This window comes from Aspergillus caelatus, assembly GCF_009193585.1.
Source record: "Aspergillus caelatus strain CBS 763.97 unplaced genomic scaffold BDV27scaffold_201, whole genome shotgun sequence".
Taxonomy (NCBI): domain Eukaryota; kingdom Fungi; phylum Ascomycota; class Eurotiomycetes; order Eurotiales; family Aspergillaceae; genus Aspergillus; species Aspergillus caelatus.
Genome location: NW_022475464.1, coordinates 1 through 65840, shown reverse-complemented (window position 1 = coordinate 65840; position 65840 = coordinate 1). Strand labels below are relative to the sequence as shown.

Genomic DNA, 65840 nt, shown 5'->3' with positions numbered 1-65840 from the left:
GAAAGTTGCTTATTTCCCTTACGATTTCAACAGTCTTCGGGCGTGGGTCAATGTCCTGGCCAGATCCGAAGTAGCGTGGAACACCTGGACATATAGAAAGTTAGTACCTGGTTAGAGGATATATTTAGTGTGAAGGGAGCCCGTACCATAGAAGCAAGAAGAAGGTCATACGCTGCATATTCAAAACCCTGATCGGCCGGGTCCTCCTCAATGTCTAATGCTTTGAACGCTATTCGACTTCCTTCAGACGCAAATCGCTTTGCAGCTTCGCCAAAGAATGAGCGCGATATATCCGTATATTCCCAATGCGCGTATCTAGGGTTCATTGAATCGCGCTCATGACCGTTTCTGAGAATGCGCAGTAGAGAGGCAGTTGCAGACCCGGTCCCAGCGCCAACCTCTAGAATCTTCATCTGCGGATTTGCATGGGCCAAGAGATCAACATACTTCTCCAAGTACCTGAAGCCGTGCGAATATTCCACCTGGGAGAAAATAAAATAAGCATTAGAGCAATACAAGCCAATGGATAGGATCAGCCTCACCCCTTCCGCATAAAAGTCCCTGGCCAAGTCATCCTGGTACAAAAATGCCAATGGGTCCATCTCATTGTCCAAGAAGTCTACCAAATGTCGCGTGACCCTTGCAACCAGCTCCCCTTGCTTACTCTTATACATTCCTCGTGATTCAACACCTTCGATGAAATTTGTATCACTGAATCGGCTCTTCCATGACTCTGCGGAGAACATAAGCTCTCCGCCCAGGAGCTGTTCTTGGTGGTGCCTCATCCAGTCAATATACCTATTAAGGTGCGGCTTTTGGGGTTTGATATCGCGTTCTGATATGACCTGCAGTGTTTCCATGATTCTCAGCATCACGAGAAAGTCAAGCTCGGCGAGGAAGTCTTTGGGATGGCCAAATTCGGATGTGCTCCCTGACATAAGGTATGGATTTCCTCGTTGCTCAGGAGATTAATATCTGGCTTCCACTCAAAGCGATGACACGGCTTGTTCTTCACGGGACTCGTATTCTCTGTAGGGGCTTTCGACGTAATCGCGGTATATTTCAGCCCTTCGATAGACACCATCACCTCGCGAAGATCCAGGTTAAATGCCTTAATAGACGTCAACAATGCCCCATTTTGTGAGGCCACCGTCATTGTGTGGGTCTTGAGGACATTGCATTTGGGACAGTTTGCAGCCATCCACATACTTGCGATATACGTGGGCACAAAGGTAGGAACCCTTATTGTGCCTCCCTTTGTCATGGACCATATCGTGGTCTGGAAAATCCCATCCAGAGAAGTAGGGTGAATTGTATCTTGCGTAGATACTCTTGAGTTGTTCACATCTCCAATGACTTCCTGTTCACTACTTTCACCCACGGCCAGACTGTGTATCTGCCTAAAAGTCTTGCCGTATTCAAACCCGCATCTGGTCATATGATTGTATATCACCTCACTGTAAACAGGTGAAGTGCATCCATCTTGTACTTTTGAAACTGCATTCAGCGAATCAGTAATTTCCTCTCGCTCTAGCTTGTCCCCATAGATTGGATCAGGTTCGTCCGGTTGGTACATAATATGGATACGTCCATGGCAATTTTCCGTCCAGCAATCATTCACATATGTGCATAGCTTGAACGAAAATAACTGAGAAAACTTTGTCTCTATGGCATCGCCAGGTCGCATATAGAAGCTCATCTCGATACCACCGCCTCCTCGAGGAATTTGAATGCTGGCAAGAAGTGCTGTATCTTCAAGATTGAACCCGGAGACCACCCTGCCTGGACTTGCAAGCTGCTTGGCTGCCTCTATGGGCATGGCAAGCATTCCTGCCGCAGGATATATGATTGTGCCTGAAATCTAGCTCCTATTGTCAGTTCTCGCTTTGTTACATATACTGTACAATCTTCAAACCTGATGATCCTTAATCCATGGCAGATCTGAAGCCCGAATTATATGCCGCCAGCGTGGCTCTAATGGATTCCAGTTCGATTCTGGGATGCCAAGCAGATCGTTCTTGTTCACCTTTGGAGTTGCTGGTTTCTGCTAATTTGGCTTTCGTGCCAATAGGACCTGCTATGATCGAAGGGATATTCGGGTAGACAAGGTAAGCACATTGGTCTTTCTTCTTTGGAGGTGATTAGATTCACGCGAGACAGATTAGTCGGGTATCCAGCAGCATATAAATGACCGACAGCTAGTAGAAAGGTTTCCACAGCTGATGCTCCCCTGACGAGTACTGAGTAGTATGGAACTGCGGGGCCCCGGATTGCCTTCTGAATATCTTTGATGGGGCCCTGTAAAACTGAGTGAGGTCCAACCTCAAGAAGATGGTGCATTCTTAATGACTGTCGATGACTACCATCGAGTTTTTTAACGGTCACATCAGTGGTATTTGAGCAGAGTGTAGTCAAAGCATCGCAAAGGTTGACTGTCGAAACCAAGTTCTTCATCCAATATGATGCGCGTTGCATCTCACTAGGTGAGATCCAGGTCCCTGTCACGGAAGACAGGATCTCTGGGCATTTGCCTTTATGATCTGCTCCTTCTATCAGACCCATGGCCTGATGGTACTGTGTCGCAATATCATCCATTTGGAAGGAATGGTATGCCACTTTGACTTTCAACTTTCTGCAAAATATCTGCTCCTGGTCAAGGTAGTCCTTCAGCGTGTTTATCTGTTGCTGTTCTCCAGATACTGTTACACTATGAGGGCTATTTATGCATGCAATCGTTAGCCTTGAAGCCGAGTAGTGGGCAAACGTCCTTTCAAGAAATGGCGCAATGGCTTCTGGCGACAGAGTAACCGCAAGCATTGCGCCATTGATACTGCTAAACTTTTCGAGTTTGCTGGTCCATAATCCGCGGTAAAAGGCGATCTTCCATGCAACCTCTCGGGGTATAGCATGGGCACAGTATCTAAAAAGCTGTTAGATAGTATCATGCCATATCAGGGGATTTAATATATTATCGTACGCAGCGGCAATTTCACCTGACGAATGTCCGACTACAGCTTCAGGGACTACTCCTACATGACGTAAGAGATCAGCCATGGCAATCTGTAAAGCCGTGCAGAGGATTTGGCTGTACTCCGTTTGGTTGACATTGGACTCAGCCTCTCCCTTCTGTAGCTCGTCTGTTATTTGTAAGCCATGTTATTCTATAGTTAGGCAGTAGTGTTATCCTTCTTACCAACCAAGTCCCAATGGCATCCAAGACTCTGTATATAGGCCCCAGCTGCCTGGATACTATCGCGAAATACATGGTAAGCATCAAGAAGCTCCCGGCCCATAGCATACCACTGTGCCCCTTGCTTAAAATTGTCAGATGTCAGTTACGAATAGTTCGAGAAAGGGGATCTCCCGTACCCCAGAAAATATAAATGCTACATTGGGAGAAGGTATAATCTGTTCTAGTGCGACAAAATCATCAACCAGATATGACCAGTCATCACTAGGATGAGCGACGGTGAACGTTCTCCAAGAAAGATGATTTCGACGGAGACCCAAGGTATACGCTAGGTTATTAAGGAAGCGTTGTTTCTCTGTGGTAGGTATCTCAAGGGAAGAGAAAAACGAGCTCCAGGAATCCTTAAGGCGGGAGAAGCCATCCTCATCTGTCGACGATAAAACGAGTAGCCTAGGTGAAGCGATCTCGTCCTTTAGCAAACCATTCGACTTATACACAGTTGTGTTATGGTTCGCTTGGGAGCGACTGGTTTGCAACGAGTGATAGGCGTCATCCAGTACTATGTGTCCGTTCGAGCCCCCAAACCCAAACGAATTTACAGAGGCTCGCCGTAAGCCGTCTGTTGGCCAAGAAATCTGCTTGTCCGCCACCTTGATCCGAAGGTAGGCATCGTCGATCCTAGGATTCAATTGCTGAAAATCGGTATTTGGGCGGATTATTCCTTTTTCCAGAGCAATGACCGTTTTTATGACACCCGCAATTCCGCTTGCACCCTCCAGGTGACCAATTGTGGATTTGACAGATCCTCTGTGGTTTCTCTGTTAATATACATCATCGACATAGGAGAAAGGCGACATACATATATACCGGATCGTTGGCAGTCTGATAGTTTTGAAAAACTGTAGATGCCTAAAAGCCCTTTGTTAGAACAAAGGCTCTTTGTCTGCAACCACGTGATTCAAGGCCAGTATAAAAGGCCTTCCTTTGTTCATGATTTAGATAGGAATTCAAGAATTTTACCTTTTATTAAGGAACTCATATTCTTCATCATTTCACAAAAACGGACCCAACTGCCTGAGCTTCAATAAGATCTCCCACAGCCGTTCCTGTTCGAATAGTGAGCTTTTGAGCTTTACTGCCCTGCGACTGAGTAGTATACTGCGACTGGCATAGGTAATATTGGCTAGCCCAGCATACCTGTTCCATGAGCCTCGACATAGCGTGTCAGAGACAAGTCAAGGTCAGCTTTCTTATAGGTGTCTAGAATGAGCTGTTGCTGCAAGGCCATACTAGGCCGTGTTATTCCAGGAGTTCGCCCATCATGGTTCGACCCTGATGAGCGAATCACTACTCTAATAGTATCGTTGTGATTGATAGCATCCTTAAGAGGGCAAAGTACCAGGACCCCAACTCCCTCGCCACGAGCATACCCATTGCCGCGCTGATCAAAGCTAAATGACCTGCTCTCATTGGACAATAAACCAAGGTTATCAAGTGGTATGCCAGTGTCAAGTCCGATGATCACATTGCTGCCAATAGCCACACCCTACGAGTATAAGTAACGGATGATCCTCCTGTGAATGGACGTAAACATACCATAGAGGAGTTTCCACTCCAAATAGATTGGCACGCAAGGTCGAGGGCTATCAGACTGCTGGAGCATGCTGTATCTACAGTAGCACTCGGACCAGTGAGATTGAAGAACCAGCTCACTCTATCAGATAGCATATTCATCGAAACCCCTGTAGAATGAAACTTGGGTACAGTCATAGGATCCTTGACTTGCATGAATGAATGAATAGTCATGTCCAAATGAACCAGTGTACACGCAGGTCTTGGACCCCGAGGCCTGATTGAGCGTGATTCCAGCATTCTCGAAGGCGTGGTAGACAGTCTCCAAGATTAGACGCTGCTGGGGGTCCATTGCCTCTGCCTCCACCGCATTAATCGAGAAAAATGAAGCATCAAACCGACTTATATCTTGATCCAAGAAGTTCCCCCCGCGCGCTGATAACCGATCAAGACGACCGCGGTCAGCGTGGTAAAATGCATCAATGTTCGATCGATCAGGGGGGTGGTCTCTCATTGGTGTCTGGCCCCCTGTAATCAATTTCCAGAACGATTCAGTAGATTCGGCTTCCCCTGGGAATTTTAGGGACATCCCAGTTATAGCTAGCGGTTCCAGAGAAGGACTCATGTTGCAGTATCGTCAAAATGACGGCATGGTATTGATTTCGTGTATCTGATGTTTTCCAATCTTTATTGATAGAAGAGATATTTGAATATTGCACGAGGATCGCCAAAATCTCTTTCGTACACCGTATAAGTTACATACTCTCTTCTAATGTGGGTCGCCAAAGTTTGAATTCATTCTGTTCTTGACGGCGGTCATGCCAGCTCATCGCGTAAACTCTACCGGTTAGAGGATGGAAACCGATGATTCAATAATAAATTAACTTGCGTTGCGTTGCATATTGTCGCTGAGCTTTCCCCACCCTTGAGACTGGTTAAGATATAAATTGAGCAGTGAGAAACCGCAATTCTAGTTGGAATAAGCTTGGATCGTTGGCAGCAGTATGAATAATTCTTCCATCTCTAGAAACCTTATCACAAGGTACTTTGAATATATCTTGCCTTTGAGCTTTACCGTGAAATTGCTAAACAAATACCTGACCATATATCTCTGCCATCAGCCTTAGACTTTGTTTCTCTGCCCAGATGCTCTGCTATTTCGGAGAGTATGCAAGGAACAATGCGCTTTCTCTGGTATGTATACCACGTACCACGTCGCTGTCTTCGTACCGAATACTGCTAAAGCAACCGTAGTCTGCATGGTTTGGGAGATAATGCGCAGGTAGGATGTCCTCTAACCCCATACGTTGCATCTAACCTAATAAGACTTTGATGTTTGATATGCAGATATTACAACAACAAACAGGTAAACCCGACGGGGAAACCATCTCGCGCCATATTAAATAGGCTGCTGGCGAATAGTGCAGCCGCTATCCGGTACGAACTTTCCGATGATTACACGTACGAGTTTGTGGAAGGAGCTATCCCATGGGGACCATGTATGTCCAATGTAAAATCTGGGAACATCCTCGTTCTAACCATGGTACAGCGAACCGAAATGCCGTTCATTCGGAGGCAGCGACTTTCACATACTGTCATCCTGAGCAGGAAGACTCATTCTTACGCGCAATCCAGGATCTAGAACGATTCTTCGAAGATGAAGGTCCTTTCGATGGCGTAATTGGCTTTAGTATGGGCGCAAGCCTTGCAATCACATGGCTGAAACTTAAACAGGAGGCACTCAACAGGGGAGATATAACCAGTCTACCAGTTAATGTTGTAATCCTGTTTTCCGTCAGTCACGTCTATGATTACAAGGTAGTAGAAAAAGGCAACCCAGTGGAATGGGATCCGAGTCATGCTGGTATTCAGTTGGACGTACCAAGTGTGCACATATGGGGTTCGCAGGACCCATCCAAGTCACTAGGACAGCGAGGTACGGAGTTCTTTAGACCTGATAAGTTGTCAACGTATGTACATGAGAGAGGGCACGAGATTCCGTCTTCAATGGAAGAGGTTCCTCATGTGGTGAAGGCTACCAACCGAGCCATAGCGGCGATATCGCGGGTATAACGTATTGGAGATCCGAATTATGGTATGTGAAGCATTCAGCATACAATGGGCCTTGGGCATGTTAGATATGCAATATTTCCTTCTATCTGCCATGCCATAGTCGACTCCATGCATCCGATAGTGACACGGAAACTCCTTTACAGTGGAGAGAGAAAAGAATAAAACCAAAAAAAGATGTTGACGAGAGTGGGATTTGAACCCACGCCCCTTTCGAGACTGGAACCTTACTCCAGCTGAGAGATTATTAGTGAACGTTCGATAAGATAATGAGGAATATAGTGGTACTAACCGCCTTGGACCGCTCGGCCATCTCGCCTTGGATGGAGGGAAGATAGAAATTATTGCCATCAGAAGCAGATGGCACAGAGATCGCTATGCATAAATCCCGAGCTTGATCCCCCGGGCGTTCTCAGTAATTGAGGTATGGCAACTCCAATGTAACCAGCAAATTTCCTTGCTGCCACTCCAGCAGCCCGAGGTAAAAATTGATTGGCCCCTACGATATTATCATAAAACCCCTAGTCTTGTTTCAGGCGTAAGGGGCATTCAAAAATTGCACAGCATGGGATGTAACCTCAGGTGACTTTTTCCTTGTCGCCGCAAAACAGAATTTTAGCCATGCACAGGTATAAAAGTAGAGGAAATAAGAAATCTATCAGGGGTACTCAATTGCGTAGCGCGAGCAAAACTGTTCTGTTTTGCTTTTCCCATATATTCTTTTGTTTTCTGTTGTTCTATTCCAAAAACTATCTCACATGGACTAATTTGAAAATTAGCAGTTAGGAAAGTTTATGAAAGGGGGAAATGCTCTTTTTTGGACCTACTAGAGTTTGCCCTGAAACGACTGAAAAATGGACCCGCGCGGAACTAATGGGACGATGCTACCAGCCTCATCGCTCAAATCACTAGTTGCTTGCTTGTGAATAGTTACTATTGATAAACAAGCTAGCTTTCGCACTTTGCATGTTCAACTGTACATCACTGAGGCCATTCTCAACTCATATATATTCACTACCTTCCTCCGCGCTCGCTTTGCCAAAAGCTACATTGAGACTAGAGTATTATTGAACGCTAGGAAACCTAAGAACCACCCACCATGAGGACCGACATCTCTGCAGTATTAACCATCTTGGTGACGAGCACCCTAGCGTTGGCAGCACCAGCAATGGAGCAGACAAACGGTCTTACCCAAGGTTAGTAAACGCTCACCGCGAGACTAGGATTACCTGCTAACTGCGGAATACTGCCAATTAGATCTCCAGCGAAGGCAGAATAATGCACTACTGAACGCTGTCGGTCTGGAGGATCATTCTAAGTATGCCGATAACAGTGGTGGGTTGCTCAGCAACCTTGCGTCGAATGCGATGATTATCGGTGATCATGTTAAATACACAGTCGACCCGCCCAGTGCAGAGGAACCTCTCCCTAAGGGCCAGGATCCCCCGGCACGCGAAGCTCATCGCAAAGCTCATGTCGCCCTCAACAAAGGCCTTGGTGCAGCCTGATTCGGAACCTCTTTCTCCATTATTTCAAGTGCGAGTGTTGTGTTTTTTTTTTCTTTGCTGTATCGTATGTTTTTGAAGCATTTCCTTTTCATTTGTCGATCAACCACGAAAGCCACTAGTCGATCCCAACGGCAATGTTTCTTGTTATTGCAATTCTTTTATCTATCCTGTTGGAGGGACTGCCTTATGGTCTGGGTACATTGGCTACTGAGCAGACACGTGAGACTGGTCTCTCAGATAATCACTAATTGCAAGTTTTGTTAAGTCGAGCAATATAAATAATTCTCCCTAAAACCCCGAAAGCCCGAGTTTCAGAAGCTCAGGTCCACTTCCGATAAACACTGATAGCCTATTGTGTAATATTTATTTCTACATGTTGGGAGGAGCACAGTCCGAATATAGATGCGAAAGGTACACGCGATACTGAAGGTGTGAATGCAGCTACGATGGATATGGGCCGGAGTGGAATTGAGCTGTACATGAAGGAAACCGAGATCACTCAAGATAGTGAAACTTCACCTTAAAGACTCTGTAGGGTTGGTACTTGATTTTGAACCATCTCAGACTTTAGGGTACGCAACGTCAGGAGAGTGCTACCACATATAACGATTCCTATCATAGGGTGGTTCTAAGATACTTCACAATCGTTGTGTTATTACAAAAACATTATGAGCCCCACTAAGCATGAATAGGTCAGATTCTTACGTTGACATCGATGGGATTTTGGTGTAAATGTACGAGGCACTTTCTTGCTGATTCCTAGCATATGAAACCCTTAGGCTGTAGCGCAGTAAAATCCCGCATACTTTATATTGCCCTGAACAACACAACATCAAATACCCTATGCCGGGAGTGTTTAAGTCCGATAACTTAGCCTTTATCAAGTCCAATTAACAGCCACGAAGCTAATACAATAAAGTTTCTGCTATTCCAATTCTAGGCACGTCGTGATGTCAATTTCTGTGCCTCGGATTGTCAATCAATACTAGTCTTTCACTCATTCCCCCTCCTGTTGACATAAATACTGTACCTTAGCTCCTCTGAAGCGAGTTAAACCCTCATTCTGACTCATCTCCGGCGAAGCGAACGGAAATGTTAGTAGACGGTGTCAAGTGGGCTTGCGGGCCTTGCGTTCGCGGGCACCGTGTAAGTACGTGTGAACACCATGGTACAGCATCGTGTTTCTTGCTTCTCATCCTATTTTCTTTCCCTTCTTTATATAGCTAGATGCTGACATGGATAGCAGATCGGCCACTCATACGTATCAACCGGAAAGGGCGCCCCTTTGTCACTTGTTCCGTGTGTAACGAGACCCCATGTCCCAGGCCGAGGGAGCACTACAAACTACAAAGCAGGTCCAGGGTGAAGAAGACGAAGCTTGCTTCTGAAGTATTTACCCCTCCTTGCTGCTTCGGTCATGCCCTAATCACGAGTTTGGAAATTACCATATGTTATTAGCGAAATAGACATCAAGCTAATTCGAGGTTACCGGGCCCAATCTTTTAGAAAAAAATCACCCGAAGAGGTTCTTCCCGTGCGAACCCAGCGTGTTTACCACTTGCACCTCGGCATACTGAAACATCAACGGCCTCACCAACTGTACTCTCTACGAACGGTCCTACTGGTCCCCAACAAGTCCATGTACCCGTCAATCCCAATACTTCCGTGGAAGCTAGTAATCAACTGCCAAGCTTAACTCCGTTTTCGCCAGACCAACAACAGCAACACAATACATTTAGGAGCAGATGCGAAAGCTTTACGGCCCCTGGGATACCCCTTAGATATACGTATAGAGATAACCAGCTACCTGTTATGGGAGCAATAGAGTCGGAAACGAGCGTCAATTCGGCCGTCCGTCTCCCTTCGTTGAGGACACACGTCCAACAGAATCACCCAGCCTGCGATATGGTAAAGCACTTATTGCCCAGTAATCCATGGTAATAAGTATTTGGCCGACAAAAAGAATATGGTCGGTAAGTCGCGAACTTCCTAAAGCTATACAAGCTGTGAATGTGGAAGATTAACATCTGCGTTGGTAGGCTACTTCGCATATTTTGGCATATCCGTGAACATTCCTACAGAGCTTGTCGGAGGCTCACGGTAAACTTCCACGACTGTTCCTGTCCGACATCTAGAGTAGAGGGCATCTCAAAAGCAAGGAACCAGCAATTCCGCACGGGGTGGATATCTTTAAAGTATCCCGGGCGCAATCGACGGGCTCAAGAGAAGGCGAACCTACCCAATAGTAACAGAATAGATTCGACCATACGCAAGCAGAAGCACATATATGGAAAGTGACACCTGTTGGATCTGACTGTGCTATCCTGTACGACCCGAGCCATGTCAAAAGGTTTAAGTGAGAGAGAAGGCTACCGAGATAACGAATTATGATGGCATTCATCTTGCTGGTCAACTGCTATCAATTGCCAAGACTCGCTTACAGGTTAAGCTTCACAAATTTCCGAAGAATCTAGGTTTTACAATAGACGACAGGCTTGGTGTTCCTTGATTACTTTTGTTGTTTCTGCCCACCCGATCGGTTAGGGCTTGGCGACCTGGTGACAAGGCGAAGGTCAATGAAGCATCGTGAGGAAATTTTCTCATCCAGACAATTACTTTATACATTTCAGATTTTGTTTCCATTGGCTTAAGCAGCATATCTCTATCAGACGTGACAGGATATGCCCGAGCTTTTCCCATCCAAAGAAATCAGTGGCGCATCGACCAAACCCCGATTGGGCGATCAAATCGCTCTTAGGCTGTCATATTAATGTTTCCCTTAACGCTAAGCCTCTTCTTTGTAGGCCATCAGCTCCCCACCCGCTCGAGGCATTTACCAGCGCCTTTGAACCACTCATTGAATCACATTAATCACTCACTGCCGCTATTCCCAACACGAGGCCACGCGCTCACCATGCCATCTCCACATGGCTGCACAGACATGCATATTTAAAGCAGGATGTAGCTGGTGGCCGAGGAAGTCATTCTCGCCAGAATACCCTTCTACTGGTGTTACCTTCCCTTTTTTTCTGTGTCTCACTTCGGTCTATACATTATCTGGGTGTTAGATTGTCGTCATGGAGGAGAAAGCACCCACTGCAGAGGCGACGCATCTGCGCTGGCAGACTGCCGACGAGGAATCCGGTGACACTGAGAGGCCTCGATTGAACAGACTGAATCGCTCTGCCTCTTACAGCTCTCAACACTCTGGTCCGAATCTGAAAGCGAGGACGACTGTTGACCCTTCTCTTTCTCTGCCAATCCATTATCGGACAATGTACGCACATAGCTTTCCAATTCCGTACTTGGGTTTCTTCATGACGGCTAAATAAAACCAAAAGTTCCTTTGAAATCGACGAGGCAGAAGCCCTTCACCGTACGAAAGCTGCGCAAGCAAAGAGCGAGATAGCAACTGGTAAGTGCGATACTTGAATACGACCCTGTGCATGTTGAAAAGGTCTCATACTAACGCAAGATATTCTAAGATCTCTCCAACCTTGACTGGCACACAATCTCTGTTGAAGAGTTACAGAAACGTTGGCAGGTTGATGCATCGCAAGGCTTGTCATCCGAGCAAGTCCAAAGACGGCAGCGTCAATATGGCAAGAATTCCCTCGCTCCCCTCCCTCACCGGTGGTTCTGGCAGATATTCGGATACTTCTTCAAGGGGTTTGGAGCAATTCTTCTCGTTGGTTGTGTTCTCGTCTTCGTTTCGTGGAAGCCTCTCGGTCAACCACCGTCACAAGCAAACTTGGCTCTAGCTATCGTTCTGCTCGCTGTATTTTTCATCCAGGCAGGATTTAATGCATGGCAAGACTGGTCCTCCTCCCGGGTTATGGCCTCTATCACTGCCATGTTGCCAGAAAGTTGCTTGGTTCAGAGAGACGGCTCCCAGGTCACAGTTGATGGACCAGATATTGTACCGGGGGATATTGTGTATCTCAAAGCCGGAAACAAGCTACCCGCTGATGTGCGGCTCATTGAAGTCTCGAATGACGCAAGCTTTGATCGGTCTATTCTCACTGGTAAGGCCAACTGGCTGACTTTCAACTAATCTGCCGAGCTAACGTGTCCTAGGCGAGTCGTTACCGGTCCATGGGACGGTGGATTCGACCGACGATAACTACCTTGAGACACATTGCATTGGTCTCCAGGGAACCCATTGTGTGTCGGGGACTGCGAAGGGAGTCGTCGTTGCTACTGCTGATTCGACAGTCTTTGGTGGTATCGCTAAATTAACGAACGAGCCTAAGACAGGTTTAACGACTTTGGAGAAAGAAGTCCTACGTTTTGTCCTACTGATCGTGCTCATCATGTTGACCATGATCATTGTCGTTGTCATTGTCTGGGCAACTTGGCTCAGAGTCGATCATCCTGACTGGATCAATGTTCCTACCCTGATTGTTGACTGCGTCAGCGTCGCGATCGCGTTTATTCCAGAGGGCTTGCCAATCGCGCTGACTGCTAGCTTGACTATAACTGCTAATCTCATGCGGAAGAATAAGATCCTTTGCAAGTCACTAAAAACAGTCGAAACCCTTGGTGCTGTGTCTGTTATTTGCTCCGACAAAACCGGCACTTTGACAAGGGTAGGTATATTTTCCCTTGATCATCAGACATTCAACTAACACTCACCCGCCTTAACAGAACAAAATGTTCGTCACCGATTGTGCCATATCCACCTCTACATTCAGCCCGGAGTCGGCAAGAGACCGGATGGTGATGGATGGGAAGACATCCGGTGTCCACCAGCTCCGCGCTGTAGCCGCGCTGTGTAATGCAGCCGAGTTCGATGCTTCGTCGCTAACTCTTCCTCTGGCTGAGAGACGTATATATGGAGATGCCACCGACCAGGCCGTCCTCAGGTTCTCTGAGAGCTTAGGTCCTGTTTCGGAGTTACGTCAGACGTGGAAGTTGACCTATGAACTGCCATTCAATAGTAAAAACAAATTCATGATCCGCACGTTGAATGTGGCACAACCTAACGGATATGGAGTAGCTCTCTCGGCGGGAGAAGCAGGGCAGTTCAGACATAGTGACAGTCTACTGACAATCAAGGGTGCTCCAGATATTTTAATTGAACGATGCACGCACACTATTGGTTTGGACGGTAATGTGGAGGCACTTAATGAGCATGTGAGGCGGAAAATTCTCGAGATAAAAGACCGCTGGTCCAGCGAAGGTAGACGTGTCATTCTTCTTGCTCGCAAGATTCTTCCGGCAGCAGAAATCCTTGTCCATCCATCCTCTCGTGAATTTGAGTCAGAAATGATGAATCAGGCAAAGACTGGCCTAGTTCTTGTTGGTCTGGTTGGCATCGTCGATCCTCCAAGGGAAGAGATCCCCGATGTGATCAAAACCCTGAGACGGGCTGGGATTAGGATTTTTATGGTTTGTTTATCGTCTGTTTGAAGCGTTTGGGCAGAGCCGCTAATTACATTTTACTAGGTAACCGGTGATTTTGGGCTTACTGCTTTGGCGATCGCACGGCAATGTGGCATTGTCACAACAGAAGGCACAGTCGACACTGTAGCCTCCTTGCAGAGGTCTACTCAAATCACTGAGAAGGTTTCCCCATCAACACCGTCGCCCGCGATCGTCATGAGTGGACCTCAGCTTATGTGCTTGGATGACTGCCAGTGGGACCAGCTCTCTCAATATCAAGAAATTGTTTTTGCACGAACTACACCGGAACAGAAGCTTCGCATTGTCAGGGAGTTTCGTTCACGAGATGAGATTGTCGGCATGACTGGAGATGGAGTCAATGACGCTCCATCTCTCAAGGCCGCTGACATTGGGATTGCTCTGGGCAGTGGCTCTGATATTGCAATAGAAGCGTCCGACATGGTCCTTCTGGACAGTTTTTCGGCAGTTGTAGAAGCCGTGCAGTATGGTCGGGTTGTCTTTGATAACCTGAAAAAGACCATTGTTTACTTGCTGCCCGCTGGTTCCTTTTCCGAGTTTTGGCCTGTATTCACCAATGTCATGTTTGGTCTTCCTCAAGTCCTCTCATCATTTCTCATGATCATTATCTGGTAAGTACTCTCTATGATAGGGACCCGTCGAGGCCTACCCGAACTCACAGCAAATAGCTGTTTTACCGACTGTGCCGCCGCCACTGTTCTAGCCTACGAAGCTCCAGAAGCTGACGTTCTCCTGCGTCCACCCCGCAAGCCAAAGCGCGATCGCCTCGTGAACTGGAAGTTAGTATTCCACGCTTATGGTATTCTCGGTATGCTGGAAAGTGTTGCATCCTTCGCCATGGCATATTGGTACCTTGAACGCAGCGGGATCCCTTTCTCAGCGTTATGGTTCAAATTTGGAGCTGTTCCCTCGAACATAGACCCAGACTACTACCAGGCTCGTCTAAACGAGGCCAGTTCGATCTACTTCATCAACTTGGTCGTCATGTAAGCCACCATTAATCAGCCATCTCCACATATTATACCTGTGAACTTCAGCTAACACCCTTTTAGGCAATGGTTCAACCTCATGGCCGTTCGAACCCGCCGTCTATCCATCTTCCAGCATCCTCCGGCCTTCAATAAGGATACGCAGAACCTCCTTCTCTTCCCCGCGATTGCCTTCGCTCTCTGTATGGCCATCTTCTGGCTATATGTTCCTCCTTTCCAGGAGGTCTTGGATACTAGCAGCGTTCCAGCAGAGCATTATTTCCTGCCTGCTGCTTTTGGGCTGGGTATTCTTTGTCTGGATGAGCTGCGTAAAGCGGCGGTCCGGAGGTGGCCAACAGGAGTTTTGGCTAAGTGTGCTTGGTAGCGAGTTACATATGATTTTCTTTTGCTGTTGTGGTAATTGGATAAGTGTTGTTTTATTAAATTTCTTTTATCTTAGTTTTTAATGTTTTCTTATTGTTTTTTTCCAGCCTTAGAGTTGATATATCGGGAGCCTGGGAAACACAGCCTGAATCTACTTCAACCTCGCACTACGGAGTACTGCCGAGACCTATATACAAAAAGTAAAAGGAAAGTGAAAAAATATACAGCAGTATTGGCATAACTTTGCTTATCTAAAGTTAGCTGTCCAGGCAGTAAGCCATATGATTTAGATATTATGTTAAGGCCATCGTCGGTTACTAAGACTCAGAATACAGCGTCAAGTGCTGCTGTTTTTGACCGTCTGCTAACCGTTTGATTGTTGAAGAGAGGTATATAAGGATCCTCCCTCGCTATTCTAAATACTTTCCCTCTAATAATGTATAGTTCATGAGTAGCTCTCTGCGCCCTACTCCTTCGAATCCTTCCCCTGAACCTCGTAAAAAGAAAAAAGGAAACGGGCCACAGCGTTAACATAGGAGGACCCCCTACTTATTAAGAATGCCCCTCGCCAAATTGAGGCCCAAGAAGTAAAGCAGATTAAGGAAGAATGGAAACAAAGGACAAAGGTGCCTTGAGGTGCAGAGGCTCCTATCCACCACCAAGCGTTGTTGGGAGTGATGGGCCGAGTATAGCCTAGGTAAAAACAAATTTATAGTACGGTGAACCATATAGACCAGATATGTAAGCCACGTCTGCAGGCTGCGACAATCTCAGACCATAACTTAGGTATAAGTTAACTCCTAACTCTCACCATCAATTACCCCTGCGGCAACCAGTATGGTTGCTAATTATTTGGAGTCACCACACATGCAAAAGTAAGTTGCACAGAATATACCAAGACTGGGCCTCACTAACACCCCCCAGTATGTTCCCTTCATTGCCTGTTGATTGTTGGATAGCCATCACGGACTTTTTAAAGCCGGGTGACATCGTTTCAGTTTCTGCAGTATGCAGAGACCTGCATTTATCTCTTCGTCCCTTGATTTATAATAGGGTCTCTTGGGAATGGGAAACAGTGCCTGTCGAACGCATCCTGCAACTGCTGCGAACGGTCCTGCAGAATCCAAAACTAGCCCTGTTAATACATCATATCACTATTATGTCTCCACCACGAAACGCCATTCTGCACGACTGGAATGAAGCCAATGTGAAACCTAATTCTACGAAGGACGCGACCGTTGGTTTTGAGGAAGTAGTGGGGCTTGCTCAGGCACTGGTTGAGAAAGTTGAATTTCCGGACGCATCAAAGTGGAATGAAGCTCTTGGAAATGGCAATGCTTATGCCTTTATCGCTATTTTGCTCTCCCAGTTACACAGTTTAAGATCTCTTCGACTTGACTATTCCTTTGTCTGGAAGCTGGGATTTCCAGGGCTAATGATGAAACATGCCCTTTTCTCCGCCCCAGAAGGCCTGCTATCAAGATTTACCCACCTTAACATAGTGGATTATGGCAGCAATGTGCCCATCGCTGAGGAGTTTGACGGTCTATATAATGATTTTGATACCACAGCTGGCTACCCTCTGTGTGATCCTGATCAATTTATGGCATGGTTTTACTTACCAGCTATTCAATCCTTATCAATCTGGCTACGGAGTTTTAAGGATGTTATTGCTGATTATAACAGCCAGCAGGCTAATCTCAGCCAGCTGCAGACACTTGTCCTTGCTCGTACAACAATTACAGATGATGAAGTACAAGATCTACTGTCCCAAATGGCCTCTCTGAAAATGCTCCATTTAGGCCTAGCATATCGATGGCATGATGAGGTAATCCTGGAAGTTCCAGATTTTATCATTGAAGGCCTGGAGTATGTTAGTCAGACTGTGGAAACACTATCCTTAGGGCTAGAGTATTACCCATACAACGAGGGATACTATTCTTTTGACTGCCAAGACGAATACTCAAGAGAGCAATTCCAAGGGTTTTTACAGAAATTTCCCCGTCTACGCTCTGCAGAGGTCCCGATTACCCTCCTGGCAGGAATAAATACGGACAATATTGTTAATGTTGGTAGCTTCTTGCCGCCTACACTGGAAGAGTTGTGTCTTCACTGGGACTGTGAAGAAGTGCTTAGGGGGTTGTCGGAGTCGGAGTTTTATGACTGTGTTTGGCGTTTGCTGGATGACCTGCACCCTCATTCCCCTAACCTTAAGAGGATCATAATCCGGCAGATGGTGTGCTCTCCAGCTGCAAGGGCGAACCGCATGAAAGAGCATGCAAAGCTACAGGTAGCATATGCTCAGGCTGGAATTGAGCTTCAGGCAGTCTTTGACTATCTATCTCCCGGCCTATGGACACAAGAAGGCTATATGTGATGGAAAAATTGACGTCATGTCAGTGGTTAAGACCTTTTGCTGTTTTCAGGCTTATTTATGTTCATAGTTGATATTGTCGTAAGATTACTTGGTGCTCAATATCAGAAGTTTCGTCAAAGTTGCGGACTGTAATATTAATAAGGCTAACATCACAAGATAGTGTAAGAAGCAAATCTTCCAACATGTTCAAATATGTGATATATAACTCCATCCCGCCACCAGCGCATCGTCTCTCACACCATCACAGACTGTTGAGTTGTCTAGGGACTAATATATGGGTGAATGGCCTATTTCCACGTCCCGCCACACTTGGATTCCCCATACGGATGACCTGTCCGCCTCATCCAGGTTCCACTGCACAATCCATATGCTGCTTCATGCTTGCCAGGTCACCTCCCTCTTTCCTTGCGCCGCTGGCTTTGACACGCCCGGCGTCTTCTTGCCGCCATTGCCCTTGTTCTTCTTTTTCTTCTCCTCTTCCTCCTTCTTTTTCTTCTCCTCTTCCTCCTTCTTTTTCTTCTCCTCTGCCTCCTTCTTTTTCTTCTCCTCTGCCTCCTTCTTTTTCTTCTCCTCTGCCTCCTTCTTTTTCTTCTCCTCTGCCTCCTTCTTTTTCTTCTCCTCTGCTTCTTTCTTTTTCTTCTCTGCCTCTTTCTTTCTCTCTCTTCTGCTTCTTTCTTTTTTTGCTCCTTCTGTCTCTGCGCTTCCTTATTCTTTTCCTCCTCCTCCTTTTTTAACGTGTCTCTAATCTCAGCAACCTCTTTTTGCAGCGCCGGAGTCATAAGCTCTTGTTGAGAATGCTTGGAAATACCGGGGATATTCTCCTGTTTGTCTTCCGGGGTTTTGGTATCAATAACCTTGAAGCCCATCTTAGTGCAAAAGGCGTCACATCCCCATACCTTGTCCCCGGTACCGCAGGGATCATAAGCTTGGTTTTTGCTCTTGTCATGTATCCAGGCAATCGTCCGGGCGTTTTGGCCTTGTAGTTTCGCTCCGTGGTTCTTCAGCAGATAGGTATAGCTGGCCATTACTTCTCCACAGGAGGCGTCATTCTTATGCTGATCGTTTTCCCTCGGGGGCTCCTTCGCCTTTCCGAGAGCAGTTTTAATCTCCTCGGGCACATGGGCTCGGATTTCTCCAGTGCCTGCTTTTTTGCCCTTCTTGGGTTTCGCATTGTGTTCGTAGATAAAGGAATAGTCGCCCTTCATAGACGAAGCCAGGTAGACTTCATCACCGACAAGGAGGGCAGTCATAACGGATGGTTGTAGGGCGGCGGGAGCGGCCTTAAAGTCGGCATCCGCATTCATCTCATCGCTGGCGTGATGCACCAGTGCAATCATTTGGCTGTCCGTGATTACTTCCTTCGCTTCTTTGTCCTTGTTCAGCTTAACAATTGAGCTCCAAACATATTGACGATCACCATCATTGTCATTTCCCTTTCCCCCTTCCTTGGTCTTCCCCAGCCTAACCGACATATCTTCCTTGATACCCAGATCCAGCTCGGCAAATGCCAGAGCGAACACCAGAAATAGAAGCGTCAGCACTTTGTGCGTTATCATGTTGGCGGTTTGTCGTAGACTCAACGACTATTAACTAAAGAAAATAGATGTACATATAAAGAGTGTATAAAATAGGTGTGTTTCCAAAGAGTGACAGGTTGTAGTAAATGAGAGAATGGTAGTTGGATGATTACCTCTCTATAGGCAGAGATGGCGGTATTTAACTTGTTTATTTCTACGGATGTGTGTCCTGTAGTTGACTGTACTGTGTGGGCTTGATACGTAAAGCTTCTCAGATAAATCCAAAGCCGCCCCCAGGTATCAGGGTCTTGGCCTCAAGAGCAAATGGAATGCGTAGATATTTATCCACTAAGTGATGGCTGGATAATTCTATCTGACCTATTATCGAGATGCAAACATCCTACTTAGCTGCCTGGGGCCAGAAATACCCCTGTTCATAGTCATGCCGATCCAATTGTCATGCCGCTGAATAAAACCATTCTAGATACCAAGATGTTGATCGCTATGTATCTCTGTCCACCGCCAAGCTCCTCCCAAGTAGGACCTTTCTCCATCTCTACATAGAAAAATTTCTCGCCCCCAACGGAAGTAAGTGAACCTCCGAATGTGGAGTTCTATGGGTTGTTAGTGCTCTTGGTATGGCCCTGATACCTTTAGCACGGTATGAAAACGACATAGACAGACAATCCTTACTATTCAAGGTCCCAATACGCCTTCAAAAGCATTATTCTATTTAAGAGAATGTATGTAAAACTGAACGTCTTTTTCTTTTTTTTTTTTTAAGTTAGGGGATCAGTATTGAAAAATATAAGAGCGCATTATTATAATTTATGCTTACTGATGGCTAGGGTTAGGTCACCTGTGATATTTCCCTAAGTTTACATACTACGCGCTGAAAGCATGCTTTGTTCTATATACTAGATCCACTGATATAGATGAGAATACACCAGTAGGTTGCATTTGTGTCATGGGGTAATTTACTAATACTATGTCCAGGCAGTTTTGAAGGTCGGTACTACGTAGTAGTACTCTTGACCTATCGGCAGTTCCCGATGCTTCGGTACGAACCGAGGGAAATCGGGAAGACGATAGTGATCGGCATCACTGAACTGCTTGGTATATGGCAATTAAATTACGTGAATATCACTTTGTTACCAATTCATTCCGCTTTTATATTTCGTATGTTCCCTGGCACTTCCTTCTCCCTAGTTAGTAATTGTCCTGGATTATCGGTATAGAATAGCTGGTGAGGTTATAATAATGGCTTCTATCCTACCACACCTCAACAGTCTCTCTTGCAGGGCATTCCCTATATTCTGCGATAAAATATAGGTAAATAATCTAAGATTAATATCTCCTAATAAAAACCATTAATATAGTCACCATCCTGGACTGGTTCCCTTCTCTGCTTCGCAGGAATCCTTGGCAGTGACCACAACATACAAATTTACATAACGTATTTCACTAGCGAGCGGCCATCCCCACTCCAATTCCTGTCTCTGGGCTAAATATAAGGGCATTTATCAACCAAACAAGTGTATTTCTAAATGAAAACTAATTACTAAGTAAACTAGGACATCTAACCCTAGTGTGCCCCCTAATATGACAATTAGAATACCTGGGGAGGGGGGGGGGGGCATTGTACACGCGGCCCAACTGCAGAAAGTGCATGTATCTTGAGCTTCATAATCCTTCTTTTCGCGCTGAAATCTCTCTAGGTTTTCCTTAATGATTGATCACTCTGCAATAGCTAACTGCCTTTTAGGGCGCTTCCGCTTTTGACTTTGTCATTCATTATCAGCGCGTAATTTGTGTATTTCCTCGCGTGCAAGAATAAGCTCATTAAGGTGTATTTCATGACCTTTAATAAGCTTGTTTAAGCGCTTTTCTAGCGAATATGAAGGGCTTGGAATACGGTCCCTAAGTAGTTCTATTGCTGTAGATGTCTGCTTCTCCAGCCGCCTAGTAGTATATAGCGTTTTTGGTGCTGAATTAATTGATCAACTGCCTGGTTTATAGGGGTCTTTAATTGGATATCCAACTTACTAACTACCCTATCAGAATCAAGTAGGACAAGGCCAGCGCCTATAAAGCTATTCAATAAATTTTCTGTTGTAAACGTACTTTGGCGAGCTTCTAGAAAGATCTTTAAAAAATTAAGTTTATCAATATATTATATAGTTAATGCCCAAGTGTATTCTCTTTTGTACTAAGGTGCCCTATGCACCTGAGAACAGTATATAACTAAAGGCTGAAGATTATTCGAAGAATACACAGGTATAAAGATAAGAATAATATTATTCCTACTACATACTTAATCACGTTGACACGTAAGATGGCTGCCATGGCCATCAAGAACTAGAAGACGGTATTTGCCAGTTATACGGCTGGTAGTAGCAGGTATAAGGAGACTTTTAAGCCAGCGAAGGCTTATCTCATTAGTAGCCCATTCATTAGGACTGACTTCAATCCTGCTATTAGATGGGAGCTCTAGCTCTTGATGCCAACTCTCTATATGGGCGCTCCTTTGAGGATAATACATGGAGAAAGCGCCCAACCAGTAAAGTTAATACACTCAATAGAAGCAATCCACTCCCAGCTGTCTAGCTGTACAAGAGGCGCCTTTCCATAGTAATCAGCTCTAGAAGCTATTTGAGCAGTAGCTGCCACTAATATTAGTATCTTACTTGACTATGTTGTTGTCAGTTCTGACATCGCTATAAGTAAATACTTATTCTTACCCCAGAGTAGACTCATCAATTCTAAGAAGGAACGTAGAAACTTGACATATATATTACTACCATAGTAGCGGGTAGAAAATTGTAAGTTGCTAAACTTCATCGCTGTCATAATATCTTTAAAAAAGGGATATTTATCAATACAAGGATTTTTGATCCCTTCCCCACAAACCCTCAACACAATGCCATTTTATTATCGAATAGTCCTTACTTAGTGGAAGATTTCATCCAGCTGGCCTTGTATTGATAACCGTGTTCAACAGTCTAAACTCAGTCCTGGTAAATAGAAAATACAACCATTTTGGTTATAACAGCTACAGCAGTCATTATACAGCTATAAATAACTTGAACTCAGATGAAATCTTTCATATACAGAATTTGTTACTCTATAATTCCTTTATCTGGTTACACTTAGTAGCCTCGCGGCTCTTTACTTGTGTATGAATGAGCTAAATTGAATTTTTTTAAAGAAACCTCGTTCTATCAACAACAACAACAACACGCATTTCTAGGGGAATCCCTATATTCAACACATCAGAGATGGATGGAGTTACAAATCCGCATTAGTCAGTATTCATTAAATGGTTTCCGTTCGTGGTTTGAACCCTTGATCAAAAGATGAACGAGTTTACCACCAACTTAAACAAGACAGAAAAGAAAGCCTCCTAAAGCCAACGTGATAATCGCAGAACTAGGGGCTGTGACAGCCGTACCGGCGCTCACGGCGGTCACGCTAGCTCCAGTTGTGGTGTTGGAAGTGCGAACAGCAGTGACATTCATGTTATAGTTGTTTTTGGCATCCATGGGGTAAGGACTGGTGTAGTTATATGTCGGGGAAAGGCTACCATAAAGACTTTTGACGGAATCAAGAACACCATGGCCAGCTGAGCATTGAGCATCTGTGATAGGAATTGGCCACACGGGTGAATATTTTCCAATCCAGCCAATGGCTGCACGGCCAGGGTATGTCTGATTCAGAAGCAAATGGGTAGTATCAACTTCGTAGTTAACGTAACCAGTCTTGTTGGACACGATCTCGAAAATGTTGGCCCCGCAGTCCCAGCGGCCTAAGGATGGAAGACCCCAGTTGGCAGAAACAGTAGCAATGCTTGAGTAGTGGGTATAGAACGTATCATCCTTGGTCCCCTTCAGATGATCTGGAACCGCGCCACCAACAAGCACACTGAAGACCCTGTTGTTTTCGAGGTACGCATCTTCATCAAACGTCAACAGCACTAGCGTGTTGTTCATAAAGTATGGGTCGTTAAATAGATTAGACATCCAGCCACGCTCCCATTTGGCGCCAAAGCTAATGTTGGTATCATGCGCATCGTTGGTAACATTAAGCGTGATGAAAGCCCATTGTGGCAGCGTCTTATTGGCTAAATCATCCTGAAAGTCTGTGAAACTTTTGATGCGGCGTGCGCGTGTTCCGTTATTAGTGACTGAGCGAAAGTTTATGAGGGGATTGTGCCTGCGAGCATAATTGTCACGCAAGGTGGCCTGATTGGAGTAGTTGAATCCCTGGAAACCGGCGTAGGGCAAGTGTTCCTGGTACTCTCCCCATGAGATATCTTTGGTGTCAAGAAGGTCAACAATTGTGGAAATGTTGGCAGGCATGTCTATCAAGCTGTCGTGGTCCATTCCCCAAGTGTCGCCACCGACCGATGCGCAATAATTAGGTTGCGAAGGGTGAGTGACGCCAAAGTAGTTGGTGCTGGATCGATCTAATATTAGGGAGCTGTTTCGAGGAGACATCGAAATGGCTCTTACAGAAGAATTCCTTGAGATGCTAGCCACTGCATGTTTTCATCGGCTCCCGCGTCTTCAAAGTTCTAAGGATATCTTAGAAGTTTTCTGGTAGAAAGGTCGAAGGGGATGACGCACTGTGTTCTCCATCCAGAGTTGATAAAAGCGATCAAAGGCAAGACCTTTAACATTAGAAACCGGGGACTCCGGTAGGGTTGTTGCGGCTGTAGCTTCGATTTCCGAGAGCGAGGGCCCGGAAGGGATGGTAACGTTAGGGTAGGGAGGCAAAGCGAGCACCAGCGCGGGTGTGAGTAGAGTGAGCCCCAGCGTATGTCTGAGTAGAACTTTCATCTTGAATGTCTACCGCTATTAACTGTACAATTGCTTCAAAAGAAATTGAATATCAAGAAAGTGAGTCGTCCCCGGAGAGGTTATCAATTCAGGGCTCATGTTGCGAATTTATATAGTAATAATATGCTGCTCAAATCGCGACAAGCTACTCGAAGTCCTATACTACTAATGCAAACAAATATTTAAATTTTCCGATTTTAATATCTCCAGGCAACGAACGTAAAGAGAATGAATGCCACGATGTATGAATACAGGATATGACTGGACGTAGCGTCCTGCTCGCTTCGAAGCGCCGCTCAGCTAAACGAACCGGAAAGGCTTGGCTCTGCGAGCTTAGGCACATTTATGAAGGTTGCTTGTCAGTGCTTGATTGCACTAGTACTGACATGGTAGAAACTGGCGGAGACGTTGCCGAACCCTGAAATCTCCCAAAGAAGCAAGGGTCCTATTCTTCACTAGTACCGAAACTTCCGGAGCCGAACCTCAAATGATAGTAAATCTAGCTAACGGTCACCCGATGATTTTTACCAAATTTACCAACGACAACGCACTATTATATAGCCAATTAGATCTATTTATTAGGTCCCACTATACTATCTACCAATTATAACTGTTGAAGTAACAGGATTAATGACTAGTCCGCCTCCGAAGATATTTACCGCTTTAGATACTTAACCCCAGCAGTATCTTACCGCTTCTAAAAATTATAGAACTTGTTCTCTATCTCTCGGCCACATCGCCCCTAAACTTAGGCTCTACCCCTACTAACTTTAGCCTCCGCAGCCCCTAAACTTCAGGCCCGGTCTCTGCACTACTACTACTACTACTACTACTACTACCACTACCACCACCACGAGTATTCCTGTAGCAGACCACACGCTCCTTCCCTATCGGGGTCCTCCTGCCACATCTTTTATTGAGCCCAGAGACCCATAGTTTTAGAAGAATGCAACAATTTCTGACCTTTTTCCTCTTGCATTTCTTTTACTCGTAGCAATTCCTACATTGATAAAACAAATTTTTGGAATTTTCAACGCTTTAATTTTATAATGCCTATATCAAGATTGTCTAGGTTTATACTGAGTTTCAACTTAGGTTAAGAATCACATGTAGAAGTTCTGACTGGTTCAGGACTTTGGGGCAATCGACCTAACTCCTGAGCACCTTCGAAAGAGGCACGTGCCAGAATCAACCTTAAACTTACCCGCAGGCACTCGGTCACATAAGCTCTCATAAAAATGCTTATGCATCTGTGTAGATCCACATTCAGCTTTTCCTCACAGGGTCATTCATTATCCATTTTCAGCATTCTAGTGCCTCGCTAACATAAGTCTTGGTAAGAATTGCAGTATTAGTTAGTTACCAATAACTAAGTAACTAATCAAATCGATGTCCCTGATGACATATGCTGTGTTTAGAACTCTGATTTCCTGGAAGATCAATCCCGACACGTGCTGGCTAGATGTTCCGAAATCTGCTTCTCTCCCTTGCCTATATCCTTGCTTTGTGATCATTTGCTAGCGGACACTACTCGATTTTCCTTTCCGAAATCTTTCTACAAATTGAGAAAGCAGATTTCGTCCAAGTCAAAGGCAGTAGTAGAAGTTTCTAATAGTGGAACTGTCAGATTACGTTAAAAGATTAATCACGAACTGCATCAATACCGTCACTTCCCCGTTTCTCTTCTCTGAGGCCACTTAGAAGAGGTGTTTGGAACGAGATATCACTGGCAATGTTGATAACTACAAGATACCAAAAGAAAAGAAAAGAAAACAGAAAATAGCTGTTCCAAGACTGAGCTCAGGGGCTCCCAGAACTACATCAGAAGGAAGATCTTTAAAACATGGTTGGATTGTAGGCCATCCGAGATCAAAAGAGTTATGGATTGGGGAGAAACAAGCTCTCAGAAGTATCTACTAAACATCCTGTAGCTACTGGTCTGACACCCCAGCCAGCCATCTCAACAAAAAGGGTATGACAAGTGATATTCATAAAGCCCAAATTTAGCTCAACCCTAGTCGGCGTAACACTTGACAGAGTTCACCTGGGGGTGAGTGTTTTCGTCAGTGCCCGGGTGCTGGACATCGCCAGTACCGCCGCCATTGCATGCGGTTGACCTACAAAAAAGCACAAGTCAGCCAGGAGCTCCCTACCAAAAGCACAAGCGGGAAGTACATACGACCAGAAGCGGCAGCGGTAACCGTCAGGGATCACAAAAGACCGGACGTTGTTCGAGACGGGAGTACCGTTCAAGTTGTCTATACGCGATCAATGAGTTAGCTATAATGATAGTGGTTGACTATATTTTTGGGGGGGTTCACGAACAGCATTGGTGCTGAATATAGACGTCAATGTTGATACAGTCACCAGCCTGGTTGATGCCATCGCAAATCTTGATGTTAATGGCATCTTCTGCGGTGGCGCCAATGGCGGCCGCAAGCATGACGAAGGCAGCAGTGAAACGCATGATGAACAGTTGGGATAGAGGAAAAGTGGTCTTCAAGAAACTGAATACCTCTCATTCTCGGGGCAGAACGCTACCCTTTATACCCTTTGTTGGCCCCCTTTTCTGGCTGCCGACCTGATCCATATGCGCCAATTCTGGGATTCAACATCATGCTGGATTTGGCTTGCAATGTACAACGTAACCTTTGCTGAGAAATGGCCCCCAAAGCCATAGATTCAAGTGGAGATACAACAAGAGATGCGACAGGATAAGTCGTCTAGTAGGGAAAGATACTATACACATTAGTTTCGAACCTGGCCAATCCAAAAGAGGTACAGCAGGAGTTGAGAGTTAGCCTCACTTTGGGGTACCATCCCCACAGGCTCCAGCTCTTCCGGGCCTTCCGGCACAGGAGGTTCCATGATGACGGGCCGAGGTGCCACATCCAGAGGAGATTAAGCGAGAAACATCTTCAGGGGGTCAGATTTTGGCGAATACTGCGGAGTGCTTATACAGGCGGTCTTGGCTTGCCGTAGAAGGTTAAGATCAAATGAACCGTGTGTTATTTAGCATTGCCATTTCAATGCTTAACTTTATGCCAATGTCCGATCCACACTTCTTCCCGAGCTTCACTGGAAGACGGCTGCAACCTCTTTGTACCAATAATAGTATTCTATTCCTAGGAACGTCTATAGAGTATTTTTTTTTTTTTTTTTTTTTTTTTAGAGGAGTATCGTAAATACAAAGTATAATGGATCCGACTTCTCTATTTCCTTTCGGTGAAGTGTTATGCTCTACCTTGTTGGGTCTTAACCGTGGGGGCCAGATTTTATACAAGACTTAGCCTAAGATCTTACTCCGTAGACTTGCTGGCTGCCGATTTTATTCGAGTCATTACTTATGCTAAACTAATTATGCCTACTAAGATGTTCGGCCTATTGGCTTAATTCAATCTGGTACTGTACACTAGTAATATTAGACTGCCTATAGTTGTGGAGACCGGCTTTCATCGAACATCTCAATTACCACATTAAGTTTGGCGTGAGTAATAATAACTCGATCTAAAACCGGTAACCAGCAACTTCGAGTGTGCACTAAGATCCTAGACTGCTTGCGCTTCATTTGGTTGGTCGGATTTAATTCCATCCTAGCCCCTCAAGCGACTTGAAAAGAAATTCATCAATTGGTCCAGCGCGTACTTCCGCGCTCAACCAAAGTACTCTACCTACGCTGTGGCATTCTAGGCCATAAAATTCCTCAAGGTCCTAATCATATATATATAGGACGCGCGGTTGCGTGGAATGCTTCGTCGACCTACGTAGATGGTACGCACTTAGCGCGATTTGGCGACTTGAAGGTTTCCGGTGCAGATTCGGTACTGCGTAAATGCAAGGATCGGCTCGTAGACCCACCAACAGAATCCCTATTGGAGCCGGGCCAGCTCGCGTAAGGACCCGAATTCTTCAGCGCGAATTTAGAGTTCGAGCATGCAGCCATCAGTTGCCGAGGTGTTGAATTCACAGTTACTCCGTTAAGTGTCCCAGAATGTACAGTAAGACAGCAATTCTGTTCAACACGTTGATTCATGGCTAACCTTGACATTACGAATTTACTAATGGTCTGATCGCTTTCCTTGGACATATTCTCTCTGTCTATCTTGGGTACTCCATCTCCTGCGAAAATCTAAATTACACTCCAACATGCTACTTCGTAGGTATGTTAGCGATATTAAGACCTGGCATCATAGAATCAAGGCGTTTCGGAGTCATCTAGAATAGCTTTCCGAGCAAAAAAAGAAAATAATAATAATAATAATAATAATAATATTAAAGAAAAACATACAACAGGAGGGATTCGCTGGTGGTCACCCACCCAACTACTAACCTCCCGGCGTGTGGCTTATGCGCGGTCAATAGGTCGCTGGGAGTCAATGTCACGCCCTCCAGCGTCCTTGGTGTGGGTACCGTTTAGACAGGGTTGCTTACTGGCACACCTTGCACTATCCTGGTGCTGATCTGTACTGCCCTACCGCTGACCGGCCGGGATCACACCCAGTCACAAGCCGTCTGCCGAATCCGCCTGCCATCTTAACAGTGTCATTGGCACAAAGCCCCGCCCGTTGAGACACCTGAGTATCTGGACGATTGGCCTTCGCTACCTTTTGTCAGGAAACAAGCTGAGTGGTTTGTCTATTTGTTGTATACATGATTATTATTTTATCAAAAAGAGAGTTGTTTATGGTATTCGGGTCGTTACCCACTGTGTTGATATTGTCACAGTATCTTTCTGTTCTAAAAGATGGTAGAAACACGATTTGTTTCAGTAGCCGCCGGTTTATCAGGACAAGAGACAGAAGACTATACCGGAACCTACGTTCCCCAAGAGTAGAACAAACCTGTCCGGATAACCAAGTGGCCAAAGGCATACCTATGTAAACAGTACAATATCTATCAAACTAGAGACGACCAACAGAGGTTAGCCCGGCCCGACAATCTATGGCTCCGATTAAAAGAGACCATAGAATATTGATCCTAATGGCATATTCCTATAACTAATTGGTATTTTTAGTCGAGTAGAAAGACTCATAGAATATTTACTATCGGCCGAGGCTGATAAAGAGTATAGAATAAACTGGCTATATTACCGAAGCTCTGGTTAGGGGCGGCTGCTCTGTATGCCCAAGGTGGCACTGAGAAAGATACAAACCAATTACCGGCTAGTATACCGAGTAATCAACAGGTATTATTAGGCCGTGAGAACTATCAGAATAAATATTCTGTATCATGAATATCTATATAGTTCGAATCTAGTAAGTAGAATTAGTGACTGAGTACTCCATAGCTTCTTTGGTTCATTTGCCTAGGATTATATATAGTAATCTTGTAAGTATTGTAAGAATACGAAAGAAAAGAAGGACAAAAGAAAAAAAGAATATAGGGTTTAGTAAACACGGCCATTGACTCTATATAGTTCGCAAATAGATACTAAAATTGTCCGGTGGTGGTATTATTTGAATCAAGAGGAATATTTATAATAAAGTCTGCAAGACTATCGGGAACCATCCAGTAGATATCTTAAGACAGGTTATCTAAATTCTAGAATTATCAGGCACCTATAGCTGTCGGTAGAAGGCTATGACTATATACAATATTATCTACACTTCTAAGATATTGGGAAGTACATTATATAGATTCTAAGTTATAAATTCAGATAAATATTTGTTCCGTGATTATTTGGCCAGTTAGAATAGTCTTTCGGGCTTATTTCTAGATCTGAAAGTGGGACTGTCTATTGATAATTACAGCTATACTAAAGCACCCTATATCTACACACACTACTAAACTTCGGCTACTGGCAGCGATCTCAGGAAGATCCATAGCGATGCTGAGTTAAGATCTTAGTTAACACCACCTTATATATAAAGAATATAACAATCTCTTGTAGCTCGGGTAGTCAGGCTACTCTTTACCTAGTTATATTACCTATTATATCTCTCTATAGCTATTTAGAGTGGAAAGATAAGTAAGTCTACTCATATTAGGCTTTGTTCATACTTACTGTTCAATCTACAGGATTATACAGTTAGTTGCCCTCTTGCTTGAGCGAAAGGCAAATAATACTATAAGAAACAAGGAGAAACAAAACTCGATAGAGATCAGTAATAAAGCCGCCTCCAATTGCCTGCGCCGTAGCTAACGAGAAGTCACTGTATATATATAGCTACTCGATACACCCACTCGATGTATATAGGCTACTTTTGGTCCATTTAATGAACATGTAGAGTTCCACGCTTTACTTCGGAGGCATATTCGTATTGAGGGCTACACGCAAGTATCAAGCAAAGAAGTCACTGATTGTCACTCCCCGTTGTTATCGAAGTTGCTTTACTCACGTCGACCTCTGTCCTCGAAATATTATTGTGGATAATGGGAAAGTTGCTGCAATCATTGATTGGGAATTTGGTGGCTGGTATCCAGAATATTGGGAATATACTAAAGCACACTTCGGTCAGATTGAAATGCCGGAATTTTACGAAGGATTGAAATTGGCTATGGCGAAGTACGATGTTGAGCTGAGAGCTGAACAAACTCTCTGGAGACAATGCGATCAACCAGGAATGCCACTGGAATAGTTATTACTAGTCACTATGGCATCTGTTTACAACTTGAATTGGTTTTATCGTATCCAAGTTTAAAGGGAGGTATGCTGCATAAGATAATATGATCTAAGGCAACGGTTGGCTGTAATTGATGATTTTCTAGGAAGCGAAATCGATCCAACATGGGTCTGTATCCAATCCCCGCGTAAGTGACTCCATTTAGAAGCTTCCCAATCATTGCTGCCCGAGTGGTTAGGTGGGTCAATACTGGGAATTACATCAATACAACACCCTTTGCTTCGTACTGAGAGAGCTCTGCTGTATTAAACCATAACATGGACCACGAACACAAGGGACCGCCTCAAGCTATGATGGGTAAAGTATCTTAAATATCAAACCGCGAGAAAACATCTCGCTGGGCCACCTCCAGCTCCTTCATGATAGTTGCCCGTCGCGCTTCCGACCTCGGCTTGATCACGCAAGGGAAGTCCTTCACACAAACCAAAAACCCCTCGCTGTAGCCAGTCTCCGGGCGGAAGTCGTACTCAATTGGTTGGCCTTCTTCATTCAAGCTGGCCTCAATGGAAAATGCCCAGATCAGCTTGGCAATCGCCAGGAAAAGATTCCGTTCGGCGAGGTGGATACCGGGACAGATACGCCGCCCAGAGCCATAGCCGTAGTGATCACGGTTTTCATAGTCAGCCGCTGCTGCGAGCTCGGGAGCAAGCGCTGTCTGGCCCTTGTAGTGGTCAGGATCAAACGTGTCGGGGCTCGGGAAGCGCTTTTCGTCGTGGTGCATGCCCCACGAGTTGATGATGACTGTAGTATCTTTGGGGATGAAGTAACCGTCGATCCAATCATCTATAGTCATTTGTGAACTGGAAAACTTGATGCAATGGTACCAAGGTTACTTACCTTCAGCAGCAGCATGTGGGAATGCGAGAGGTACAACAGGCCGCCACCGTTGGACTTCTTTCACGATCGTCGCCACGTACGGCAGTTGTGCATAATCCGACCAAACCGGAGTTCGGTCTTCACCGACAACACTGTCAATCTCCTTCTGCGCCTTCTCAAGGACCTGACCCCATTTCGTCATAGCATGGATAAACGCAAGGACAAGGGAGCTTGTGGTATCTGAACCCCCTTCCATCAATACACCACCGAGGAAGTAGAGTTGATGGTGGCTGAGGTGTAGTTGTTCTCCTTGATCTAGTAGGGTATCCATGAGAGATCCTTTGCTTCCTTTCAGTTTGCGACGCTCATGGAGACGGTTCAGCACACTCTCATATAGCCCATTCATCTCGTCCCCAACATTTCGCGACCTCGAGAGCCAATTGTCAAAGAACTTCTGTGGGATGTAGTGGAGCAGGGGATAAATATCAACTGGGGGGGTCGCGCCAGGCTCCATTAGCTGAGACCAGTTCTCCTTTAGCACAAGAAAGAAATCAATCAGCTTGTAACCCAGTCATGTCAATCCAATCATCCCTCACCATCATATCATATAGACGAGTCATATGTGGAGTATCCACTGAGGGCGTCCGCAAACCGAACACTGGAAGGGTCAGTCACAGTCCAAAAGGTTTCAATCGTTGGTATGCTCTTTTGTGAATTGAACCTACCTAAGCTCATAATGATGCTGTTACTGAAGCGTTTCGGGTGGCGCATGTGTTGGTCGGGACGCACACACATATCACGGAGCATCTGCACTGCTTCGGCATTCTGAACCTCAATGTGATGCTTCTCCACCATGGACTCCATGAAATATTGGTGAACTAGTTTCCGAGCGGCTCGCCACTGTTGTCCGTACTGCATGACCAGGAGATGATCGCCGGATGTCATGAGATCGTGCGAGACATATGAGGCTGGTCGATTGCTATATTTCGCGCTTCTCTTGTCTACAAGCTCTTTGATGATGCGGCGATCGGTGATGACGACTGCCGTTCCGTGGCCCAATTTCAAAGAATAAATACCGCCGTATTGCTTGGCCCATTCGGTGAACCTAGCTCCAACAAATATCAGTGCTAGTATCGAGTAGGATGGGTCGTGTTCAATCACTTCAAGTAGGATCCCTTCTTTGGAATTTGGTGAAGGTTCCCAAGAATAGGCAATGTTGGAGGCCCTAAGGTAAAGAAAAGCTCAGCTGTGTCTCAATGTAAAATACTCTCCATCTGGTTCCTACCTGGAGGAAGATCCTTGGCCCGTCTCCCTGTCTTCAGGGCTAGGTATACCAAGCCCAACAGGGCACAAGGGATGAGAATAACACTAAGCATTGTTGTGAGTATGTAGAAGACTCGTGAAGTCGACACCTCAGCTTCCACGATTCACACCCGCCAATGTCTCTTATTTATACCTGAGTAGTTCGACCCCAGGTTCCCCACGCCAGGAAGAGGTTAAATCAAGGGGGTGTGGAGATGCGGGGTCTCGTAGGTCAAGACAAGGGTGTAATTGCTACCGGACCAACTTCGCGCAAACTTCGCGGTAACTTCGATTTTCTCTAGTACCCAAGCAGGAGGGAAGTCATTTCCTGTGTCATATTATTGGAATGTAGCCTGTCATGGGAGTGTTATGGCAGGAGTCGGCAGCAGTATATCAACACAGATTCTTCAACAGCGATTGATTTTTGCTTATTTATGTCTGCATTTATTCCGCACAGGTATTTGTCATAATAGTGTATTTTGAACTTACAAATATCGACCGGAAGAAAGTCACGGATTCACTGAAATATTGACCTATCCTAATTCAAAATAGGATTATGCCTAGTTTGTTTTTTTCTTTCTTTCTAATTCAGAGAACGACACAGAGATCGCAAAACAAATTTCCAGAGGTCCTTCACAAGCAAGAAAGACGAGGGAACAATTTCAAGGCATTGCCACGGTCGATATTTTCCGCATCCTGCTTTGAGAGCTTAGCCTCATCCAGCTCCTTGCTAAAACGCCTGACTGTAGCCTCCGGGGCATACGGGAAATCGCTTCCAAAAAGAATATGATCAGGAAGAGCAAACTTCTCTAGGAGAGGCAAGGCGAATGAGGAATCTGTCAGCGCTAAGTCAAAGTAGAACATGCGCGCATTCTCGATAAAATGTTCGGGTGTCATGTCGGAGAGACCGAGATCTTTTAACATGATGGCTGGGCGCCTGGCCAGGTAGGGCAGGTTGCCACCCCCGTGAGACAAGATGATCTTGCAATGACTGTACTTACGCACGGTATCCGTAGTGATGAGGTCCACCGCTGTGCGAGTGGTCTCATGCGGATAGTCAATCATAGGCTGAGGGAGCATCTTGTTGACGAGGTTGGTATCTATCGGATGCGTTGGATGAACAAACACCACCGCTGCACGTCGATCCAGCTCTTCCCAAATCGGCTGGATAGCGGGGTGTCCTAGATAATAGTTCCCATTGCCATAGCGGGTAAAAAGAGTTACGCCATCTGCTTGAAGCTCATCAAAAGCATATCGGATTTCCTCCAACGCCGCCTCGGTATCCAGAATATCCGGTAGCGCAGCAAAGAACCCGTAATTCTTGGGATACTTTTCCCTCAGATCTCTACCAAACTCATTGCATCCTCTCGCGAGACGAGCTGACTCAGCTCCCTTAAGGATTCCCGCGCCGGGGGCAGTCACTGATAGAATCGCCGTTTCAATACCACAATCGTGGCAAATCTTTTGGTCGGCGTCAAGGGACCAAGCGGGTGTGGGCCATCCGGAAGGATCTCCCCCCGTTTTGTCAAGGGCTTTTTGAATAGGTTAACGTCATGGGCATTTTCCGCTGCATGCAAGGTCCACGTACCTTGCAAATAGACAGGGGGGATGTAGTGGTGATGCACATCGATACGCCGTGCCATTTTGATGGGGTTTCGTAATAGTTTTGCGACACAGACTCACGTGGGTGTTCTTTGCGCTTACTTGCCGCGATTAAACAGTGTCTGCGAAGCGGACTTATATAGCCTTTCTGTTTCATAGAATAAATACATTGGCCAAGCCTTTTCGCCTTGCGGATAACCCGGAAGGGGCGGCCTGCAATTCTGTATCTTGTTACGTTGTAAGTTTATTTTGTGGAGCTCAATGGCACCGAAGATCGTCCGTCCGAGGCGTTCAGCACTTCGACTGTCATTCCCCAATCAGAGATCCTAAACCAATACAGTAGGGATTCGCTATGATGGCCTCTGCGACGCTTGGGGATTCATGGTTTATATAACCGTATAGCTAGTTAGCTATCGGGATTGGATGCAAGCATCTGGACGTATGCGAAAACATGCTTATACCTAGAGCCCTAACTGTATTTACAAAGGACTCAAGTAAGACATTCCCGAGTAAAGATCTTTTTATTAGACTATAGTATCTCTACTAGGTACCTAGATTTCCTGTATTTAAATTAAGAATTTTGGCTATATTCTATAAATAGGACTACATATTCTATACAATCTACCAATAAGGACTAGAGTCGCTATTCGGAACTCGTTGCAGAGTCCTGGGTATAAGTTATAACCCGCTGTTAGTATCGCCTATTAATTCATTGTTAACGTAGAAAATAATGTAATATATGAATTAGAACGTTTACTGTTCTTCAGGCTATTTTAGGATATCGGTCCGTACTCGCATCGTTCTGTTTTGTTGGTAGGGGGTAGCGTATATTGACCAGCTCTTCGATCCCTCTTTGAAAGTCTCGATATACTCTACTTCGAAGGTAGCTAGCGATCTTGTCCTAGATTGAAAGTCACTGCCGTTGAGGTTGGTATATTCATCAGTCATGAATCATATACTTCACTAGTAAAAGTTCTCGAATGAATGACGTCACACGGGCAAGTCGGACTGTCTTCGGGGTGATTTTGCCATTCGCAACCCACGGCTAACCGGCATTAGGTTGTTGATCAGCGCTCGCGGGAGGCGGAGTTACTCCGTAATCTTCGACGGCAACGGATCCCCCGACAGCAGCCCACCCACCCGACAGATGGGCACAAGCGCAACCCCTACAGTAGGCCCTCTAATGCCCTATTTTCGCATATCCGTGGTCATGTGAAGTGCGGATTATGGTTAGTCCATACAGAATATTTACGCCACGTAGGGCCTAGATAGGATTCAATAAGCGGGCAGAGAAATCCGGGTACAGGGCCATTTCTATTTACCTCCCTATATCTGCGCCAATACCAGGTAACGCGTCGGAAAACTAAGCCACAAGGAGTGGCGCAGCTGTATGTCAGCTGACTGATCAGCTCAACGGGCTCAAGGAATATATTTCTACACCCACAGGGTATTCAACCTGGACCCTATAGAACCTCCTTTAGGTTGTATTTAGTTGCCATATTGTATTGTCGGGCTGTCTAATCGTGACGAAAGAATCCTTGGTTACCCCACTTGAAGATTGGTTAGATAGATTCTGTGACGGTTACAAATCTGTTTGCGACCATTTAAGTCTACCTTACTCGTAAGATTCTTTGCATCAGTTGGACAGCGAAGGTGGGTGCTTGATAATAAATTCAAGGAAGTTCTTCTAATTCTGTATATCTGCAAAATATAGCTGTTGATCTTGTGTCAGCGCTGAGAAACTCCCATCACCAGCACTCATACTAAAGGCTTTGCCATCCACGTTTCAGATTTTTAGTTAACCAAAGGGCTCTTTAACTATCAACCGCGCGTATTATGTGGCCTAAGTACGGCTGAGCGGACAGGAAGCCCTGTTCTCCATACCCTGTGGTCGTATGTACTAAAATTTTCTAAACTAATGATATAACTGGTTAAACATATTATGTTAGATAATTGAATAGGATTAATGGGTGGGAAAGTGGACGTCCTCTGCATATCAGCCCTCCTCTGTACACTGGCACAAGCACATACGTAGCAGAAGGTTAAGCTAAGTGCTTGTTTACGTTAAACTTTTAATATCGTCTGCCCTATTAGCGCCTCTTGCCAGACTAGTTGGACTTGAAGTGTGGCCCGTAGTAGTAGCCTGGTATCAAGTCCGACTGCTGTTGAAATATATATCTTCCGGGCTATGATTTCGTCAGAGCTTATACACCTGACTTTCTTCACCTTGGTATAAATTGAAAGAACACATTATCTCCCCCCTTTCAGTTTGTGGCCAGATGGGTAGCTAATTCACGTATCCCTATTATTGATGCTAGTCAGTATGTAAGATATCCCAACAGAGTAGGTCCTTGGGGAACCCTTTTCCCAAGGCAGTAATTCCTATCGACGAAAGTCAAGGCGGTGAGCCTTTTGAACAATCAGAGGCCGACGAGGATAAACCGTAATTCAAGTGTTCGTCCTGCCTGACCGCCTCCACACCTGGGGCGCGTCTTGTTTCCTCCGGTGATTCGCAGCAATCAAAGTCCGACTGGTTTTATTCCATTGATGGCCATAGGGAATGGATCCTCTCGCTTCGTCTCATCAAGCAACAGGTGAGGGGATGGTCCTATCACCAGGGACACATTCACTGTCGGAGAGCTCTTATACAGCTCATCCACGTTTTCTCGAATTACAAGAGGAGCTCCGAAGTGCCCTTTTCACAGCTGTTGCTGATTCAACCCCAAAACAATCATACCTCGTCGAAGCGCCAACCGAGCCGGGGCTCTCTGAGCTCCGGCGTGACGTAGATCTCTTTGCGAGGTCTCCCGTACCCAAGGCGCGATCGATCAACTATCTGAAGAATTGGATCACAGAATGCGCGCCCTATCTCGACAAATTCGACGAAGCCCGCCACTTTGGGGTCCACATTCCGATTTTAGCGCGAGAATCCCCCGGATTATTCTACGCCATCCTTGCCTTTTCTGCCCGGCAGACGGAAAGGAAAGCGGGTCTCCGCAACTGCCATGATAGCCTCGAGCTCTATCAAGAGTCAATCCGTTGGGTATCTCCCGGCCTGCAAGCAAAGGATCCAAATGTGCTGGTGACCGCCTGTATTTTAGCAGTCATGGAGTTAATGTCCGTCAGTCCGCAGGACTGGAGACGTCATGTCGATGGCTGTGCGGCTTTATTTGACTGCTTCAGTGTAAATGGTTTTTCTGGAGGTCATTTACAGGCTGTCTTCTGGTGCTATGTCCGGATGGAGCTGTGTGGAGTAATCGTTTCCAACGGTGCAGAGAGGACGGTTCTTCCTCTTGAGAAGTGGGTTCCTGCTGGATCTATGGGCCAAGCTTCGGAAAGTATTGAGGACAACGAAAAACGAGTTCGGGAGCTATTTTTGGAACAGAGTCGCCTGACTCCAGATATGCACGCAAACTGGGCCGTATATCTGTGCGCCAAAGCATGCGATTTAGTGTGCAGGCGCACAAGGCATGTGGAGCTAGGAGAATACGACACTACCGACCCGCGACCGTTTCCTGAGCAATGGAACCGACTATGGGATGAGCTGCAATATTGGCTGGAACAACGCCCGATAGCGATTCTCCCCGCTAAATCTACCAGTATGCAGGGGGATCGCATGTTCCCGGAGATTTTCTATGCTCACCAGGCAGCTATATCCAGTAATCAATTGTATCATACAGCCTGCATCCTGTTGCTGGAGATCAAGCCCCCTGTCACATTGCTCCCCCCGTCAAGTCACTTAGCCTCCTCAGTTTGGCACGCAAGGCGGGTGTGCGGCATTTCACTGACCAACCCACATCCGGGTAACCTCATCAATGCTATTCAGCCGTTATATATCGCCGGAAAGCTTTTGACTCATCGGCGCGAACATATAGCTGTGGCTAAGCTCTTCAAAACCATTGAGCAAACAACAGGATGGGGGGCGCTATGGCGACTTAGGGACCTTGAAGCAGTCTGGGGCTATGAGACGAACGAGATTCTATCAGCTATATGATTACGAAGGTGTTGCCTTCGCCACCAATAAAAGGCTTGACCGTTTCCAAGTGCAACAGGGGTTGCTGTTTTTCAAATAGCCAAGACTAATTTGGCCCCAAAAACGCATCTGGACGCGCAAGGCTTTGCGTCAGCAACAATTGAAAGGCTATAGCCTTTAAGCAGGCGATTTACGCACACCCAGCATATAGTGCATGGATATCGCTCCAAACAGCTGTGCTTCGTGATCTGGAGTACGCCAAAACGACACTATCGCATGCAATGTATTAAATTACCCTCGGTCATAATTGAGCGATGCTAGCGATTCAATATTCATAAAGGTCAAGTTCGTCATCATTCAACGTCTACTACAGCATTATACATATATTTCAAATATCGTGAGCACACGGCAAGGTCGTCACATATTAACCCGCTTTATACCTGCTCGAGATGTGACCCATAGCCATCTTTCTCGATGTGTACTGGACCCTTCGACAATCGTTCGATGCATGCGGTCAGGCCAACCTCTCTTTGCGCCTCACGCAGCATCTCGGCGTCCTGCTCCCCGGTATTGCTCTTGAAGACACGGTCCATCTCCTCGAGCGACGCATTCTTGGTCTCTGGGAGGAAGAACCACACCCAGACAATACCGACACCCAGGAATACGGCGAAAAAGATATATGTACCCCATGCCCATGCTTCCAGCATTGGTGGTACAAAGAAGGCGATGGCAAAATTGTTGATCCAATTGCTAAACGCTCCAATCGATGCACCCTTAGCACGAATAGAGAGAGGGAAAATTTCCGATACCAATGTCCATGAACAAGGACCCCAGGTGGCACCAAAACCGGCGATATAGAGCCAGATAAGTGCTGTCGCCTTAGTTAGCCCAATCTGGATCCATGTAAAGCTAGTAGCAATGGGGCAAGATGAAGATGCTTACCGACAGCACTCCAGCCTGCGGCCTCGTGAGAAGGCCAATCGTGCCGGAATTTAGCCACGATCACTCCAACAATTACCATGCTGAGCAGCATGACCAGCGAGCCGACTAAGAGCATCGGCTTTCGACCGACTTTGTCAATGATCAACTATTGGCAATTAGTGGGATGTGCGATTGTGGACGGATTTGGGGTTTCATTTACATACCATGCCTGGCATCGTGCTGATAAGGAAGACCACGCCAGTCACTCCAGTCGCCAAGAGAGCAACAGTACCACTCGTAAGTCCAAGACTGGTGAATACATTAGACGCGTAGTAAATAACTGTACGTCTCGTTAGCAGCTTTCCAAACGGACTTGGAGAGAAAAATGACCTACTGGCATCGACACCACTCCATTGCTGAAAAAACATAACCAGCCATGCAGTGCAGACCCGTTTGAAGTTGCCCATGGTCCGGAAACAGTTCGCATATTGTGCGATTTGGCTCATGAAAACACTCTTGTTTTCTCTTTCGGCTAGCCAGGGTGTCGCTTTGGCGAACGCCCTCTTTTCAAAAAGGGCTTCTGCCTTCATCTCCAGAAATTCCATCTGAACTAGCTCACTGTCCTGTGGCAGCTTCCGTATCCAGGCAAGCGTGGCGAGGGCCTCTTCATCCCGGTCCTGTTTGACCAGCCATCTGGGAGAGAAAGGCATGAACCAAATGCCGCAGGCTAGACAAACGGCAGGGATACCTTGGACGATGGAGGGCAGGCGCCATGCCATGTCCGACTGCGTCTCGCCCGTGCCCCCAATGTAGTTACTTCCGTAACCCACCCAGAAGGAGATCATGATTCCAAGAATTGTGGCGAATTGATAGAAAGATACCAAAAGACCACGCATCTCGGGCGCTGCCAATTCGGCATTGTACAAGGGCCCGACACCGCTAAACAGACCCACTCCTATACCCGTGAAGAATCGTCCGGCGTACAAGAGTGACGGGTTGCCATCCGTGGCACCAACGTAAAGATAACTCCCTAGGATAACCCAGCAGCATGCGACGAACATGGTGTACTTTCGTGAGTAGATTTCACCCAAAACACCTGCAGACAAGGACCCCACAACTCCGCCCAACTGCAGAATCGAAGTCAACCATCCCGTGGCTGTGGAGGAATCCACCACTGAGGGGAAGTTCTCCATGAAGCGGGTCATAACCAACGACTGTCCCAGGACACCTTGCTGGTAGCCATACTCAAAACCACCAAAGCTATATGGGTGTCAGTTATGTGGACAAAACACTCTATATGTCAAAGGCAACAACATACGAGGCGAAAAATGCAATGAAAAGCACTTTAGGGTTATTCGCGAGGGACCGCCACATCGATGTTTTGGCAACCTGGACATGCTGGAAGTCATTGGCTTCCCGGTCGGAGGACATGTCGACGGCCATTGTGACAAAGGGATTTCACGTAGCGAAGAAAGATGAGTCCGGGGACATTCCGGGGAAGGGCCATGTGGGATCTGGGGAAATATATATGTCCCAGTTTTCCCCTTGATTTTCCATTCACTCTCGGATTGGCCCATAATGGCCGAAAACCCTTCTTCTCCAGGTGACATGTTTTAATGATTTTTTATTTTCGATTTTTAATTTAACTTTCTATGGAGACTGCAGAGTTTGGGGCTTATTTTTTGCCGCCACCTTGGCAATGGCATGTTGCCGAATGCACGTCGTTACCTGGAACGAGGGGTCTGGAGCCTCTGTTTACCGGATTGGGACGATCAAACAATTATTTTCTGGGTTCACGTGGTGCATTAGGGCTAAAGTTAGGTAATAATTTCCCCCCTCGTGAGTCAAGCCCCCCAGAGTCGGGATGAGGGACAAGCTCAGGGCTGCTAGCATTTTAGTGTGAGAGATTCATGCTTGGCACGGCCTTGAGTATTTGGTAAAACGTTTGTTGTCCTCACAGTACTCAACTTTAAGGGTATTAAGCTCTATTCCGGTCATATATAGCCCTCTTGGGTTACAGGAAGGCTATATATCAGGAATATGATGTTAAGCACTTCTTCTGCAGATCTTCTGCAAATTGTTGAATACCGAGGGGTATCTAAAATCCACTCAAAAGGCCGTGCCAAGAAAGGTGAGTGTCCGTCTGGATGCTTCTCCAGTTTTTCCTGTCGGCGCCGTCCGGACCCACTCCGGACAATTATTCATTTTTGGGGTGCGGAGGCTCGACGTCCTCTTTTCGGCGGTCCTTCTCCATAATTTTGCAGACAACAACAACACCGTCAACACGCTATGCCGCCTAGCAAACCAACCCCGGGTAAGCAAAAACGTGTGCGCACGGGATGTTGGACGTGTCGTCGGCGGAGAAGGAAGTGTATGGCTTTCCCCACATGTTTCATGATCCGGTGGCTGACCCCAGGATTTTTCAGGCGATGAACGAAAACCTCGCTGTGAAAATTGCGAGGCGAAGGGATTTTCGTGTCGGTATGGCGCCGATCTTACCTTTGTGTCAGTACCGAACCCAAGGACACAGTCACCAAAGGGCCCGGCTACGAGGGCTTTGAATTATAATACGATCCAAGTAAGATGATTTCATACGTGTAGTAGCATTGAATTTGCTAACTAACGAGTAGTTTATTGATGACCGCCCGGCGACGTCAAGTATAACATCTAACTGTGGACCTCTTGCAAATGGTCAGGGTACTAGCACCGGCGCAGTTCCGGCTGCGAGTGCTACCCAAAGCTCTATCATCGACCAACCGGTCGAACAGGCCACTGCTGATCGTGCCGAAACTGATGAATTCAACCGGTCCGCATATCTTTCAGGTCTTGATGCCGATATCTCCCGGGAATCCACGTTCTCGGATTCTAGTACTGCCTCCCAGCTCCGAAATAACCCTGGGACCGTTGCCAAGGGTCGGAGTTTGGCTTATGTTTCGGGAAATTGCAGCTCTAGCTCCTGTGTCCCCATCACCAGCAACCCGGCTCATCCCATCTCGACCAGTGAACCTGATGAGATTGCTCTGCTGCGTTACTTCCGCTACCATCTGGCCCCGTGGATCGATATTGGGGACCCTGAATGCGGATTCGAGATTCAGGCATTTCTCCTAGCAAAGACCGAGCGGCCACTGTTGGCTGCCATCATGGCGCTTGCCCAGATTCATTCTTCACTACAGCGAAACAGCGATGCTATCGAGGTGAATGCTACGTTTCAGGAAGAGGCTGAACGTGGTCTCGCCCACGCGGATGATCCTGTCAAGTCAATGGGACAAGCCCTCTTGATGTTGCACGACTTCTTCTTCTCTCGTCCGCGACAATGGCGAGAGTTTCTACGAGCTCACACACGTGGATTGAGTGGCCTTGATTTTGCGGATACCCCACAGGGTTTGCTAAACCAGCCATGGTGGCTGCTCCACTCTCGGATTGGTACGCTATCCCAGTTTCATCCACCCGCTTAGAAGAGTGACAAGGCTGACATCTGTACCGAAGATCTTGCTGCGGGTATCATTAGTGCAAAAGCGCCATTGATGTCATACCGCTCCCAATTATTATCTGATGGCCCATTCCCACTAGTGCCACAGCAACGACCGGCCAAATGGGTCTTCCTACGTGTTCTGCTTCTTCTAGCGGATACTTTGTCAATCCTTTTCAACCCAGCTGATAGGTTATCCCCAAGTTCTGAACGTGGCGGGCAGCTAGCTGTACACGCCTTACTTCAAACGGACTTTACGTCACGGTGGGTGTCTCTATGGTCCAATTGTCAAGAATGGTACCACAATCGCCACGTGGAGATGCGGCCGATTTTAGACATTCGCGGTGTGGAGGCGGATGAGATTAATTCTGGAACCTGCTCCTCTTTTCCTATCCTTATCTACACGTCTCCTCTTGCCCTTTTGGCCAACACTATCTACCATATATCCTCATTCCTTCTCCTCATTCATAAACCAAGGCTACTGAAGACCATAGCAGGTCCGAGACGTTTCACCTCACGCATCTGGCACGCTCAGGCCATTGCAGGAATTGCTACAAGCAATGAGTTCAAGGAGCAGTGGGACCCGATCCTGATTGCTAGCCTTCTCACCGTAGCACCAGAGATGACCCACACATCGCAGCAATCAACTCTGCTCAACCTACTGGGTAGTATTACTACGGCCACTGGAATCAAGTTAGATTCTGAGATAGGTAGCCTGAGATCTAGCTGGGACATCTCACACTTCGATGAAGACACGGTAAACTGATGGGTAATGTATTCATTATCATGATTCTTGGTGGTATTCTGCGGATATTGCTTCGCCTCATTGGTGATCTGCGATCTCATATGCAAATGGAATACTTTCAATTGCGCCCTTTCTCTGCACACACATGGCAGCCGCCTGGTTCGCCTGCTGTACGGCAGACTCGATGAAAGCATCAAAGCCCTCGAGAGGCTGTCCCATCGCAGCGTAGTTCGCAAATGCGGCCGAGAAGTAGCCCACAAAGGTATCTCCAGCGGCAGTGGTGTCCACTACATTCTTAACATGCACGCCGCGAACAGAACCGTTCCGGCCAGTGGCCGTCGAGAAGAATACCCCCTTCGCACCGAGCGTGATCAAAACAATGGGAATCTTAGCCACCTGGTGGAAAAGTGGAGCCAACAACTCCGGCTGCAAATCGGCTTCGCTTAGAGATCCCACTGAGAAATCAGGAATTGATTCCGCCATCTGGATAGTCTCCGTTTCATTCATGATCAAGACAGCTGTACCGGACAGTGCAGCCAGTGGAATACCATCCGGGTACACGGGCGCAATATTCAAAACGATATTCGTCGGATTTTCGGTCCTATTATAATGCTGCATCAGACCAATCACAGTCGACCTGGGGATCTCTCCCTGTAAAACCACGACCTGTGGCGATGCAGGACACTGTGTCTGAACGACGGCAAGGATCTTATCAACATCATTCATTCCATCATGATTTGCTCCCGGTACCACGACGATGCGGTTCTCCCCTTGCTCGCCTTCTTCCACGATAATAGTCGCCGAGCCCGTTTGGCAGTCTGTTCTCTGCTCGATTCCCGTCGTGTCCACCCCGGACCTTTCTAATGCTGGTTGTAGCAGCGTTGGGTAATATGGATCGCCTGCACCCACTGCACCGATCATGCTCACAGCCACATCTTGCTGTGTCTTAGAGGTGAAAGCTGCTCGTCCGCATGCAACCGCTTGGTTGGCGCCTTTACCACCGGCGTCGATAGACAGGGAGGATCCCGTCAGCGTTTCGCCAGGCCCGGGACAGCGCCGGGCATATGTGACGAAGTCGACGTTGAGGGATCCGATAACGCAGATGTGTGGTTTTGAGGCCATTTTTGAATATAATAGACCTTCCCTTTCTTTGTGTATTCTTTTTCAACCGAATTTCAAGATATAATTATAGTATAGATCCCGATTGAGATTCGTAATTCTCAGCACCAACTTAGAAAAGACACAAAAAAATCAAACATTCAATCCAAAAACCCCCCCTCCCAAACGCCCAAGAATTTAAACATCGCTAATCCCCTGTGACTAAAAAAATCCACCGTCAAAACCCACCCAAAATTTAATATGTCATGGAATTCCCTCTACGAATGTAACCCAGACCCCAGTCACGCTATACCCAATCAAGTCAACGTAGCCTACACAGTCGTAACACGGCCCGCGGCCTCCCATATTATGGCCCGCCGGCCCGACCGAGCGTAGGCTATGACGTCCCGAATAGGACTAGCGCACGGGTACCGAGAGTGATTTTTTTTCGGCGGCGGGGTACCGCTTTTCGGGTTGGTTTTTCTGCCATTTTTACTCATGTGTGGGGTAGGGGCCAAGGGGCAGATGATGATCTCGTGGAAGGTAGAGTTTTTTTCGAGGGGTTTTGCTTGATGGGCTGTTGGTGGGGAGTTACGTCATATTTTTGTGCTTTTGGGTAAATTTTTCTTGTGCTTTGGTGAGGTTGACGTAACTTTTAGGTTGGATATATATACTTTGGTCGTAAGTGGGATTGTTCCACATGTTCCTGGATAGAATAATTGTGGTTTTACTATATGCACCGGTGAAAGAGAGAATTAGACCTGATCATTATTGTGGAATGGCGAAGACCGTAGTTTCTCTTAACGAGGTTGGATTCTTAGTAAACTATCGTTATTTTACATACAGGGATTTAGATCACAGTGGTTGCCTAGAGAAGGTCTTTAGGTACCTGCAATTACTATGCTGTTGAAAATACAGCTGGGTAGATTGCACTGTGCTTCTAATAGGGCTATCACAGAAGACAAGCCAAGAGATAATCCATGGGCGAAGCAGGATGATGTCTGTCTTCCATAAGGATGTGATTGTGTGAGTATAGATATTTTCCATGGTCATGACCGGGGTAGGCCTGAGATTGATTCAAGGTACTGAGTGACTTTCTAAGCACTGGTGACAATCATCGTGTTGTTTAGCATGATTTGTTCCATGTAAGTATGGAGCGAGACTGGGTATATGTTGTCATTTACAAGTTCAGGCTCACGGTAGGCAATGAATTGAAGTCTGTGATTCCTGTCAGGAACCATGTTTTTTGAGAAACACACAGGTAAAACTATTGGCTAACAACCGAAGTGGCACTCATTGCGATGTATAAGCAGGCCCACAACCTAAGAATAGGAAATGGCGGGCCTTAGATAGGTAGCCAAGGATGACAAGCATGAATATGAAGAGGCCTCCCTTCTACCATCCATAGAAATCCCCCGTGACTAGATTTAGCCTTCATATAAGGCGGAAGAAACATATAGAGTCAGCAGGGTGGTTGCTGACCGGGTAATTCTTGGTGCCTCGTCGAGTTATCTTATTTCCTGCCGCTTCGCCGTTGGGTGTTTTCTTACTGTTTCTGTGTGACGTTTCTGTCTCTTGCTCTCTTTCGTGCCTTAACCTACCGGCCATGCTGGCTTGAGTTTCCGCACTTTTGTAGCTAATGTACACGGTAGTACGATGGCCGTAATACCAAGGAACAGGATTTGTAACATTCCTTCTTCTAGATACATTCGTCCGATCGCACCATGCCGTTAGTTGCCTTTTAACTCTTACTAGCCCTCAGGGCCACTCTCCCTACAAGATGTGGTCTCCACACTGCTTTGATCCTTTTGCATGCTGCTTGACTAGCCCCTGAAGCTATAAGAAGCCATTTCCTGGAGAAGATTTCTTCTGTTTTCTGAGCAGAGCATCTTATATGATCTAGTATTTTGGATCTCGTTTACTGTCTTCTTTTGGCCACCTTATTAACCTCCACTGTCGTTGCTTTGGCTTCGCCGATTAATCCTGTGCTGAAGTCTAGAAGACGACATCCTTGGTGGCCGTTATCTGAACATTACTGGTTATTTGTCGGGATCATACTCTGCTGGACAGCTAGCTTCTGTTGATTGCGTCCAGATACCCCAACGGGGTTCTAAGACTAGGTAGGCCGAGCACATACTTAACCAGTCGGCAAGCTATTCAATTGCTATAGCTTCGACAATTGCAGCTCATGAGGGTTCGTACTGGCGAGGCAACCACGGTTAAAGAAATAGGTGACCACATCCCAGAAGAACGGATCTATTTTGCTTCGTGAAGAGAGATCACATACTCCTCAGGTGCATCTGTCACGCCCAAGCGGTGAGCCGGCGGTGTATCGGACTCTTTATCAAGTTGCAGCTGGTCAAACCTCTGTAACAGTCTTGTTATCACATATCCTGCCTCGGTCAGAGCGAATTGCTGCCCTAGACAAATGCGTGGGCCGCCATTAAAAGGCAAATACTCCCAGCTATGCTTGCGACTTGCCCAGCGGTCTGGATTGAATTCATCTGCATCCGGTCCCCAGAACTCTTCCAGTCGATGCATAACACAGACATAGTACCAGACCTCTTCACCTTTTTTGACAAAGATGGGTGACTTTCCATCAGCTCCGCCGCCAATCGGCAGAGTTGTATCCTTGGTCGCTCTTCTGCCATTCATAGGAACTGGGGGGTAAAGACGCAAGACCTCATTCAGTACATGTTGAAGATAGGTGCATGACTTCAGAGACGCAAATGATATTTTGTCTGTGTGCTCGTAGGGCCCAAAGTCGTCGAGGATTCTTGTCCGCAACTTGTTAAACACACGCGGGTGACGAGCGAACAGCCAAAACGTCCAACTCAAAAGACTTGCCGTTGTGTCACGACCAGCGAGAAGCACATTCATGAGTTGGCTTCTCAGCTCGATAGGGTCCTTGGTGACTTTGACTAGTTCGTCGAGAAATGTATATTTTGGCTTGAGGGCAGATGTGGAGGCGTCTCCTGGCTTCGAATTTTGTGATCGTTCTAGTGCTTCTTGGACACAAAAGTCGGCAAAGCGATGTACCTCTTTGATACTGTCACGGAACTTTCGTGGGTTATGTAGCCAGTAAAACTCAAGGAGCTGAATGCGCTCACCCAGAACCTTTGTGCCAGTGTCGAAGCTCCTAGCGAGATCCTTCCACTCGTATTTGCTATTTGCCATCTGTTGACGTTGTGAATGCACGCTCGTGCCAAAGAGAAACTCGGTGGCTGAATCCAGAGTAAGCCGGAAAAACAAGGCGCTGAGGTTTATCTGTCCTGTCCAGCCGTGAGGATCCGTTCTGAGTTGCTGTAAAAGATCCTGAACATGGGTTTCTTCAAGTTGTAGGTCTGCAACTTGGTCTCGTGCGAACTGGGGTCGGATCATGGCCCTCGACGTTTCCCTGTTTTGGTCCCTTTAAAATGTGTTTCTCGAAACTGTTTAGGGCCTAATGACACACACCAATATTGCCCATCAGCAGTAAATATTCCATTGCCCAACATGGGAAAGAATGTACGGCGGCGTAAATCCCCAAGTTCGAAATCTCTAAACTGCGTAGCAAGTAGAGCCTGGATGTTTCTCGGCTCAATGGTCTGGACGAAGGTCGACCCCAGCATGCTGCCCTTGAATGTTCGACATCTTTCTTCTTGAAACATCTTACCCATCTCCTCAGGAAAATTCCCAGCATCATTCGCCGCTCTTATCCTCTGTAGCTGATCCCATCCCAGAGGAAGTTGGTTTTTCTGCCAAGGAGCTGGTTGACAGCCAAGCACCTTGGCTTTGCGTCGGTCGACTAGCACCGCAATCCCGTAATAAAGGACATAACTGGTGAAGAATCCGGTAAGAATGATAACGAAGCTAAACATCGTGCAATATACTAGGCAACATTCCACGGGTTGCCAAAGTGAAATGCAGGTGAACTCATTGAAAACGGCAGATCAATTCTCTTCAAATATGCTAGAATCCATTCCACCGTAGCAGAATCCGCGGGGCCCTTTGGCCCTTTGGCCCTTGCAAACGCCCACAAACTCACATTCCCGGCTCGATTGGCCACATCAAGTCATGGCCACCCACCCCTTTAGAATAATTTCAAGATCGATTATCTCAACCAACACCAATCAAGTCAACGAAATCTAGCGGGTTTTACTATATTGATCCCGGTAGCCAATCGCCCTACACCCACGTTAACTAGGCGAAATCCTAGCGGCCGGCTGATTTGCCTGAATGGGCATATATCGCCCTGCGCATGCGATTCTACTACGGCTGACTCAACTGGCGACTTTTAGCTGCGCAATTAGCTGGTAGGCCCTCTTCGAGGACCAAACCATCTTCGCAGGGTATGTGCCCAGTTGACCGAATGCGCATCTTGACGATCTTCTCATTTGCTGCGCATAAAATCGCATTCTCCTGCCCTAGGGGCGCAGTGTTGTGTAGCCATAGCGGCCCTGAATACTCTGATCTAATACAGTTTCCAGTGGGCTTGGAGGGCTATTTGACCGTGACTTTAGTAGATACTTTTTACATAGAAACTTGCTTGGCGCGAGCACCAAAGGCTAGGGGGCTGTAACTGTTTCAAACCATCGTCATGCTCTGGTCAGTCCCTCGCTGTGTATGGTATAAAATCTGGGGGGCTCCATATATGTCATATTTCAATTGTGCTATATATTGAAAGCTCGCTAAGAGACTAATGCTCTGCATCCGTCGATCTCCCATCCCTTAGACATGGCCTTTGAATCGCTTGTTGCTTACGCCATTTCAAGAACAAAGAGCTCTGGAGGGGGGTACTGCGGTGGGTAGCTGGGAATGGCGATAAGGGGTCGAATAGTTAACTAGTGACCTTAGTTAGAGCAGTGAATGCTTTGAGATTCAAGATACTCACATTGTCCTCTTGCTCAGGATCGAACCACCAGCCTCTCGGTTCGTCATCCCTTTCAAAACTATCGCTGGTGAGCATGAAAACGACTGATGAGGGCTTCACAGCTACTTACACCCAAGCGCCCTGGGCTTCAGCCTTTGTCACTTTCCAAACCACCTGGGGTACATTTGGTTGAGCAATTAAATGGTCACCCACGACACCAACTGGAATTCCTCTAAAGTAAATAACGAAATTTGGGCCTTCAGGGTTAATTGCAAACTAGAATGATGTAAGTATGTAATAATGCCAGCATGATATGCTGTCTCACAGGCTCGCCCTTCTCGGGCTGTGCTACAATCCTGCCATTCCCCGGAAACAACGCGGTGAGGTAATCATCACTCTGTTGAGATTTGATATGATATAATCCAGGTTCAAGGGGTTCGGAAGACATGGTGACAGAATAATAACGAAGTAAATACGTTCAAGAGTAAAAGACTAATAGCGTGATGGTCAAAGAGATCCCCAACTGTTGGAGATGGTTGAGCACCATTTATAATTTCCCGACACTTCGATGTCCTCCGAGCTCAGCGAGCAGACAACCATAGAGTTTCCAGGAAACTCTAAGACCTGCCAGCTGTCTTTGTGCCATTACCCCTCTTTCCTAGAGATCTACATCTGTTGGACTATTTTCTATTGGCCCGATGAATGCAGAGATTGCAGCTGCTTAGTACTAGAGGTAGTGCATGGTGGGTGCGTGGGTCATCAGTCAAATGGTCTGATTGGGCCAGAAGCCAGATCCCGCATGAGTGGAGCTGAAGTTTGAACACCATGTACGTGTAGGACGCACTTCAAATGGCGGGATGGATTACAGATTACTATGATATATTAAAAATGAGCTGGTCGCAACTCCTCCTGCAGGTCTGTAGAGCAAAAATCCAGCACGGCCCGCTTGAAGCGCTCGCTGCCGATCAACTTGGCTCTGGTAAACGATACATCTACCTTCGCAGATCCAAGATCCTGTAGATTTCAAGATAATGTAGAACCCGTTACTACAGATCTAGTATAAAATTCCCGGCCACAGAATTAGAGATTTTTCAACCCGTTCCGTGTTAGGTTCCAGGCTATTCTTCCAACAATATAGGAATATCACCATCGACACGTATAGTTTCGACAACAGGATCCTGCTGTCTGCATGGTCTGGACCGTCTGGTGCCTTCTCTAGATGCAGTGCATTCTGCAGCATCTTTACTCTAGCCAATGAAGCCCAGCCTTGCAAGAGGTCCTACGGGCCTAATATTGCGTGATTTGGTGTACATCCAGCGGATCAACAACAGAGCAGCCGGAATGATGGTGATTGCAAGATTTGGAATGAGAGAATCGTAACAACGGCCTATAGCATAACTCTTGTGGGGCAAGCGAACATTGGAGTTCTCGATTCCTTCACTACCTTGAGAGGCAGACAGACAGACCCCACTTGATCTTTCAGCTCACCTCATGCTTGGCACGAATTTGCCCCACCACCGGCGAACCCTTGTGGCATCTGAGACTCGAAATTCGTTGACAAATATCAGTGGCGGTTCCGCCACTAATATCCATAAACCACAGTACTCGAATTGATCGTCATCGGGGGCAGTGCTTCCTTTCCATAGAAACTATTGAAAGAATGATATTTGGTATTACCTAGCAAACTAGGCCTAAAACTAAAAGGGTCTTTTTGACGGTAAATTCAGGTCTGATTTTTCTATTTAGTGGCCTACATGGCTTAAATACTGATCTTAGGTCAGCTGACTTATAGGCGGCTAGGCCGAAACTGTAGATAGCGGTGTTTTATGGTTGACAGAAACACTCGAGTATCTCAGTCATAATGGAAGCTATTGTGCAACCCAACTCCCAATATCTACCAGCTGTCCTGTCCCGTTGTGTTTATATATTTTCCCGCTACATACTAGTAGTAGTGAAAGCGTGAGCAAGAAATTGCCGGACACAACATCCTTGGCATTCCAGATAGAGGCTCTAGGTTGATTTGAGGTACCTGTATATGTTTAAATCCATTCACGTGTGTTGTGGGAAGGGATTGGGTCCCAGAAGCATCTATCATAGATCGATGCATGCCATGCATCTATGATCACGTGATAACATGACCAGTCCTTTGTCTCTCTATCTTAAGCCCTCTTTCCTGGTGTCCTTATTTTTGAGTTATTCATTTGATTTTAATCATTTCCACATCTTATAAGTCCGTTAAGTTGTGGCGAGTATTCCATCTCTTGAAATAGGTATTCGCATTTGTTTCTATAATCCAGGCCAGTGACCCCAGTCAGAATCACGGTGGTTATTCAGCCAAGGGGTAAGTACCTCTCACAAACAGCTGGGTTGCTAGTAAATTGCGATATAGGAGGTTCAGTCAAATCCCTTCCACATCAGGTCCGAATTGGTAGCCATGCCTCAACAGAGCAACTTTACGATGCTCTTGCTCAAGCGTCGGGATTATCCATCTATCGTCTGAGAATCACCAAAGAGAGCGATTGCACCTTGGTTTCTAACTCTAAGGAGACTACCATTGAGGAAGCCGGAATTAAAGACATGGATGTAGTTACTGTTAAGGACCTTGGTATACTCACACCACGGTGACCGCTTCGGAAACTAGACTGATGGTGCTATTTTCACCTGTTCAGGTCCACAGATCTCGTGGCGCGCCGTGTACATCGCTGAATACCTCGGCCCAGTCTTCATCCCGGGGCTCTTCCTCTTCCCTCTACGCCCATATCTGTACTCCAACTACGACGCCGTCACCGAACCGAGCAGCATTCAGCTCCTTCTCTGTGAGCTGTTGACAATCCACTTCGTGAAACGTGAGTATGAGTCCATCTTCGTCCACCGATTCAGCAATGCCACGATGCCTGCGCGCAAAATTGTCCAAAACAGTGGCTACTACTGTGTGATGAGCTGCAATATGGCGTACTGGATCTTCCGGCCTGATGCGGCGGCAGCAGCTACAGAGCTGATCAATCCCTGGCTACTCTATACGGGTCTTGGCCTCTTTGCTTTTGGAGAACTGGCAAACTTGAACACCCACTTGGTGCTACGGGATATCCGCCGTCCAGGGACCACTGAGCGCGGCGTACCGCTTGGATCTGGATTTGGGGTTGTGACTTGCCCTAACTACTTCTTTGAGATTATTGCCTGGATGGGCATATATTTTGTTAGTGGATTGAGCTGGAGCATTCTTATTTTCATCATTATCGGAAGCGTGCAAATGGCGATCTGGGCTAAGAAGAAGGAGCGTCGCTACCGGCAGGAATTTGGGGATAAGTACAAGTTTAAGAGATTTGTCATGCTTCCAGGTATTATTTGAACCAGCCGAGATGTATTCGCATCCGCTTGGATGGCAAATTGGCGGACTGTATCAAGCCTATTCTACAAATCAAGTTGCATTAGGAAAGGAGTACATGTCATATATAGAGAATGGTTTTTATTTGAATCTCCTTGGATAATCAGCAGATCCTAGTGACTTACATACCCCTAGAGAAACTGTGTCCAAGACATTTTAGCTTAGACCTATGAAAACACCATTTTCGTTCTCGAGCGTCATGCTGATCCTCTCCGTCCAATCATGTGTATTATAATTCGAGACCGTTGAGAATGTCTGAAATATACGAGCCACAAGATAGGTGAGCACAATCATAGCATAATGTTCTACACCCGAGTCAGTAAACAAGTAAGAATTACAATACTTGCGGAGGAAGTCTTACGACCAGGGCAGGCTCGAGGTCCCTTGTTGAACGGAATAAACCCAATCATGTCTCCATTCAGATGTTCCCACCGTTCTGGATAGAATTCCTCTGGGTTCTCGCCAAAGTCCTCCCCCAGACGATGCCTAGCCCAGGTAGAAAAGACCACGATTTCGCCTTTGCGAATTAGAACTCGGGAGTTGCCGTCAGTCCCACCACCGGTTGGCAGGGTAGAGTCCTTGTTGGCTACCCTGGCATTGAAGACAACTGCCGGAAAGAGCCTCATTACTCCACGAGCTATCGTGTTAGTGTATGATCAGAACAAATATCACTGCAATAATCTCACCTTCCTGGAGGACCCAACGGACATAGTGCAGAGATCCGAGCTGGCCCCATGTTGGAGGTGCCAACCCAACGGCGTCAAGGATGCTTGCTCTTAGCTTGTGGACAACTCTCTTATCATGGGAAAGACAGAAGAAAAGACCCGAGAGGGTGGTGCTCATGCTGTCATTTGCGAGAAGAATACTCAGCGCCTGATCTGCCCGCAGAGAGACTTGCTCGTCTTCCGTGCTGCAATCGCGCCCGGGAGAAACCCCTTCTGCCTTTTCGCTCATGCTACTGCGTTCTTTGAGCTGCCGAGTTACATGAGCTATCACATATCTTCGTGCTCTCTTACAGCATTGCAAAAACCGTTGCTTAGGATATAGATACCGGAGCGGGCCACGAAAGCCATCCTGCACAATCGTCTCCTTGACAAAAAGCAGGTCTGTTAAGAATTGCTTCTTTTCTCTAGACTGAGAAAAACTAAGGGCATCAACCGACTCCCCTAGCGAGAACAAGGTCTGCATATCCAAAGCGAGGGCAAAAGCACAAGCTTGAGCGTCAAACGCCTGCCCATTGGGTGGGACATGCTGAAGAAAAGCCTGAAAATGGCGCTCGCATTGGTCCAAGTCAACAATTTTGCGGAGGTTAGACAGGCGAGTGCGCAACTGATCTCGGCTTTTCTTCCATCCTGCACCATCCTGGGTAAAAATGCCATGCGGGGTGATAGGCTCAAATAAGGGCTTTCGTAGTGGGGAGCTGTCAAAGTCGGCAAATGCTGTGGATAACAAATGTTTGATATTCTCCGCGCTGCAGGTAAAGATGAGCCGATAGCTGAGAACATTGGAGGCATAGGTCTCCCCGTATTTCTTGAACAATGCATTGGTGTAGGGAAGGGAGCTCCGGCGCCTGAAATGAAATGCTAATTCGATGGCCTTGGCGATGCCGAGAAAATCATATCGAAAACTACCATTCTCATTGCGCAGACTTTCGCAGCTGTAGAGCCGTTCTAGCTTTCGCAGCTTCAGAGTCCAGTGCAGTCTTCGCACTAAAAGAATAAGAATAACCCCGACAACAGTTACCGTGAGGGGCTTAGAGAGAACAGCTGGTCCTGGGGCCTCAACTGGTTGCATTATTTTGGCTGAAGTGTGGTCTTGAGTATTCTATCGCTGTTAAGACACCTTGCCCTAGTGAATTACGCACATCGGGGTTTACTTGATCAAGGCAATCCCTGTTGTGATCCCTACGGAACCCTGTGGGTCTGCTAGGAGGATCTATCCTTCGGGAAAAAGAGATGTATCGAGTGGACGTATGCAAGGGGTGTATTGCGGTCTGCAAATGCAGCCACCTCTTAATATTTTTCTCCTTAGACAAGAACAAAAGCGGAGTTTGGCCAAGTTGGTAGCACAAAACGTGAAAGGATTTATGCAGTAATAGGTTTGTTCTACCAGAAGAGAGAATGGCAGAAGCAAGCAGAGTTGAATGGCGAGTTCACTGCACGTGTCTAAATCAAATTAAATATCTAGCATAAATTGACAAGGCTTTGCATTGCGGGTTTTCCAAATCTCCATCTGTAAACTGAATGACAGGCTCCCAACAATCAATCAATCAGCTCTTAGCTCCGTCGCCACAAACATGACGACTGAATATCGACAATTTAAAGATGATTCCTCCGAAAGACAGCGGTTGATTCCCGAGGTAAAGCAGACTCTACAGTGTGCTACGGACTATGCTTATAATATGGTACACTCTGATGGACATTGGTGTGGGGAGATGAGGTCAAATGCCACCATAACGGCCGAATATATCTTTCTCCGACAGGCTCTGGGACTGGACTTGAAAGCTGATGGTGCTGCCTATTGTTGCCACATACTATCACAGCAAAACAGCGACGGCTCATGGGGTCTAGCACCCGAGCATCCAGGTGATGTATCGACAACGACCGAAGCGTATCTCGCACTGAAAATGTTAGGGGTGAGTGTAGACGCTCCAGCCATGCAACAAGCAAAAGCATTCGTACTCAATGCGGGAGGTGTTGCCAGGGTTCGTGTGTTCACTCGCATTTTCCTGGCAACCTTCGGCTTGTTTCCATGGAAGGCAGTACCTCAGCTGCCCGTGGAGCTGATTCTGCTCCCTTCCATATGTCCAATCAACATCTACAGGTTCGCATCTTGGGCCCGCGGCACCATTGCCCCTCTCTTGATAATTTGCCATCATCGGCCGGTATATGCCCTCCCGAATGGAATACGGCCGGAGAACGACTATCTAGACGAGTTATGGCAAAATCCCTCGAGCAAAAACGTGCCCTACGGTCCATCTCTCTGGGAGCTGCTGTCCCAGGGCGACATCACGGGGTTGACATTCAGCATCCTGGACAAACTGCTTTATCAGCTAAACGGACTTCGCTCAATTCCTCTACTAAGGCCATACGCACGGCAACAATGCATGAAATGGATTCTGGAGCGCCAAGAGCCCACCGGCGACTGGGCCGGAATCTTCCCGCCTATGCATGCCAGTGTGTATGCGTTCGTGCTGGAAGGGTACAAACTAGATGATCCCCCTGTCAGCCTTGGCATCCAAGCGATAGAAAACTTTGCTTGGGAGGATGCAAAAGGTAAAAGGGTTCAACCTTGCGTTTCACCCGTATGGGACACGACTCTGATGTCAATTGCGCTCTGCGATGCCGCGTCCCCAAATCAGTGGATCATCGATCGCGCTATTAAATGGATCCGTGACCGCCAGTTACTCGAACTCCGCGGTGATTGGCGTGTATATCGGCCTCGACTCGCGCCTGGGGGGTTCAGCTTCGAGTACACGAACAGCCACTATCCCGATATAGACGACTCAGCCGCGATCATCCTTGCGCAGGTGAAGCATGACGCGAGATCGGTTAATTCCAGCTCCGTGATCGCAGCAGTAACATGGATTCTGGGCATGCAGAATCCTGACGGGGGGTGGGCTGCGTTTGACGTGGAGAATGATAAGTTGTTCCTTAACAAGATCCCGTTCAGTGACATGGATAGTTTATGTGACACGTCCTGCGCTGACATCACCGGGCGGATCCTGGAAGCTTTCGGACTCATGATTGTCCGGGCCCCTGAAAAGGATAACGCGAGCGAATTTGCCCAACTTCTCCCTGCAATACGTGCAGCCTGCAGGCGCGGTATCCAATACCTTGCGTCTACACGTGAGCCCAATGGAGCCTGGTTCGGGCGATGGGGGTGCAACTACATCTATGGAACTAGTCATGCACTGTGTGGTCTGGCGTACTTTTCCAAAGACGATAAACAAATTTTCGACATGGCACAGCCGGCTTTGCATTGGCTGAAGTCGCAGCAAAATGGGGACGGCGGGTGGGGTGAATCCTTGCTGTCATACCAAAGTCCCGAGAGAAAGGAGCAAAGATCGACCGCGTCGCAAACAGCATGGGCCCTCATGGGATTGCTGGCCCATCTTCCCCACACCGACATCGCTATTGAACGGGGCATACGGTGGCTGGTCTGCTCTCCAAGGCCGCATGAAAACCTTGGATTTACCTGGCCCGAACCAGTGTACACAGGGACTGGATTTCCGAATCATTTTTATTTGGGCTACGACTACTATCGGCATTACTTTCCAATGATGGCACTTGGGAGGTATGTACGGGGGGTTCAGGGCTAGATAGAGCTGAACATAGTCATGTGACGCGTACAGACATTGACTGACATGATGGCAAACATGCATATATGAGGCATCGTCTCTGTACTTAAAGCAATTAGTGGAATGCATTTCCCACTCTCTGGCATACCGCTCTTTCATACCTTACTGCATGTGGAATGACGACTACCCCCATGAAGCAAGGGGCTCCCCCTAGTATTTGCCCACCACATGGATATCACTCTTTGCATTTCTGTTCAGAGACACCCCAAAAATCCTTGAGGATTTATGAGCACTGGGAGAGAGCTTCGGCAGGTGCTATTTGAAGAATAGGTACCCCTCCCTAGACAGCATTGGTATCGTATCCCGTACGGAGGCTGCAAGCAATGGATTTCCTCTCTATCTTTGGCCGTACACGGCCAGCAACTATACCCACCGACCGAGTTGTCCCTCTACGATACTGGGATGATTTGCACTATCTACGTAGCCTTTCCCATGACTTTACCTTCCGCTTTGACGACGTTCTTGATACGTCAAAACTCGAGGCAGCACTCGACCGGCTAATGGAAATCGGCGACTGGGGTCAACTGGGGGCTCGGCTGCGACTGAATGTATGGTCTTTCGCAAACCACAACCTGCCCACAATACTGACGTGACAATCCCATATTTAGGATAGTGGAAAGCTCGAGTATCACATACCCGCCGAGTATGATAAGAGCACCCGTCCCGCATTTGGCTTTACCACCTCCGAGTATGCCATAAGTATCAATGAACACCCGTTGGGTGCCCGGCTGCCGAAAACCGGCCAGGACCAGTCTGTGTTGTCGCCATCCTGCGCGGAATTTGCTCCATTGGTCCGCCATTCGGATAGCCCCCGAGAGTTGGCCGACTGGATCTATTCCGACCGTCCGCAGCTGCATGTCCATGTTACTGTCTTCCAAGATGCAACTCTTCTGACAGTCAGCTACCTTCACACCTTGTTTGACGCAGTCGCTCGAACCAACTTCTTCAAGGCATGGATAGCTGTTCTCAAAGGCCGGGAGGAAGAGGTGCCACCTTTTATTCCTTTTGACCAGGACCCCTTGGGCGATTTGGGCAAGGATTTCCCTCGGGAAAGCTATACCCACTTCGGGCGGCTCGTTGCCGGATTGAGCCTCGTGCTCTTCGGACTCAGGTATCTATTCGAGCTGTTCTGGTTTCGCAAGGAGGAAGAACATCCTATCCGGGTTCCGGGACATTGCGTGGAACGGATGAGGGAAACTGCACAACAGGAACTGGCTGCTGCTACTGAGAAGGGAGCGGAAGTCCCCTTCCTGAGCGAGCCTGATGTTGTCTCTGCATGGTGGGTGAAGACCATGGTCACAGCCCTAAACCCTGCGCCCGGCCGAACAGTCATGGTGATGAGTCCCTTCAATGTGTGGGGTTTGTTTAAGGAGTCGTTCCCTGCCGGCGCTAAGGGTTTCATCGGCAATGCATTCTTCAATTCCTACACGGTACACAAGACGAGCGAGGTCCTCGAGCATAACAACTTGGCACACTTGGCGTGCAAGAACCGCCAGGCTCTCGTGGAACACAGAACGAAGGAACAAGTCCAAGCGATGACCGCCATTCAACGAGAATCAATTATGCAAATTCCACCTCTCGTCGGGGACTCGAATCTGCTTTTCATGACACACACTAATCAGCACAAAGCCAGATACTTTGAGACTGACTTCTCGGCGGCTGTTATTGCCCCCGGTATGCCTCTTAGCGAAAGACCTCATGCATTGGGCAGACCGTCTTATATCAACGATATTGAACATTGTCGTCTGTACCCGACTCGTAACGTCTGTAGGGTGATTGGCAAGGATGCTGCAGGCGACTGGTGGCTTTTGTTTAAGACTCGATCTGAGGCATGGCCTTCGATCCACAAGCAGTTGACGACTTTGCTTGGCATCGACGAGGCCCAGGCAAAGGACGTTTCCAATGGAGCGGACAAGCCAGCCGTTGCGTACAACGAAACCTCTTCGTCCAAGACATACTCTGACGCCATGGGAATACTTCTGCAATTTCGTCTTCTTTGGAAGCTTCTCGTTTAAGTTGCATGCCCCTTTTTACCCTAAATCTATTGTCCCTTCTAAATTGAACTATGTGGGCGACAAATCCATCTCGAAAGCTTCAGGGACAACGTGGTGGTATTCTCATAATGGACTTTGTATGCGCTGTTGTCACTGTGGTAGATTTAAGTAAATGCTGTTGAATCTCAGGATTTCGGGTTAGGTAATGAACATATGGCATTATGATCCATCATCTGGCATTCTGCAGAAACACACAAGCAAACTGAGTAGCGTAACTCCGTAGTTATCCGAAAAGATGTGATGTATCGACCATCGGCCTGCGGGCCATCCCAAATACCTGGCATTTGGCCAGCGACTGGGGAATGTTATGATCCACGTGACCACGGTATGCCCATCTCTGCAAATCAACCATTCCAGACAATAAGGCAAGTTTGACAACACGCTGTGATGCGCTTCAAAAAGACACGGGATGTCCGACGAGGAAATCCTGCTGGGTGAGATCCGGCCGATCTCAGATACTCCTTGTGCAGCCGAAATCATTGAACGTCAGATTCGCATAGAGCCCAGCACTGCGAACCTTTTCTCAATCTACCGACATGCAAACGCGCCATGGCTCTGCGCATTGCTGATATCAGTAATCTGTGCAGTAGTTGCCGGGGCTGCAATGCCTTTGGTAACGATTGTTTTCGGGGCTTTGGCAAGCGAATTTATGAATGGGGATGAGAAAGCACCGCATGATGTTCGAGACCGGGTTCAGCATCTAACCCTCTTACTGGTGTATATCGGTATGGACTTTGTGACCAATTTCAAAGTCATGTCATCTGACGCATTCCAGCCATTGGGTCATTTGTCGCCACCATGATCAGCACATGGGGTCTCAATGTAGTCGGGGAACAGATTACACGTCGCCTTCAACGGAGATATCTATCCTCAGTCCTGCAGCAGAACATGGCGTACTTCGATGTAGTCGGCACAGGAGAGCTCACGTCCAGGATAGACCAGGACATGAAACTGATTCAAACAGGTATCTCACAGAAGATGGGCAACATTATATCGGGAGTATCTGGTTTCATTGTTGCCATCACCTGCGCATTTATCCAGAACCAACACTTCGCATCGATAATGATCTCGCAGCCGATTGCCATGATCCTCCTGGTGGGATTAATGGGATTCTGGCTAAGCGTTACGCAGCAAAGGGGCTTGCCCTATTCCGTTAAACTTGATAATTTGGCCCAAGAAGTCCTCAGCGCTATGAGGAGCGTTATTGCCTACCGAAGCCATGAAAGATACGCGAGAAAGTATCACAATACGTTGCTGGAGCCGGCCGCCCTCGACTTTCGGGAGCGGTTGATCTTCGGAGTGATTGTGGCAGGCTCCTTTACGATTTTACATTGGGCTAATGGGCTGGGTGTATGTATGGATCCAGTCGTTCCAGGGCCTGCTAACGATGATGGGTAGTTCTGGCAGGCTGATCGCCTCTTCCGCCAAGGACGTTGTACGGTTCCGGAGGCGTTGTCCATCCTTTACGCAACGGTTGTCGCAGGGGGGATGCTGTGTCAAGCATTGCCGTATGTCGTCGATGTTACCAGGGCCAGCAAAGCAGCCAACCGGGTATTTCCAGTTATTGAGCGTGTTTCGCCGATTAATCCCATGGTGAATACGGGACGCATTTACGGTCCCGTTCGGGGAGAGATTTGCTTCGACAATTTATCGTTTGCTTATCCCTCACGACCGGAACGAACTGTCCTGAGAGAGCTTAGTTTTACTGTGCCTGCTGGGCATACCGTAGCCTTGATTGGGCCATCAGGATCAGGTAAGTCGACAGTTTTCGCCCTTTTGGCACGCTTATACGATCCCATCGGTGGTGGCGTCATGTTAGATAATGAACCGATCGAGGAGATGAATATCTCTTGGCTCAGGTCTCAGATTGGATATGTTAGTCAGGATGTTACTTTGTTCCGTGCATCGATTCATGAGAATATTGCTCATGGCCTACCCAAGAGTACCATCAAGGTATGTCTGCCATTGTTCATTGATTCTTGCCAAGTTAGTTCGCTCATACTAGAGCAGACACTGGACGCATCTGTCATTCAGGGACTAGTAATTCAAGCTGCCCAGACCGCGCAGATCCACACATTCATTACCAATCTTCCCGACGGTTACGATACCGTGATTGGGGCTAATGGGTCAAGTCTCTCTGGTGGACAGAGGCAACGCCTCGCAATTGCTCGAGCCATTGTATCCCAACCATCCATCCTACTGCTGGATGAAGCTACTGCTGCCTTGGACAGTCAAAGTGAAAAGGAAATTCAGGAGGCTTTGAGGAAGGCCGCCTACGGACGAACAACCATGATAATAGCTCATCGGCTATCAACAGTTCAAGATGCCGATGCTATAATTATCATGAAAGACGGCCAGATTCTAAATCAAGGCACCCATTCAGAGTTAATGATCACGTCTGGGACGTACCGAGAACTGATCAAAAAGCAGGCACTCCGACAGAGCGAGCGAATTCGAGAATCCTCATCCCCTGCAAAGAGTGTCGAAACCCAGACGAGAGATATTTCAGTCAATGTTGGCGCTTTGAAAAGACCTGGGGATGCTTCATGGTCAAACTCAACACCAGCAAGTAGCATTAGTCAGGTTTGGCACTTGAACAAGCCTGAGCTGCCATTCGTTATTGCTGGCATCATTTTCAGCGCATTGGCTGGCATGACATATCCCGTTCAAGCGATCTTCTTTGGCAATGGGATCATATCAATCATTAGCCCTGGTGCAAGCACCGGAGGGCACAATGTTTACTTTTGGGCCCGATTGTACCTTGTCCATGGTATTGTTGTGTTTTTTGTTTACTGTGTACGAGGTTACTGCTTTGCTGTATCTGCGTCTCAGTTGCACCTCCGAGCACGGTCGCATTTGTTCAGGGCACTCCTACAGAAGACCCTCGTCTTTTTCGAAAATAAAGATCATTCAAGTGCAGCCCTGATGAGCCTCCTCTCCTCAGGCACTCCGAAAATCACGGGTGTCTCAGGAACATCACTCGGATTGGTAGCCGAAAGCATCATTATGCTTGCTACCGGGATCCTAATTGGATGTATCTTCGGATGGAAGCTTGGCGTAGCGGCAATGGCTACCGTCCCGTTGATAGCCATATCCAGTTTCCTGCAATACTATATTGAGGCACAAGTACAGAAGCACGTGAAGCGCGACACTAATGCTGTGGCCATTGCGCATGAAGCATTTTCTGCTATCAAAACGGTGACAATACTAGACCTACACAGCACGATTCGCGAAACCTTTGAAAGAGAAAGCCAACAAGAGAGGAGTAGTTGGTACTGGGCTATATCTGCCACCCTACATGCCTGTACTACATCGTTCCGTATACTGAGCATTGCCTTTGTCTTCTGGTATGGCGGCACCCGCCTCATCGCGACGGGCGAGTATACTATCCAACAGTTTTTCATCTGTTTCGCGGCAACGGTTTGGGGATCCCAGTCTGCCGCTACTCTCTTTGCTCACGCACCAGACATCGCGGGGGCCCATGCTGCTGCTGCTCGATTGACAGAATTGATGCAGCCCGACGATTCCCCGGGGCAGTTCCCGGAAACGAACCAAAAGCAAGGCTGTATCTCTGCTCTTATGTCCAATGCCACGGAGGATCTCGTGTTACAGCACATTAACTTCAGATACCCCACTCGTCCTTTTCAACTAGCGCTAAACGATGTCACCTTCAGTGCCCGGTCTGGGAGCTTCGTTGCTATCGTCGGAGCAACTGGCAGTGGGAAAAGCTCGGTTATTAATCTGATACAGCGGTTCTATGCTGCCGAGTCCGGTCAAATAACACTAGGGCATAGTCCCATTGAACAATATGATCTAAACGATTACAGAGGGTACCTGGCGCTGGTGGACCAGAACCCATGCTTGGTGGGTGAAGATCTGCGGGAGTGTTTGCAGAGTGACGAGAGAGTCGTTCCAGACGAGGAGATCATGGTTGCTCTGGAAGATGTGGGACTAGCTGATTTCGTGGTACGTTTTTCTATCCGTTTACCACATACGCGTTTCTCATTACATCTACTAATCTAATCATGACTAGATATCCCTTCCCCAAGGACTCGGCACCCTGGTCATGGCCAACGGATCCACTCTGTCCGGGGGACAACGTCAGCGCATGGCCATTGCCAAGGCACTTTTGTGGAGGCCGAAGATCTTGTAAGGTTTGATCCTATTTATGTATTTGATTTTCTGACTCTCTATAGTTTACTTGACGAGGCAACCTCTGCGCTGGATGGTGCCTCGGAAACACTAGTCCAGAAGGCACTCCAGCAGTCAATGAAAGGCCGAACCGTCATCGCCATTGCACATCGACTCAAGACGATCGTGGATGCCGATGAGATTTTAGTGTTAGATCACGGACGGATTGTTGAGAGGGGCCGCCATGAAGAACTGATGAAGCTCGGAGGGAAATATTGGCAGATGGCTAAGTTGCAGGAGTTTAATGGGGAAGTTCGAAAGTAACTCTCTCGATACTTCTCAGTGACCTATTTTCCTTGTGTATTATTGAGGAAGCTGAGATGTATAATTTTTGTATAAGTGGCACAGAAACCAGCAATAGGGCACTCTTTTAATTATATATCTGAGAATTGACACACCTGAAGTATCGCAGACCGAAGCATGTGATTAGAGAGTTTTTCATCGATCTGTGGGCATGAAGATGTGGAGAACGGTCTGGATCTAATCAAGAAGCACCGTCAAATACAAACGTTTCAGGTGAACGTTTCCATATGCGATTGAATCTCGGAAGGACGGTCCGGGAGGTAGAGAAACCCCCGGCCCGGCACGGACCGTCCACGGATCAACCCCAGCTTTTCCGTGAAGGTGCAGATGGTCCATTATATAAAAAAGGAAAACATTTCCTGTATTACGAGGTCCTCTTGTTTTGAATCAACCGAAAAAGACGATCGTCGAGCAGCTTCCTACGTGGTGACCTACCGGTTCCAACTCTTCTTGTTCCAGTATCCCGTCGTCCTCATTTTCATCCCCAGAAGAAAAGCGGAAGGACAGGTTACCATGACCAAGATATCAGCTTTTCTACGCTCATGCGCTCCAAATACCGGAGGATCTTCCTCGAAGATGTCAGTATCCATCCACATCGCCGGCGCCGGGGACAACCCCCGAAAGGTGTTCACTACGTCAGATAGGATCGAAGGAGTGGTGACTATCACAGTGGCGGAGAAAACCGCCTTCGATGATATCAAGATCACGTTAGAAGGGATATCGAGGGTAACGACCTGGGGAGGCATCAGTGGACCGCCACTTATCAGTGCTCGTCAGACCTTTATGAAACTCCATTATCCAATTGAGAAGAGTGCATACCAACCAGCTTCGATTCTGGAGCCGGGGTGGTGCTACAAGTTCCCGTTTACGTTCATTGTGCCGGAGAACCTGCCACTCACGGCATGCGATCACAAAGTCGACGATACAGTCATCGAAAATACTCATACGAAACTACCCCCCTCATTGTGCAAGGAAACAGATACAGAATGTTTCTCCATCAAATACATCGTCCGAGTGGTTATCCCGAGGCCATTTTGCAGTAAAGGCCAGCCGACAAAAAGCTTGGTCAACGCTGTTCGACCCGTGAAAATACTACCGTCGGGTGCTATAGGTGGGCCCAACGGTCTTGCCATCAATACACTTACATCAGAAAAAACAATCAATATTAGACGTGGTTGGAGGGGGAAATGCACTGGACGCTTGGTCATCTTAGCTTCACCTGCCGGGCCCATACGGCCTTCCTTCCATAAAATTGTTGCCGCCGACCAGACCATCACCACGATAAAACTAGACCTTAAATACAGTCCGGTCGGCGCAGAACCTCCTCCTCATCTGCGAATGGTGTATCCCAAATTGAACTTGGTAACATCCTTCCACACAACCCCGCGAAACGGATATCCGTTTTTTGGACAGAGCAAAAGCACCGATTTACCACGAGGCAATCACGTTCAATCTTTGACGCTTCCAACAGCCGATATTGAATCAACTCAATGGATCAAAACAAAAACACCGAGCACCAGCGTTCCGTCTCCCTGGCAGGACTGCCTGTCAAGCTTCACCGACGACGAAGCCTCATATACCGCCTCAATCGTGGTTCCCATTTACGTTCCAAAGCATGACGACCTTGTACCGAGTTTTCGCTCCTGCTTCATTTCGCGCATGTATACCCTAGAATTCATTTTTTCTTATTGCATGACAAAGCAAGCTGGAAGCCACACAGTCAAAATCGAGGTTCCTGTTGAGATCACTTTGAGAACCGAGTAGGCCAATCTCCTACATCACAGGGGATTAGTTCGCTGTTACAGAATTCATCAACATGAAGTGAAGCTTGCCTGATCATATGTTGGTCGCTGTCATGGGGCTTTCTTCGGTTAGAAAACGGTGTTCTCGCCACACTATGTTGAAGCCTAGAGAGGCTAACACGATATCTTGACTGGATTCCACGATACTATCCTGATTATGACCATATTGTGTATAATAACTAATACAAACTTTTCTCTACAATCGCCATCTGCTGATGATTTGCATTAACATTCAAAATGATGTATTTATATAGAACAGCAGCGACTGGACTGGCTCCTTGTGCTTGAAGAAGAAAAATACGAAAAAAGACTAGGAACAACGTAGTTGCATACGAGGGTTAATTTTGGGGTTCATGACTTAGTTTTAACCAGTTCAACTCAGAAAGAGTCGAGATAGCTGTTCAATTCACACACATGATAGGATTGCGTGGTTTATCCATTGATTGTATGTATATCCTGCTGTCCGCTTTGGTGACAGCGAAGGACAGAAAAAAAA

At 47.0% G+C, this 65840-nt stretch overlaps 21 protein-coding genes and 1 non-coding gene across 22 annotated transcripts in view; 10 read left to right on the top strand and 12 right to left on the bottom strand.

Annotated features, from left to right (window-relative positions):
* The window catches only part of BDV27DRAFT_167683 (type I polyketide synthase), a gene marked incomplete at both ends in the record, with an annotated part of 8568 nt that extends 3181 nt beyond the window's left edge, over window positions 1-5387 (bottom strand). The window contains 13 exons of the mRNA XM_032074565.1: window positions 23-84; window positions 147-459; window positions 517-901; window positions 937-1861; window positions 1916-2037; window positions 2106-2920; window positions 2978-3137; window positions 3194-3314; window positions 3370-3997; window positions 4257-4260; window positions 4388-4736; window positions 4787-4966; window positions 5019-5387. Coding sequence (XP_031923786.1) covers window positions 23-84; window positions 147-459; window positions 517-901; window positions 937-1861; window positions 1916-2037; window positions 2106-2920; window positions 2978-3137; window positions 3194-3314; window positions 3370-3997; window positions 4257-4260; window positions 4388-4736; window positions 4787-4966; window positions 5019-5387 — 4433 coding nt within the window. The remainder of the gene's footprint in view (window positions 1-22; window positions 85-146; window positions 460-516; window positions 902-936; window positions 1862-1915; window positions 2038-2105; window positions 2921-2977; window positions 3138-3193; window positions 3315-3369; window positions 3998-4256; window positions 4261-4387; window positions 4737-4786; window positions 4967-5018) is intronic.
* Window positions 5388-5942: 555 nt separating this feature from the next.
* Window positions 5943-6835, top strand: BDV27DRAFT_161431 (serine hydrolase FSH; the record flags this gene model as incomplete). The annotated part of the gene is made up of 4 exons (XM_032073226.1): window positions 5943-5956; window positions 6017-6044; window positions 6129-6261; window positions 6312-6835. 4 exons carry the CDS (start codon window positions 5943-5945, stop codon window positions 6833-6835), a joined length of 699 nt encoding a protein of 232 aa, XP_031923785.1.
* Window positions 6836-7013: 178 nt separating this feature from the next.
* Window positions 7014-7151, bottom strand: BDV27DRAFT_t181. Its single transcript has one exon. It is a non-coding gene; the product is annotated as a tRNA-OTHER (tRNA).
* A 698-nt stretch (window positions 7152-7849) lies between these two features.
* On the top strand, window positions 7850-8340 carry BDV27DRAFT_167681 (uncharacterized protein; the record flags this gene model as incomplete). Its single annotated transcript, XM_032074564.1, has 2 exons — window positions 7850-8028; window positions 8090-8340. The coding sequence occupies exons 1-2, from the start codon at window positions 7932-7934 to the stop codon at window positions 8338-8340; spliced, it is 348 nt and encodes a 115-aa protein (XP_031923784.1). The 5' UTR covers window positions 7850-7931.
* A 3002-nt stretch (window positions 8341-11342) lies between these two features.
* BDV27DRAFT_134080 (cation-translocating P-type ATPase) lies at window positions 11343-15357 on the top strand. The gene is made up of 8 exons (XM_032068227.1): window positions 11343-11617; window positions 11682-11755; window positions 11826-12365; window positions 12418-12929; window positions 12988-13731; window positions 13789-14375; window positions 14433-14750; window positions 14817-15357. Exons 1-8 carry the CDS (start codon window positions 11418-11420, stop codon window positions 15115-15117), a joined length of 3276 nt encoding a protein of 1091 aa, XP_031923783.1. The 5' UTR covers window positions 11343-11417; the 3' UTR covers window positions 15118-15357.
* A 575-nt stretch (window positions 15358-15932) lies between these two features.
* Window positions 15933-17572, top strand: BDV27DRAFT_37325 (uncharacterized protein). The gene is made up of 2 exons (XM_032076467.1): window positions 15933-15991; window positions 16041-17572. The coding sequence occupies exons 1-2, from the start codon at window positions 15954-15956 to the stop codon at window positions 17491-17493; spliced, it is 1491 nt and encodes a 496-aa protein (XP_031923782.1). The 5' UTR covers window positions 15933-15953; the 3' UTR covers window positions 17494-17572.
* Window positions 17573-17868: 296 nt separating this feature from the next.
* BDV27DRAFT_161427 (uncharacterized protein) lies at window positions 17869-19049 on the bottom strand (the record flags this gene model as incomplete). Its single annotated transcript, XM_032073225.1, has 2 exons — window positions 17869-18157; window positions 18229-19049. 2 exons carry the CDS (start codon window positions 19047-19049, stop codon window positions 17869-17871), a joined length of 1110 nt encoding a protein of 369 aa, XP_031923781.1.
* Window positions 19050-22387: 3338 nt separating this feature from the next.
* Window positions 22388-23848, bottom strand: BDV27DRAFT_161426 (phosphoesterase-domain-containing protein; the record flags this gene model as incomplete). Its single annotated transcript, XM_032073224.1, has 3 exons — window positions 22388-23465; window positions 23522-23583; window positions 23636-23848. 3 exons carry the CDS (start codon window positions 23846-23848, stop codon window positions 22388-22390), a joined length of 1353 nt encoding a protein of 450 aa, XP_031923780.1.
* A 2014-nt stretch (window positions 23849-25862) lies between these two features.
* Window positions 25863-26315, bottom strand: BDV27DRAFT_161425 (uncharacterized protein; the record flags this gene model as incomplete). Its single annotated transcript, XM_032073223.1, has 3 exons — window positions 25863-25965; window positions 26028-26106; window positions 26174-26315. The coding sequence occupies 3 exons, from the start codon at window positions 26313-26315 to the stop codon at window positions 25863-25865; spliced, it is 324 nt and encodes a 107-aa protein (XP_031923779.1).
* Window positions 26316-30778: 4463 nt separating this feature from the next.
* Window positions 30779-32663, bottom strand: BDV27DRAFT_167680 (cytochrome P450; the record flags this gene model as incomplete). Its single annotated transcript, XM_032074563.1, has 6 exons — window positions 30779-31254; window positions 31309-31819; window positions 31884-31945; window positions 32013-32392; window positions 32449-32512; window positions 32573-32663. 6 exons carry the CDS (start codon window positions 32661-32663, stop codon window positions 30779-30781), a joined length of 1584 nt encoding a protein of 527 aa, XP_031923778.1.
* A 430-nt stretch (window positions 32664-33093) lies between these two features.
* Window positions 33094-34293, bottom strand: BDV27DRAFT_134078 (amidohydrolase family protein). Its single transcript, XM_032068226.1, has 2 exons — window positions 34178-34293; window positions 33094-34121 (listed from the first exon to the last, which is right to left on the bottom strand). Exons 1-2 carry the CDS (start codon window positions 34230-34232, stop codon window positions 33223-33225), a joined length of 954 nt encoding a protein of 317 aa, XP_031923777.1. The 5' UTR covers window positions 34233-34293; the 3' UTR covers window positions 33094-33222.
* A 2000-nt stretch (window positions 34294-36293) lies between these two features.
* Window positions 36294-38356, top strand: BDV27DRAFT_167678 (putative C6 transcription factor). Its single transcript, XM_032074562.1, has one exon. The coding sequence runs from the start codon at window positions 36752-36754 to the stop codon at window positions 38183-38185; it is 1434 nt and encodes a 477-aa protein (XP_031923776.1). The 5' UTR covers window positions 36294-36751; the 3' UTR covers window positions 38186-38356.
* On the bottom strand, window positions 37920-41103 carry BDV27DRAFT_134075 (sugar porter family MFS transporter). The gene is made up of 5 exons (XM_032068225.1): window positions 40404-41103; window positions 39480-40345; window positions 39310-39425; window positions 39107-39251; window positions 37920-39035 (listed from the first exon to the last, which is right to left on the bottom strand). Exons 1-5 carry the CDS (start codon window positions 40526-40528, stop codon window positions 38599-38601), a joined length of 1689 nt encoding a protein of 562 aa, XP_031923775.1. The 5' UTR covers window positions 40529-41103; the 3' UTR covers window positions 37920-38598.
* Window positions 41104-41374: 271 nt separating this feature from the next.
* Window positions 41375-42540, top strand: BDV27DRAFT_148467 (uncharacterized protein; the record flags this gene model as incomplete). Its single annotated transcript, XM_032070925.1, has 3 exons — window positions 41375-41399; window positions 41512-41663; window positions 41716-42540. 3 exons carry the CDS (start codon window positions 41375-41377, stop codon window positions 42538-42540), a joined length of 1002 nt encoding a protein of 333 aa, XP_031923774.1.
* Window positions 42541-43247: 707 nt separating this feature from the next.
* On the bottom strand, window positions 43248-44444 carry BDV27DRAFT_134071 (ribokinase). The gene has a single exon (XM_032068224.1). It carries the CDS (start codon window positions 44419-44421, stop codon window positions 43378-43380), a length of 1044 nt encoding a protein of 347 aa, XP_031923773.1. The 5' UTR covers window positions 44422-44444; the 3' UTR covers window positions 43248-43377.
* A 2209-nt stretch (window positions 44445-46653) lies between these two features.
* Window positions 46654-48257, bottom strand: BDV27DRAFT_167673 (cytochrome P450; the record flags this gene model as incomplete). Its single annotated transcript, XM_032074561.1, has 2 exons — window positions 46654-47794; window positions 47854-48257. The coding sequence occupies 2 exons, from the start codon at window positions 48255-48257 to the stop codon at window positions 46654-46656; spliced, it is 1545 nt and encodes a 514-aa protein (XP_031923772.1).
* Window positions 48258-49026: 769 nt separating this feature from the next.
* On the bottom strand, window positions 49027-49773 carry BDV27DRAFT_134070 (uncharacterized protein). The gene is made up of 4 exons (XM_032068223.1): window positions 49575-49773; window positions 49380-49525; window positions 49271-49328; window positions 49027-49220 (listed from the first exon to the last, which is right to left on the bottom strand). Exons 1-4 carry the CDS (start codon window positions 49695-49697, stop codon window positions 49137-49139), a joined length of 411 nt encoding a protein of 136 aa, XP_031923771.1. The 5' UTR covers window positions 49698-49773; the 3' UTR covers window positions 49027-49136.
* Window positions 49774-51383: 1610 nt separating this feature from the next.
* BDV27DRAFT_167672 (steroid alpha reductase family protein) lies at window positions 51384-52598 on the top strand (the record flags this gene model as incomplete). Its single annotated transcript, XM_032074560.1, has 4 exons — window positions 51384-51397; window positions 51565-51590; window positions 51639-51854; window positions 51919-52598. 4 exons carry the CDS (start codon window positions 51384-51386, stop codon window positions 52596-52598), a joined length of 936 nt encoding a protein of 311 aa, XP_031923770.1.
* Window positions 52599-52790: 192 nt separating this feature from the next.
* BDV27DRAFT_167671 (cytochrome P450) lies at window positions 52791-54428 on the bottom strand (the record flags this gene model as incomplete). Its single annotated transcript, XM_032074559.1, has 3 exons — window positions 52791-52939; window positions 52996-53262; window positions 53321-54428. 3 exons carry the CDS (start codon window positions 54426-54428, stop codon window positions 52791-52793), a joined length of 1524 nt encoding a protein of 507 aa, XP_031923769.1.
* Window positions 54429-54841: 413 nt separating this feature from the next.
* Window positions 54842-59009, top strand: BDV27DRAFT_167669 (terpene cyclase/mutase family protein; the record flags this gene model as incomplete). The annotated part of the gene is made up of 3 exons (XM_032074558.1): window positions 54842-56677; window positions 57316-57542; window positions 57603-59009. The coding sequence occupies exons 1-3, from the start codon at window positions 54931-54933 to the stop codon at window positions 59007-59009; spliced, it is 3381 nt and encodes a 1126-aa protein (XP_031923768.1). The 5' UTR covers window positions 54842-54930.
* A 448-nt stretch (window positions 59010-59457) lies between these two features.
* BDV27DRAFT_161413 (ABC transporter ATP-binding protein) lies at window positions 59458-63503 on the top strand (the record flags this gene model as incomplete). The annotated part of the gene is made up of 6 exons (XM_032073222.1): window positions 59458-59773; window positions 59824-60398; window positions 60447-61001; window positions 61059-63014; window positions 63082-63197; window positions 63245-63503. The coding sequence occupies 6 exons, from the start codon at window positions 59458-59460 to the stop codon at window positions 63501-63503; spliced, it is 3777 nt and encodes a 1258-aa protein (XP_031923767.1).
* Window positions 63504-64055: 552 nt separating this feature from the next.
* BDV27DRAFT_167665 (uncharacterized protein) lies at window positions 64056-65374 on the top strand (the record flags this gene model as incomplete). The annotated part of the gene is made up of 1 exon (XM_032074557.1): window positions 64056-65374. One exon carries the CDS (start codon window positions 64056-64058, stop codon window positions 65304-65306), a length of 1251 nt encoding a protein of 416 aa, XP_031923766.1. The 3' UTR covers window positions 65307-65374.
* Window positions 65375-65840: the final 466 nt, after the last annotated feature.

Excerpts from the sequence above, each read along its gene's own strand:
- BDV27DRAFT_134070 (XM_032068223.1), bottom strand. The coding sequence starts at position 49,697 with ATGTCTTCCGAACCCCTTGAACCTGGATTATATCATATCAAATCTCAA. Across the intron at positions 49,526-49,574 it reads AGCCCGAGAAGGGCGAGCCT|TTTGCAATTAACCCTGAAGG; the intron begins GTGAGACAGCAT and ends ACATCATTCTAG. Across the intron at positions 49,221-49,270 it reads ATCCTGAGCAAGAGGACAAT|TTAACTATTCGACCCCTTAT; the intron begins GTGAGTATCTTG and ends TAAGGTCACTAG.
- BDV27DRAFT_134075 (XM_032068225.1), bottom strand. The coding sequence starts at position 40,528 with ATGGCCGTCGACATGTCCTCCGACCGGGAAGCCAATGACTTCCAGCAT. Across the intron at positions 40,346-40,403 it reads TTCATTGCATTTTTCGCCTC|CTTTGGTGGTTTTGAGTATG; the intron begins GTATGTTGTTGC and ends ACACCCATATAG. Across the intron at positions 39,036-39,106 it reads CGCAGGCTGGAGTGCTGTCG|CACTTATCTGGCTCTATATC; the intron begins GTAAGCATCTTC and ends CTAAGGCGACAG.
- BDV27DRAFT_37325 (XM_032076467.1), top strand. The coding sequence starts at position 15,954 with ATGGTTGCTAATTATTTGGAGTCACCACACATGCAAAA. Across the intron at positions 15,992-16,040 it reads GAGTCACCACACATGCAAAA|TATGTTCCCTTCATTGCCTG; the intron begins GTAAGTTGCACA and ends AACACCCCCCAG.
- BDV27DRAFT_134080 (XM_032068227.1), top strand. The coding sequence starts at position 11,418 with ATGGAGGAGAAAGCACCCACTGCAGAGGCGACGCATCTGCGCTGGCAG. Across the intron at positions 12,366-12,417 it reads TGATCGGTCTATTCTCACTG|GCGAGTCGTTACCGGTCCAT; the intron begins GTAAGGCCAACT and ends AACGTGTCCTAG. Across the intron at positions 14,376-14,432 it reads TTTCTCATGATCATTATCTG|CTGTTTTACCGACTGTGCCG; the intron begins GTAAGTACTCTC and ends CACAGCAAATAG.
- BDV27DRAFT_134078 (XM_032068226.1), bottom strand. The coding sequence starts at position 34,232 with ATGGCACGGCGTATCGATGTGCATCACCACTACATCCCCCCTGTCTAT. Across the intron at positions 34,122-34,177 it reads CCCCCCTGTCTATTTGCAAG|CCCTTGACAAAACGGGGGGA; the intron begins GTACGTGGACCT and ends CTATTCAAAAAG.
- BDV27DRAFT_167678 (XM_032074562.1), top strand. The coding sequence starts at position 36,752 with ATGGATCCTCTCGCTTCGTCTCATCAAGCAACAGGTGAGGGGATGGTC.
- BDV27DRAFT_134071 (XM_032068224.1), bottom strand. The coding sequence starts at position 44,421 with ATGGCCTCAAAACCACACATCTGCGTTATCGGATCCCTCAACGTCGAC.